The 72,089-nt window shown below is 45.0% G+C and overlaps 1 protein-coding gene and 1 pseudogene across 1 annotated transcript; one reads left to right on the top strand and one right to left on the bottom strand.

The window, feature by feature from the left end:
* The first annotated feature begins 27,078 nt into the window (after positions 1–27,078).
* Positions 27,079–35,771, top strand: LOC136638705 (lysozyme C, milk isozyme-like; annotated as a pseudogene).
* Positions 35,772–42,015: 6,244 nt separating this feature from the next.
* Positions 42,016–45,244, bottom strand: LOC136639337 (lysozyme C, milk isozyme-like). The gene is made up of 4 exons (XM_066613435.1): positions 45,109–45,244; positions 43,688–43,849; positions 43,248–43,326; positions 42,016–42,280 (listed from the first exon to the last, which is right to left on the bottom strand). The coding sequence occupies exons 1-4, from the start codon at positions 45,242–45,244 to the stop codon at positions 42,214–42,216; spliced, it is 444 nt and encodes a 147-aa protein (XP_066469532.1). The 3' UTR covers positions 42,016–42,213.
* Positions 45,245–72,089: the final 26,845 nt, after the last annotated feature.

The following is a 72,089-nucleotide window of genomic DNA, read 5'->3' on the forward strand; positions in this document are numbered from 1 at the left end:
TATCCACTCTTCTGATGATGATTTCATCCCTCATCATCATCTTTTCCGCTTTCTCCTTCTGTTTATCTTCTGTTTTCTTCACATCTTTCAATTGCTTCTTGCTCACATCTATCTGTTGAGAGAGAGAGAGAGAGAGAGAGAGAGAGAGAGAGAGAGAGAGAGAGAGTGTCTTTAAACTGGCTTGAATCTGCAAGGACCAACTCAACTGCTGTATTCTCATTGTGAGCAATTTTCCAAATTTTTGAGGATCATTTGAGTCCAAATATCTGGAACAGGCTCCATCTTGCAATATCTCTCTAATTCACAAGATGTCCACAGCGTATTATTCTCCTTACTTCCACCACATGTTTTTTCAGTCAGGCATTCTTTGAATTTTTCTTACAGATTACAGTGTGGTTAATGGAGAAAAACAAAATGAAAGAAACAGTCTCAAGAAGACAAAACTCAAGTCTAATAAAAATTATGTCCACAAGTAATTCTAGATTTTAGTCCACACACCAAATTATATTTATAGTTATAATCCACCACCGATTTATTCCACTACAAAGATAAAGAACATTTTCAACATCCTTAAAAAGTTTCTCATTAACACCTTCAGTGTATCCAGGGCTTTTAGCCAAATCAGTCAATCAAAGCCGGGGACAATATTAACACATACTTATCTTAAATTTCCAACTTAAACTTTATGCTTCATACTTTTTCTTCCATATGGTATCTTAGCATGGAGCCAGCAGCTTAATTGCAGACACTGTACCAATACTGTCCCTGATGATTAGGTTTCTGAGAAGAACCCCCCGCCCCCCGTTGGGCTTTCAAAATCTCTGGTACCTGCATGGTGGAAAGATTTTATCTCTCCTGAATAAAGTTCTTCAGATTCTCTTCAGTCCTGCAGTTTTTAGGGGAAAACAGACTAAGGAGCCCCTGGAGACATGTCTTTTCATCCACTGTTGGCTCCTCCTCCCTCTGGTGAGCCAAACAATCCTGACGGACTCAGGTTCACATATTGAAAGTGCTCCTTGACCCCGAATTGCACTTACAAGCCATTTTGTGGGCTGGAGTGAAAGAATAGTTTTTTTGCCTTGGGGAGGTTCATACCTCCACACATTGTTAAACCATAAAATCTCATATATTTCTTTGTGGGTATTTCTTGTGTGGATCTTTGTGGGCCTTCTCCTTGTGTGGAAAAGAAAATAAGCTCCAAGGCTTATTTTGGGGTGTGATGGGATAAAGGCATTGCTCCTACTTCATGCTCCTTTGATTCTATATTGGCTGAAGAACTGAGAACAAGAAAGGGAACTAGGAACCAACGTATCATTGTCCATGACTGGATGGACTGTTTCCTTGAACTGTAATTTGATGGAATTATGTGTGACAAACATGAAAGATTATGAAAGACTATTAAGACATGAAATGCACAAAAGATTAAAGCACAAAAGATTAATGTTCTCTACATACATTTGTTAGAAATGCATTCTTGATTTCATTGGGTCTGAATTAACAGAACTTTCCTTTGTTGGCGAGAGAGTCTACAAGTCAGCGATGTGCGGTGTGGGGGCCAAAGGTGAGGCAGCAATGCCCTGCTGGGGTTCTTCAAAAAGTGCTGCTGCTGAAGTTGTGAGAGTGCGTACACAACCCACATGCTCTGAGAGGCTGGACAGCATGGGTTGTGTTTGTGTTATCACAGCTGCAGCGGTAGCTTTGGTGGCACTTTTCAAAGAACTCTGGTGTGGTCGCATCTGCTTCACCTTCTGCACCTACACAGCATGTCGCTACTATAAGTGGAAGGGAAGGGAAAGGGGAGATAAAAGGAGACTTAGAGATGGCAGAGAAATTAAATGAGTTCTTTGCATCTGTCTTCATGGCAGAAGACCTCGGGCAGATACCGCTGCCCGAACGGCCCCTCCTAACCGAGGAGTTAAGTCAGATAGAGGTTAAAAGAGAAGATGTTTCAGACCTCATTGATAAATTAAAGATCAATAAGTCACCGGGCCCTGATGGCATCCACCCAAGGGTTATTAAGGAATTGAAGAATGAAGTTGCAGATCTCTTGATTAAGGTATGCAACTTGTCCCTCAAAACGGCCACGGTGCCAGAAGATTGGAGGATAGCAAATGTCACGCCTATTTTTAAAAAGGGAAAGAGGGGGGACCCGGGAAACTATAGGCCGGTCAGCCTAACATCCATACCAGGTAAGATGTGGAATGCCTCATCAAAGACAGGATCTCAAAACACATAGACGAACAGGCCTTGCTGAGGGAGAGTCAGCATGGCTTCTGTAAGGGTAAGTCTTGCCTCACCAACCTTATAGAATTCTTTGAAAAGGTCAACAGGCATGTGGATGCGGGAGAACCCATGGACATTATATATCTGGACTTTCAGAAGGCGTTTGACACGGTCCCTCACCAAAGGCTACTGAAAAAACTCCACAGTCAGGGAATTAGAGGACAGGTCCTCTCGTGGATTGAGAACTGGTTGGAGGCCAGGAAGCAGAGAGTGGGTGTCAATGGGCAATTTTCACAATGGAGAGAGGTGAAAAGCGGTGTGCCCCAAGGATCTGTCCTGGGACCGGTGCTTTTCAACCTCTTCATAAATGACCTGGAGACAGGGTTGAGCAGTGAAGTGGCTAAGTTTGCAGACGACACCAAACTTTTCCAAGCGGTAAAGACCAGAAGTGATTGTGAGGAGCTCCAGAAGGATCTCTCCAGACTGGCAGAATGGGCAGCAAAATGGCAGATGCACTTCAATGTCAGTAAGTGTAAAGTCATGCACATTGGGGCAAAAAATCAAAACTTCACATATAGGCTGATGGGTTCTGAGCTGTCTGTGACAGATCAGGAGAGAGATCTTGGGGTGGTGGTGGACAGGTCAATGAAAGTGTCGACCCAATGTGCTGCGGCAGTGAAGAAGGCCAATTCTATGCTTGGGATCATTAGGAAGGGTATTGAGAACAAAACGGCTAGTATTATAATGCCGTTGTACAAATCGATGGTAAGGCCACACCTGGAGTACTGTGTCCATTTCTGGTCACCGCATCTCAAAAAAGACATAGTGGAAATGGAAAAGGTGCAAAAGAGAGCGACTAAGATGATTACGGGGCTGGGGCACCTTCCTTATGAGGTAAGGCTACGGCGTTTGGGCCTCTTCAGCCTAGAAAAGAGACGCCTGAGGGGGGACATGATTGAGACATACAAAATTATGCAGGGGATGGACAGAGTGGATAGGGAGATGCTCTTTACACTCTCACATAATACCAGAACCAGGGGACATCCACTAAAATTGAGTGTTGGGCGGGTTAGGACAGACAAAAGAAAATATTTCTTTACTCAGCGTGTGGTCGGTCTGTGGAACTCCTTGCCACAGGATGTGGTGCTGGCGTCTAGCCTAGACGCCTTTAAAAGGGGATTGGACGAGTTTCTGGAGGAAAAATCCATTATGGGGTACAAGCCATGATGTGTATGCGCAACCTCCTGATTTTAGAAATGGGTTATGTCAGAATGCCAGATGTAGGGGAGGGCACCCGGATGAGGTCTCTTGTTATCTGGTGTGCTCCCTGGGGCATTTGGTGGGCCACTGTGAGATACAGGAAGCTGAACTAGATGGGCCTATGGCCTGATCCAGTGGGGCTGTTCTTATGTTCTTATGGAAGATATAGTTTGGAAATGCTGTTGACAATACTGAATATTGCTGCTATAGGGCTATAGCCTATACCATTTGACATCCGAAGCGGAGTGAAGCAGGGCTGTGTTCTTGCGCCAACCTTGTTTGGGATTTTCTTCGCTGTCCTGCTGAAGCATGCCTTTGGAACTGCAACAGAAGGCATCTATCTCTGGACCAGATCAGACGGAAAGCTCTTCAACCTCTCCAGACTGAGACCAAAGTCCAAAGTTCAGCTGAAATGTCTGCGTGACTTCCTCTTTGCCGACGATGCAGCTGTCACTACCCACTCTGCCAAAGATCTCCAGCAGCTCATGGATCGTTTTAGCAAGGCCTGCCAAGATTTTGGACTGATGATCAGCCTGAAGAAAACACAGGTCATGGTTCAGGATGTGGACTCACCTCCCTGCATTACAATCTCTGCACATGAACTGGAGGTTGTCCATGACTTTGTGTACCTTGGCTCAACGATCTCCGACACTCTTTCTCTCGATACCGAGCTAAACAAACGCATCGGTAAAGCAGCTACCACGTTTTCCAGACTCACAAAGAGAGTCTGGTCCAATAAGAAGCTGACGGAACATACCAAGATCCAGGTCTACAGAGCTTGTGTTTTGAATACACTTCTGTACTGCAGTGAATCATGGACTCTTCACTCACAACAGGAGAGGAAACTGAACGCTTTCCACGTGCGCTGCCACTGACGCATCCTCGTTATCACCTGGCAGGACAAAGTTCCAAACACCACAGTCCTGGAACGAGCTGGAATCCCTAGCATGTATACACTGCTGAAACAGAGACGCCTGCGTTGGCTTGGTCATGTTGTGAGAATGGATGATGGCCGGATCCCAAAGGATCACCTCTATGGAGAACTCGTGCAAGGAAAGTGCCCTACAGGTAGACCACAGCTGCGATACAAGGACAACTGCAAGAGGGATCTGAAGGCCTTAGGAGTGGACCTCAACAGGTGGGAAACCCTGGCCTTGGAGGCAGGCTGTGCAGCATGGCCTTTCCCAGTTTGAAGAGACACTTGGCCAACAGTCTGAGGCAAAGAGGCAAAGAAGGAAGGCCCATAGCCAGGGAGACAGACCAGGGACACACTACACTTGCTCCCAGTGCGGAAGGGATTGTCACTCCCGAATCAGCCTTTTCAGCCACACTAGACGCTGTTCCAGAACCACCATCCAGAGCGCGATACCATAGTCTTCCGAGAATGAAGGTTGCCAATGCAGAAGGGCTATAACACTGCTTACACTCCAAGGCATTCCGTATTTGGGAATTAACGACCGAATGGTTGACAACTCTTCTTGACACCCTCAAATATTTCATTCAGTGTTGGATATGGCCACCAGTGTAACACATGCCTTAGGCTACAATCCTATTCACACTCACCTGGGAATAAGCCCCGTTGACTATAATGGGACTTGCTTCTGAGTAGATATGCATAGGACCGGGCCAGCAATTTTCAATCTTTTTCATTTCATGGCACACTGAGAAGGTGTTAAAATTGTCAAGGCACACCATCAGTTTTTTGACTGTTGACGAGGCACACTGCACTACTGGCCAGGGGGCTCACATCCTCCAATGGCCCTACGAATATATGGCCCTCCTCCAAACTTCCACAGCACACCTGCAGACCATTCATGGCACACCAGTGTGCCGCAGCACAGAGGTTAAAAATCACTGGATTGGGTTCTTAGTTATAGGAAAACTGGATTGTAGTGCAGCACATAAGAGCCCCGCTGGATCAGGCCCAGAGCCCATCTAGTCCAGCTTCCTATATCTCACAGTGGTCCACCATATGCCTCAGGGAGCACACAAGACCACAAGAGACCTGCATCCTGGTGCCCTCCCTTGCATCTGGCATTCTGATGTAAAGATTATATTCTACTCAGAAGTTCTATTGTGTTGTGTTGAATGCAAATTACTGGCAGGAAAATGTGTATAGGATTACAGCCTAAATTTGTCTTTAAAGAGCCACAAGCCTGTGTAATACTTGACAGCATTTGACAGTAACCATAAAATGGTAGTTTGACAACCTTGACTGATGGATATTTATGGAATTCCTTTAAACATGTTGTTGCTGGCTGGCTGGCTTGCTTCCAAAATATCACTGCAGCCAATTTATACCACAAAACCATAAAAAACCGTCATGCTAAATAATAAAATTAATGAGTTAAAAACATTAGAAAATATTTAATAGCAGCATGAATGATCAGGAAAAATAAAAAAGAAGCCTAAACAGCAAAAGTAATCAGAATCAGAACCTGATCAATAAGTAATGAAAAACAAACCAACCCAAACCTCACATGAAGGTTTACAGCCTCAGAATATCTGTCTACCCATAGTTTAATAGGTTTGTGGCGTTCCGAATATCCACGAGGTAAAGAATATTCCATTTCTTCCCAGCCTAAACGTGACTTGTAGGTGTGACTGTATTTGAATTATTTCAGATTGAGTCAACTAAACGGCACCTGTTGCAATTAGCTTTGCTATTAGCTCAAAACTTACTTCCGCCCAGCTGCCTTTATCTGTTCTCCCTCTACAACAAAATGCTTCTAAGACACCTCCACAGAACATAGTCTAATTTCCAGACAAGGATCAAAGTTAAAATCTCCTTTTATTATGAGGACAAACACTACTCCCTCCCACAGCAAACGACATGAGATACGATGCAGGTGGATTTATAAAGAATTATTATAGCATCCACTGGTTATTTTTAAAAATACGAAGGAAGCTGAGACACCTGTGCTCGAGAAAGAAAAAGTCATGGCCTCAAACCATTACTCAGGGTATGTGTGGGGCTTCCTTGGAAAAGTGCTCAAAAGCTTCTATGGCTACAACATGTAGAAATGAGGATTGTCACAGGAGGCCACAATTGGCTGCCTCATTCCACTTGTATAGCATCCTTGGACTGGTTCCCTGTTTGCTTCTGGGCTCAATTCAGCTGGTGTTAACCTTTAAAAGCCTGCATGGACTGGGATCTCAATACCTTATTAATCACCTTCTGCCACATGAATCTTAGGTAATCACCAGAGGCATTGCTCCACATCCCCCCAACCTCAAAGTTTAGCTGGCTGAGAATGAGGAACAGGGCCTTTGTGGTCTTTGCACCCAGGCCAGAAGGTGGTTATTAGGATATTGAGGTCCCAGTCTCTGCAGGCCATTAAACACCAGCACTCTGAATTGGGCCCAGAAGCAAATACGGAACCAGTCCAATGATGCAATACAGATGGAATGAGGCTGCCAATGGTGGCCTCCTGTGAGAATCCTCACTTGTACCTTTTGTGCACAATCTCATGGAAGTCCAGTTGCCCCCTCCCCCTTTTGCTTTCTGGGGAAATGTTAATACAGTACTTCCAACTTTTAGCAGGTGTTTAAGGGAAAAGGTAGTTTTACTCTACTGGGTTTTAAATCTTTATTGGTTTCTTCTATTTTATTTTTCTCTTTTGGCTGTTCCAATGTGATTGCTGTAATTTATTGCTCATTTAAAAAAAAAATTAGGAAAGAAAGTTATACAGGAAAAGTATCAACACTAAAGACCCCACTGCCAGGCTAATAAGCCTCGCAATCCCATCCCACTAGCGATTTATGTGGGCCACCCCACAAAATATGTTGAATTTTGTCTCTCAGTCAAATAAACAGCCATTTGGGAATCATGACTCAGCTGGTCACCCAGACGTGTGTACATGCACACTGAAAAGTTATAGCTAAGTAGTAGAGCACTTGCTCTGTGTGCAGAGGGTCTCCCGCTGATGAATCCCTGACATCTCCACATAGGACTGGGAGACAACCCATCTGAAACCCTAAGTGGCTGCTGTCATTACTGAGCTCAGGTCTTGCTGAGTAGAGATCTTGCTCAAGACTTGCTCTGCATGCAGAGGGTCTCCCGTTGATGAATCCCTGACATCCTTCTTTCCTTCCTTGGTCTAAGGAAGCGTCCTATGTTAAGGTGGATGCACGCATATGTGAGACTCAAAAGCGGTGTTTCCAGAGATTTGGGGAACTCTCAATCAGTTACGCACACGTTTAGCTGCTCTGGTGGCATGAGAATTCCACCTGCAGAGGGAATGGCTGGTCTAGAGCTGTGAACCCACAGAAAGATCTTTTGTTCTTGAAATGGAATCCTTTTCTAAGATGCTGAAATCAGTCCGTGACAGATAGTTTGGATCAATTTTTGTGTTCGTGGTCAGAGCTAATAAAAATATTTTGAAGAAGAACACCATTTGCAGAGTGGGATGGATGGCCTGGAGCCTAGTGCTATGAGCTATAAAAACTCTGGGGTGGGACGTACCACTCTCCAGAGGTCTGCAGCAATGAAGGCCACTGCCATTGCTTTCCTGTGCCTAGTCTTTGTAGGAAGGGAGGCCAAAGTGCTCCAGAAATGCGAACTGTATTTCGTGCTGAAACAAATGGGAATGCATAATTATCTTGGCTATGGTGTACAACACCGTGAGTTATCTCTGCACAACATCTGCTTACACGTTTTGCATTACTCTAGGATGAATTGGATTGTCATCTGCTGTGTTTTTAATTCAGTTTTGTTTTCCAGATGGAGTATGTTTCCAAGTTGTTGCTGTTTTGGATGACTTCTGCCTTTTTAACTTATGATCCTTCTTTGTTATGGCAAATTCTGAAAATGGGAACTACAATCCCGAGCAACTAGCATGATTCTAAATAGGCACTGGAAAATTTGTTTTAGGAAAGTTTTAGAAAAGATACACCACCTGCTACTACTTCATGTTACTGATTTATGAAATACTGAATTTCTCATTTTGAATGTTTTTTGTTTTTTTTAATTCAGATTGTAGCTAAAATTTGGGTAATGTAAGAATGTATTTTTCTATTTCAAAATTTCTTAAGAGATTTTGGGAAACAGGAGGCATTGCATGTTTGTACTCATTGTCATTACATGCGTTCCTTCCAGTTGTCTGCGTAGCCCTGTTCTCAAGTGAAGGCAACACAGAATTCTATGAGAATGAAAATGGCGTTCCATACTATGGAATATTCCGACTGAGTGGCCTTGAATGGTGCTTTAATGGGAGGCATATCTCAGACAACAAGTGTGATATTGACTGTGACAGTGAGTAGCTTTGGATTTATGAGACTCAAGAAAGGTGGTTTATTATCATAAATTAGTGGTGCCAGAACTTCAGTTGACCTGGAAGCTAGTTCCTATGCCTAGTGTGCCCCTTTCACTAAATCCAGGTTAATAGGCTGGTGGTGCATGCTCAGTGATCAAGGAAAAGCATTCTGTAACTGGGCCAAGACTCTCTTTCCTTTGGTATCACTTTTATGTATACTCCAGGGCTTCCAAAGTGGTTCTAGAGCTGAATCTTAGGGAACTCTGGCTCAGATCAAACTGTGTGATGTCACGGCCAGAAGTGACATTATCAAGCAGGAAGTGCTCTCCTGAGAATGCAGCAAGCACTGAAATTGCCCATGTCAAACACTGAAATTGCACCATTTTCCCTAGATAGGTGGGCTATAAATAATTAAATAAATATCTTATAAATATTTTTAAATAATAAAGTAATTAATTAATAAATAATAAAGTAATTAAAAATAAATAATTATAAATATTAAAGTAAAACAAATAAAGAAGTGGAGATGGCATGGGAAAGCCAGCCCCTTTCCATCAAGTGAGTTCTCTCTGTAGCAGGCCTGCAATAACCTAAGCCCCCCACCCAAAAAAATTAGTAAGATTTTCCCAGTGCCCAATTCAAGTTCTTATATTTAAACCAGTTCAGTGTGATTTGGGACCAAATCAGTTTTAAATCCAACATGTTTTTTCTTTTGGTTAGATTGAGATTCAAAGCTTCCCTCTAAACACCATTAAAACCCCAGTGATGATTGAGGAAATGAGACTCCACTGGGGGAAGGGGGAGGACTCTGGAAAAAACAGCAATCCTTTCCAATGAAGCAGTGGTTCCCAAAACACCAGAACCTACTTCTTAAAATGGCAAATTATTAGGACCCACCAGGCTCTGAAAGACTAACAAAGAAAAAAGTTTCACTTTACCAGCTGAAGCCTCTGTTTTTATCCTTTTTATGGTTGGGGGACTGCCTTGTAGAGCATTTATTGAGTTCCACGTTCATCAACTCAGGACCAAATGGCCTTGCATTCCACTTCACCTGACCTTCAACACAAGCAAAGGCACATTTACCTCCTTGTGTGTAAACGTGAACGTGTAGCTTTGTTTCGCTTTCCATAGGACTAATACACTTGTCAGCTTGGAGGGAGGGACTTCCTTCTTGGATGTATTTCGAGGGCTGTGTTCAACAGATGGTCTTCAGCTATTGCAAGACTATCATTCAACCATATTAAGTTCCATTGTTAATATATTAATTTATGTAAATTTATTCAAATTTTAAATGTAAATTAATTCTTCTTTCCCGGCCCCTGACACAGTGTCAGAGAGATGTTGTGGCCCTCCTGCCAAAAAGTTTGGACACCCCTGGACTATAGTGCTATGAATCCTAAGGAAAAAATATTCCTTTCTCTTGGGTTAAATTTTGAGTTGTTTATCAATATGGCATTAGTAATGTTTGCACGGCAGATGTAGTATCTATTACTATAAGGCAGTGGTTCTCACACATTTAGCACCAGGACCCACTTTTTAGAATAAAAATCTGTCAGGACCTATTGAAATGATGTTATGGCTGGAAGTGACAACACCAAGAAGGAAGAGTGTCAACAATCTTAGAGCCCAATCCTGTGCTAGGCGGCATGGCTCCGTGCCGCTGAGCACTGTTGCAAACATGCCGTAAGGCGTGTATGCGAGCCTCACTGCCGGGCCCCCACCCGTGCTAGCTCAGCGCTGGCTGGTGCTGGGCTAGCGCGGAGCGGTTGCCCAGCTTCCGTGGCTCGGCGCGGGGGTGGGGGCGGGGAGGAGGCATTCCGGGGAGGGGGGAGGCCGGCGGGGGGGAGGCATACCAGGGGGGGATTGGAGGCGTGCCGGGGGAGGGAGGGAGGTGGGTCCACGGAGCTCTGCTCTGTAGGATCCAAGGTGCTTGTGGAGGGCTCCGCACCCTACACGAGTGCCTTTTCCTTACCGCCGATGGTTGGTGGTAAAGTGAGTAGCCCCATTGCGGGGCAGCTTACCTTACCTGGGAGAAGGGAACGAAAGTCCCCTTCTCCTGAGGCACCTCCCGCGGTAACCCAGGAGGCGCAGGATCCAGTGGCAGCCCTTCTCAGTGTTGCCAAGCCTGGGCACCCTGGGCAGCTCAGGATTGGGCTGCCCGGATGCAATCCTACCCACACTTACCCAGGAGTAAGTCCCATTGACTATCATTGTTAAAAGAATATACATAGTAGCTTGTTAAAATTACAGATCTGTAACATTTCCCCATATGCGGTCACATTCCATTGTAGCATCAAGTCTAATACATTAAAAATAAAATATGGAAATGAATGGGGACCCACCTGAAATTGTTTCGCGGCCCACCTAGTGGGTCCAGACCCACAGTTTGAGAAACACTGCTCTAAGGTTTGGATTTTAACAGCCCAATCCCACCAGGGACGTGCAGTCAGGAGAGGCAGAGTTTCCTGTGTCCTGTCCTGCTCCTATGAAAACAGCCTCAGAACCTCATGTGCCTCCAATGAAAATAGCCTCACATACAGGAAGAGACTAGTAGTAGCCACAGCTCAGCCTCCCCTGCGATTGTGCACCCACTCCACCTAGTTTCTGAATGGTTGTGTGATCACTGGGGAGGCTGAGCTCTCATCTGCCTCAGCTCTCTTTGGGATGACGTGTTTGGGAGATTCTTGGCAGAAGGGCAGGATATGATTGTAATGATTGCATAAGCTATAAAACTACTGTTATCTATTCATTTGTAATATGCTACCCAGGACTGTTTCTCTCTCAAAGAATGTAAAACAAGCAGGCAGGAGAGCATATTTGGTTATCACGAATAATGTCTTAGCTTTTGCTTCATGTTAATACAAAAACATACTCTATGTGTAAGATTTTACCTCTCTACCTCTTGTGTGTTTGAGGCTTTACAGGGTTCTATAGGTGGACCTGGATTTGTTCCTGGTTAACCTGTCTTTATTAACCTCCTTCACAGAATTCCTAGATGATGATATCAAGGATGATGTTCAGTGTGCTAAGGAAGTTATTGCAAGCAGTAGTTCATTTAAGTCTTGGTGAGTGGTATCAATGTTCCTACTTTGAAGAAACAGATAAAAATTGTAGTTAAAAAGAAATTGAAGGGGAAGTAGAATCCCTTATTTTTTAAAAAGCCCTTATTAGGGGATAAGATAGTAGTTCTCTTTGTTGATAGCCACAAGTGATGTCATAACAACTTAGATTTTTGATAATTAATTTTCAAACCTGTATAATAACGATAGTCTACCAGCACTTGTTTCAATGAATTTATATTTTCTAATGGGTCTTCCAAGAACAGAAGCATATCATCAGCATACAGATTTATTTTATGATGCTTGTTTTTACACATTAGTCCTTTAATATTTCCACGTTCTCTTATTTTTACTGCAAGCAGCGCAATTGTTAACGCAAACATTATTGAGGATAAAGGGTCAACTTGTCTTGTTCCTCTAAAAAGAATAAATTTATCTGATTCTATACTATTAATAAGTACTGTGGCCCCTGCCCCATATATAGTTTTTTTAACATCTTAATAAAATTTTCAACTATATCTATCAAAAGCTTTCTGGCATAAATCCATATTGATCTGTATGAATCTGTATGAAAAGCATCCTGGCATAAATCCATATTGATCTGTATGAATATAATTAGTAACAAAACTATTTAGTCTCTGTGCGAATATTGATGAAAAGATCTTTTGATCCTGATTTTGCAATGTAATTGATCTATATGATGAAGGGAGCTTTGGATACTTTTCTGGTTTTAATATGGCTATTATTCTAGCTGTCCTCCAAGACTCTAGTATATCTTCACCTTCCAGAATTGAATTAAATAGTTTTAGGAGGTGTTCTATAACATCATCTCCCCAAATTTTATAAAAATCTGCTATAAATCCTTCGCAGCCTGGTGATTTTCCTTTTTTTAGCCTTTTAATTGACAATTTTATTTCCATTATTGTTACTGGGGAATTGGCAGCCCAATCCTATCCACACTTTCCCAGGAGTAAGCCCCATTGACTCTAATGGGACATACTTCTGAGTAGACCTGCATAGGATTGAGCTGTAAGTTGCTCTTTATGTTTTTCTAAAATTTGGTTAACTGTTAGTGAGTTTACAAATTTCTTAGTATTTACATCTAACGTTATTTCTGTTTCATACAAATTCTTATAATATTCCACAAATGTTGTTACTATTTGTTGTTGTGAATTTACTATTGTTCCCTCTTTCATTTTCACAGACACAATTGCCCTTTTCATTGCTTTCTTTTTTACTGTATATGATAACAAATTAGTATTTTTATTCCCATATTTATAATAATTACTTTTTAAATGATTCATAGCTGTCTGAGAGCCCAATCCTGAGCTCGGCGCTCGGTGCTTTCTGCCGGAACGCACTGTCACAAATGTGCCGTAAGGCACATCTGCGAGGCTTACTGCCGGGCCAGCGGTATTAAAATACAATTTTAAACAGTATTGTTTAAAATACAATTTGTATCACCACCCAATATAATTTCTTCCCATGCAAATTTTTTCACCTCTCTTAACATCTTTTGCATAAATTTTGCTTGACCAGCGTTTCGGGGAGGGGGGAGGTGTGGGGAGGGTTGAGAGAGGGCAGGTGGGAGGTGTGATGGGGAGGGAGTGGGGAGGCGGGAGCTGTCCATTCGTGCAGGGCTCAGTGCCCTACATGAACGCCTTTACTTTACCACTGACCTTTTGGTCGATGGTAAAGTGAGTAGCCGTATTGTGGGGCTGCTTCCCTTACCCGGGGGAAGGGGACACAAGTCTCCTTCTCCCGAGGTGCCGCCCGTGGCAGGCTGAGGCGCACAGGATGTGGTGGCAGCCATTCTCTGCGCCACTGCAGCCACGTGCCCTGGGCAGCTGAGGATTGGGCTGTGAGTCTGCCATCTGGTCCATCACTTCGAATTTTGAGTTTTTCCTAAAAATTATTGCCACTCCCTTAGCTTTATTTGTCCCATCTACAAGGTACTGATCACCTAATTCTGGATGTTTCATCATCTTTTTTATTCTTCTGATGAGTCTCCTGTAACAGCAATACCTCTGCTCCCAATTTTTTAATAGTTCTCATAATCCTATATCTTTTAGCTGGTGAGCCAAGTCCATTTGTGTCATAAGAAATTATGTTCAGATTATCTAGCATTACAGTTATAAATTTTACAAACTATATTTCCAAACATATTCTTCTTACAGATCTTTCTAAAATATTTAATATATAATGTAACATTCAACTTATGGTCATATTTAACTAAATAGGATTGCCTAATTTTCCTTTTATTAACTTCTCTCTCTCGCCCCCTCCCCCCTCCTTCCCATCTCCCTTTCCCTCCCCAAACCCTACTTTGGCATTGAGACATCAAGGTCTCCTCCAGCTCATTACTTGAGCTGTGCCATGTGGGTTCCAATGAAAGGTTAGGAGAAGTTCTCCTGAGCAGAACCCTCCCCACCCCAACCCTGTCTTCTAACAAACATGTTTTAAATTATCATTACCATTATTTCAACTTCTTTAACTTATTTCAATTTTTAATTTAATTTTTAATCTAATATTCCTCCTCACTTATTAGTCCATCCACTAGCCAATTATTAAAACTCACTTTAAAGTATTGGTCATTTAAGTTTCTAACCCATTCACCAATTCAGTTCTCTTACTTAATACTTAAATTCTTAACTCCACAATCTTATTCTTCATAAACCCTCTTAATAATCTCAACTTGGTTCCACTATAATTGGCTCCTATCTTCTCATGTCCTTCTACTTGGCATGCAGCCCAAAAACACAGGTGTTCAATTGCTCTGGGAAAGTTCAACAAAGTCTGTCTTTTCAGGGTTTTTATCTTTCAGCTCTGCGCCACTGTCGTCCATGTTTCTCTCGCAGGATCCTTTCTCTTCCTTTTTCTGGGCGCTCTATCTTCATTTCTTTGAAGAAATCCTTCAGCTGTACTCTGTCCGTCATAACTCTTGCATTATTATGTCCACATCAGACAATCAGTCTAAATTGAAAGCCCCAAATGTAATTTATATTTTGTTTCCGAAGCTCTTCTGTGTACACTTTCCACTCTCTCAGTTTCTGAATTGTCTCTGAAGCCAGATCCTGACATATCTCTACCTCCACCCCTTCATATATTAACTTGTTTTTAACTCCTTAAAGCACGGTAGAGGGCCACCTTTGTTGTATAGAAAACAAATCTTACAATTATTTCTCTACACCAATTCTGATTTCTCCTTCCACCAACTCTATGACCATGTTCCAACTGCTTTTCTGTTATCTGCGGGTCAGGACAGACATCTTTAAACCATCTTGTAATTATGTCCTTTAACTCTTATCTCCTTTCTCCCTCCTTAAAGTTTCTCAGTTGTAAATTCTGACGACGGCCACAGTTCTCAAGATCTTCAACCTTATCGCTCAGTCTTTTTAATTCATTTTCCGTATCAGTCTTCCCCTGCTGTTTTCGCACCATTTCAAATACTTCATTGGCTATCTGTTAAGAGTTTTCAATATTAGCCTCCACATTAGAAAGTGTTTCTCTTAATGGAGCAATAATAACTTCCATGTCCATTAGTAAATCCTTTCTTAATTGCTGCAACAGCAGTTTCATATCTCCATATTGGTCAACAGCTATTTTATCTTTCTTCATTACTTTCTGCTCCTTCCCTTTCATCTTACCAGCTTTATTGCTGGTAGAATCTTCCAGGGAGGACTCCGCAGATTCAGCTTGCTCCCGCTCTTCCGAAGAGTGTTCCAATCTTTTTGTTTGTGGTATCTGCTTTGATAGTTACACATTCCCAGAGTTATTCTTAATCTTTCTATGTAAGTTCACATTTAATTATTCCATAATAGGCAGGGTCGGAGTGGAGCTGGTCTTCTATGCTGCCATCTTCTTTGCAGCAAGCCATGCCCCCTCCCCAGCTACAACAGCATGTGAGACCTTCTGCTAAAAGCGATTTGCAGGGAAAACAAAAACCAAAGCAAGATGTCTTGGTACGTGGGTGCAGTGTTGCAAATTCAGCATAAAGCAAGAAAGGAGACATTTCTAATAATGAAAGGACAAGATGATGGCTGGGAGAAAGCCCTCTGAAAGACCAAATGCTGGACCAACAAGCTCAGATTGTCTACACCAGTGGCTCTCAAACTTTTAGCACTGGGACCCGCTTTATAGAATGAGAATCTGTTAGGACCTTACCAAAAGTGATGTCATGACCAGAAGTGACATCATCAAGCAGGAAAATTTTTAACTACTTTAGACTGCAATCCTACCCACACTTACCCAGGAGTAAGTCCCAATTACTATCATTGTTAAAAGCATATACATAGTAGCTTGTTAAACTACATAGGTGCAACATTTCCTCAAATGCAGTCACATACCATGGCAGCATCAAGTCTAATATATTAAAAATAAAATATTGAAATGAATGGAGACTCACCTGAAATTGGCTTGTGACTCACCTAGTGGATCCCGACCCACAGTTTGAAAAACATGGGTCTACACTGACTAGCAGCAGCTCTTCAGTGTTTGGGGGGTGATGTCTTCCCACTCCACCTGGAAATACCAAAGAATGAAGCTATGATCTGGTGCATACAAAGGCAATGCTCAACAACTGAACTATAGCTCCCACCCTCACATTGCACAAAATTATTATTATTAATTATTTTAATGTCATCATTATAACAATGATTATTAATGGCACCCTTAACCTTCCACAGACCCTTTGAGGACACCTGGAGCAGACCTAAACTAGAAAGCAGGTAGTCTTAGCCGATCTGCACCCAGTAAATGGGGATGGGTGGAAAAAGAGCCAAAGTGGAGACCTAAATGAAGTGGGGGCATCCATACAACAACTTCCTCAACCAGGAAACCACTTAAGGCCCAATCCTACCCAACTTTCCAGAACCGGTGCAGCTGCAATGCAGACCAGAGGAAAGGGAATAAATGTTCCCATATTTTGAGGAGGCCTCTGTGACTGCTTCCCCAAAACAGGAAGTAGTGCCTATCCCATAGGCATAGCAGCACTGGCACCTTAGATGGCAATGTGCTTGGCTTATAATACCTTTTCATTGTTACATAAGTATTATATATTAAAAGAGGGGATGCACTGGCAACCATAATAAAGTGGGTTCCCCCCCCCCAAACTCCTGCACAAGCTCAGATTGGTCCCTTGCTCCCTTATTTCTTTTCATTTATATACTATACATATGTGTATGTATGTAAGTATAAAAGGAAAACAAAACAATTTAAGGAGCAGTAACTCCACAGAGCACCACAAGTCATCCCATCAAAGATGGCTGCTGATGGCACTTCTGAGATTGCTCCTGGGCTCAGCTAAACTGATCTGTGAGGGAGAGCAGCCTTGACTGCGGCAGCTGAACTGCCTCCAACACCCAGTGTGGTGCCAAAGTTTTTTCTGCCTTGCCTCATGCAAAGAGGAATGGAGCAAAAAACATCCACTCCTTCATCTTAGGTGACTGAAGGGTGAAATTTAGAACAGACACATTCACTAACAAAAGGATCTACTACACACTGTGCTATGATACCGAGTGAAAGGAAGAAGGCATCCCTCTGAGTGTCACATGCCAGGGACAAAGTAAAACCCTACATCTGGGTCTGTCAAGATTCTATTTTGGGTAGTATTTTCTCAATCCGTAGAAGGAGATGTGCAAATCAGTACAAGATTGCACATGAACAATGTTAATGAATGAGGTGATCACTCAAAGATTGATTTTAAACTTTGAAATATATTGTGTGATGTACTGGATGACGATTCAGGTTGCAATCCTACACACATTTTCCTAGGAGTAAGCCCCACTGAACAAAATGGAACTTACATTTGATTAGAAATGCATAGGATTGCATGTCTTCTAGAGCCATTTTTTGCAATAATCAAAGAACTTTTTTTTTCTCCTTTCTTGCCCCTTTAGGACACGCTATCAACAATTATGCAGCAAGAATTGGGTTGACATAATTAATTTTGTATGCACCCATGGTTTACACAGCGAAATTTGGTTGTCAAAACTTAAAAAAAAACATAAACGTAAGAAGACTGTGAAGAGTTGGTACAAGATCCATTCAAAGGCCTAATTAAAAATATTCTCAAACATATTTAAGAGTCCTCGTCCTCTCTGAACTGATAGTCAATATATCTTGTTTCATTTTGTACACTTCTCTCTCTGGGGTTTTCTTTCTATGCTTGGGATCATTAGGAAGGGTATTGAGAACAAAACGGTTAGTATTATAATGCCGTTGTACAAATCGATGGTAAGGCCACACCTGGAGTATTGTGTCCAGTTCTGGTCGCCGCATCTCAAAAAAGACATAGTGGAAATGGAAAAGGTGCAAAAGAGAGCGACTAAGATGATTACGGGGCTGGGGCACCTTCCTTATGAGGAAAGGCTACGGCGTTTGGGCCTCTTCAGCCTAGAAAAGAGACGCTTGAGGGGGGACATGATTGAGACATACAAAATTATGCAGGGGATGGACAGAGTGGATAGGGAGATGCTCTTTACACTCTCACATAATACCAGAACCAGGGGACATCCACTAAAATTGAGTGTTGGGCGGGTTAGGACAGACAAAAGAAAATATTTCTTTACTCAGCGCATGGTCGGTCTGTGGAACTCCTTGCCACAGGATGTGGTGCTGGCGTCTAGCCTAGACGCCTTTAAAAGGGGATTGGACGAGTTTCTGGAGGAAAAATCCATTATGGGGTACAAGCCATGATGTGTATGCGCAACCTCCTGATTTTAGGAATGGGTTAAGTCAGAATGCCAGATGTAGGGGAGAGCACCAGGATGAGGTCTCTTGTTATCTGGTGTGCTCCCTGGGGCATTTGGTGGGCCGCTGTGAGATACAGGAAGCTGGACTAGATGGGCCTATGGCCTGATCCAGTGGGGCTGTTCTTATGTTCTTATGTTCTTATGTTCTCTTTGGTTATAGGTGACACCATCCGTCTTGCTTACCAGGCAGCCCAATCCTACTGGGCTCTTACAGTGGTGGATCACGCGATCTGTTGCCATTAATCCTGGTGCAGCACAGCAAGCACCATGCCACTGTTGTGCACTGTGGAGCTGCTGGTGCAAATGACCAGAGGTTCCATGTGCACATCAGCAGCTTCTGGATGCCCTGCCAGAGTAGATAAGGTGGCTGGGGCAATCCTGGGGAGGAGTAGGGGGAGAAGTGGGCCACGGTAGTTCAATGTCAGTCAGAGGAGGTTCTTGGTGGCAGAAGTATATGCTGAGATCCTATCTCCCCTTCCCGGCCCAGACCTGCCCTTATGCCAGCAAAAGAACTGGCATAGGGCCAAGAAGACCCACTGGAGGCCACGTAGCATATGGAGAGGTAAGCATAAAAGTTTTTCCTTATTTCTCCAGGTCTGTCTGCCCCTCCCCCCATAACATGCAGCATGCACTCTGTTGGCAGCACTGCATGCTTGGGACTGGCAAGGGATAGAACTCGGCTGTAACTCTTACGTTGTCTTCAAGCTTGGTCTTGAAGACCTAAGGACAGACAATCAGGCATACTTTTTTTGGGGGGGGGGGGTACGTGAAGTAAACCATGGCAGTGCAGGGTGGATGCTGAAGGACTCACCTGACTTTACAATGATCTCACTACTCCAAAAAGTCACATAAGAACTGGCACAATTAGTACAGACAAAACATGAATCCTGTTGTGCTGCCTTGATGGAGGCCAATAATTGTACCATAGGCTACATTCAAGCACATCGGGAACTAGTTGCATAGGCAGTGACAGAGTGGGGGTGAGGGGGGCAGCATCCCTAACAGGTTTCTAACCTCCTGCCCACACATTGTTGGACATTTGGGTTGCTTGACAGAAAGGCACCTTTGACATACTCTGAGTGTTTTATTTTCAACAATCAGTATATATAAAAAGTAATTCCTAATGGATTCATTTCTGTTCAGGATGGGAGTGTTAATGTGAAATATACTACAATTTATCTTTCAAATACAATGTATCTTTCAGAAATGTAACATTTCAGAGGGCACAAAGCTTGGCCCTCTGAAATGTACCTTGTCTTTTTGTGTCCCAATGGCTGGAATCCTAACCACACTTTCCTGGCAGTAAGCGCCATTGAACAAAATAGGACTTACTTGTGAGTAGACCTGGTTGGAATTGTGTCCTCTGTTATTTATTTATTTTTTTCTGGTGCTACCTCTGGCCTGTTAACAATAGCATCTGTAAGTAGTTTTGACAGTCCAAAACCAGAGGTATCATGCCTGTATGAATATGTTGGAGTGGATGGACTGTGCTTGTATGAAAGTACAATGCGGCTGTCCTTAAATAGGGACGTCTGTATACTGAATGTCATTAAATCAGGGATTACCTGTATAGTTGGTGTAATGGGATGGGTTGGGACAGGCCAATAATCATGGAACCATATTGCTGGGAAGGAAAAAAGGCCATCAAATTCAATATCCTTCTTCAGTTAGGATTCTTTACTCATTGGTCCTCCACAACCTATATTAAAAATAAATTACAATGTATTTGACTAAAGCAGTGACTCCTCAAAACTGTGTCCCCAAAACTGCTTGCTCAGCTTTTTTAAAGCTGACGTATGATTTTAAAAAATCAAGCCACTTCCACTGGATGCATCCACCACCCCTTGCCCCTTGAATCAGGGAAGCACCACACAGCACTGATCTCCCCTTCGTCTGTTCCCACAGCTACTGCTATAGGGTGAGCCCTGTGGGATTTGGTGTGCAACAGTTTGATTGCTAGTAACAGCTTCTGGGAGAAAAGGTCCAAGTGAACTGGTTCTCTAACTGAAAGAGAAAGTGCTGTGTGAGGATCTTGGTACCAATTAGCGTAGGCATGGGTCATGTGGAATGAGACCGAAAACACATCAGGGTGATGCAAAGAGACATTGCACATCAATGCGTTGTAATCAATGCATTTTGATTAAAAAGCAAAGCAAACTGATCATATTGTCTAAAACTAGGTATCAACTGTACAGATGTCAAAAACCTCACTACATTAGAACCCAATTTTGTGTGCGCGGGGTGTGTGTGTGTGTGTGTGTGTGGGGGAGAGGCGCACACACACACACACACACACACACACACACACACACACACTCTAACCCAGTGATTTTCCACCTTTTTTGTTTTACTGACAAGGTACTAAAATTGTCAAGTTTTTGACAATTGATAAGGCACACCATGCTGTTGGTGGGAACCTCACATCCCTAAATGGCCCTATTAATAAACGACCCTCCCCCAAACCGCCGTGGCACACCTGCAGACGATAAACAGCACACCAGTGTGCCATGGCACAGTGGCTGAAAATGGCTGCTGTAACCCTTTATTTTGCTTTGCATTTCTCCCACCAATTTTGGACAGGTTTTACTCATAGCACTTCCTGAAACCAAAGTAATGTCCTCTTTCACCCTCACTCAGGAACATACATGGTGTGACTTGGCAAGGTAAAGTGAGGCAATGCAGTTGGCATTACAGGAGTGGGCAAGTTGATCCAAGAGAGCCTGGGCAGCAACTAAGCTCTTTTGTTTCCCAGCCTTGACTACTCCTCTCAGGCCCTGCCCCTTGGCCTCACAGTGAGGATCCTTAAAGGGACAGCCTCTGAGCTTGGAGCTGAGCATTTCACCACAGCTGATGTGTTCCATGTACTGGGAGGCAGATAGTGGAGGAGGAGGAGTTTCAGGGGAGTCCAGTTTAGGGGGAACCATCTCTGGGGTTAAAGTTCTGACCCTCTTCAATAATTGATCCCACATCACTCTCAGAAACTGAATCCTGCAACTCAGCAGCAAGTTCCAGTCCCTTTCACATTGAGTCTGAACCCTGGCTGTCACCTCAAGGTTGAGATCATGACAAATAATGTGGTGTCAAAAGCTATGTCAAAAGCTGATAAAATTCCATGGCTTTCAGCACCACCTATATGCTGAGCTCCAGCTCAAAAGCCGCCGCAGAATCAAAGAGTCCTGTGTTGGACTGCATGGTCCAAAAAGGAGCCAAGCTCCACCAGTCCTGCCCCCTCCCACCCCACTCCCTTCTCCCGTCACACCTCTCCTCTGCCCTCCTCCTGCCTCTACCCACCCTGGATCGCCTCCTCCCCGCCTGTCCTTACACACCCACTCACCTCTCTATTGCCAGGCAGTCCAGGTGACCACCAGGCGGTGGAACGTGGACCCAGCACCAGAGTTGGCCCAGAGTGGGCTCACCCGGGGCTAGCTCTGGTACTCAGCTGGTGCTAACCCTCACAAATGTGCCTTCTGGCATGTTTGTGACAATGTGCAGTGGTGGTAAACTGGTGTGCCAAGCCCAGGATTGAGCTCTAAGCCCCTCCCTTCACCAGCTCCCTATTCACTTACACTTCCAGGACAACAAGCTCCTTTCCTTCCTTTCAAAGTACTCCATGGCCTTGCCCCCCTCCTTGTCTCCCTCATATCCTGCTACACTCTTTCCCATGCCCCTTCCTCTTCCAGCTCCACCATCCTCAATGGGTGGAAGGTGTCCTGCTGCCTCAGCTACCTCCATCCTTTCTCCCTTTACTGCCCTTTATAACTGGATTTTCCATGTGGAATTGCTGTGGGATGCTTACTCACTATTTTCAAACCATTTCTTCCAAAGCTTTTCATGAAGGGTTTGGCAACACAACTTAGGCCCAGCAGCATACCCAGCTACCTTCTCAGGTTGCTCCTTCCTCACATGGTCTCTGGAGTAGATGTTTGGAGCCAACGAAAATTAACTCCAGAATAGACTGTGAGGGGAGTCAAGTCAATGTATCTTCTGTGTTCCCACATAAATAAAAAAAAAAGCAAATGGAAGGACTCCGTGCACATTCCAAAGATCATCACTGTGAAAGGAAGAGACTTTGACTAGATCTCTCTTTCATGTTCTTATTTACTAAGGGCCTAACTAGACCTTATGTGGGAAGCATGGCTGTTGCTGACAATGTTGCTTGTGTTGCCCATATGTCTCCTTGGTAATATCGAAGAATGTGTAATGAGGCACCAACATATTCAGCATTTCCCCCCAGGAGTATGTGGACCGGAGTAATGCCAAACACAATTATGTCTTTGCAGACATTTCTTATTCGGGATTTGACTGGAGAGGTTTATGTGTATTTTTACTCAAGTATGCCACCTTGTGACTAAAGAGGCCTCCAAGTCTGCTCACAAGAATCACTAGATTCAGTCAGATGACAAAACAAAATTAAGATAAGCAGCTGAAGAGAAAAACATAAAAGGCATCAGCATCACAATCAAAGATTTCAAATATGGGAACAGTGATTCCATATTAAAGCCCCACCAGAACAGAACAGCCTTTGCAGCCCTCCAAATACTGGCAGAGAAGGGGTCAGGCAGGTCTTTTGAGGGAAAGGGTTTCAAACACTGAGAAGCCCTGGTCCACCATCTTCATCAGAGGTGGTGTCTTCACTCCTTCTTCATGAGCTAAAGGAACACTACACTACCACCTGCAAACTGCACCAAGAAATAAGACAGGGCCCTATGCTTTTTCCAATTCAGATTGCATTATTCTATTTTTTTTAGTTTTTAAGCTTTTAAAAGTGTGATATATCTGCAAGCAAGTCAGTAGAGCACAAGGTTTCTGGATGCAGCTTAGTGCTAGATTTGACCTGTGAGAGAGTGTGAGAGCCCAATCCTGAGTGCTGGCTTTGATGTACTGGCTTTCCACTGGTGCACACTGTGCTAGGAGAGCACCCATGCTAGCCGGGCACGCAGCTGGCCTCCGCTGCTCGGCAGTCAAATGGACCGAGCAGTGGAGAGGAAAGTAGAGGTGGGGAGGTGTTCTGGCAAAGGGGGAGGTGAGTGGAGGGCATGGAGAGGGCAGGGGGAGGCATGCTGGGGGGACGGAGGGAGGTGGGACTGGTGGGGTGATGCTCCATTGGATCCAGGGCCTTCGTGTCAGGCTTCAAGCTTATCTCATCGCTGACCTTTTGGTCAGCAGTGAATCGAATAGTCCCATTGCGGGGCTACTTCCTTTACCTGGGGGAAGGGGATGAAAGTCCCCTTCTCCAGAGGTGCCGCCCATGGCTGCCGTGGGAGCGCAGGATGCGGCAGCAGCTGTTTTCTCTGCCGCTGCAGCCACGCGCCACAGGAGCTCAGAATTGGGCTGTGAGTGGCCTACATATGTAAGAACCACTTTTAAAATAAAAGGACCACAAAATTTAAAAACATGATCTCTCTCTCTCTCTCTCTCCTCTCTCTCTCTCTCTCTCTCTCTCACACACACACACACACACACACACACACACGCTTGAAATCATTTCTCTTAGTCTCCCTCCCTGACCCAAGTAATGCCACAAATGCCATGCCTAAAAGCCTGACTGGAATTGCTGTGTTCAGATAAGGCACCACCAGGATGGGTGAAGCAGCTACCCACACTTTCCTCAAATCATCCTGAGTTCAGGTGCTATGCTGGGGTGCAAGGCAGGCTGCTCAATGAAGCTGGTGATTGGGGGCACAAAGTACGTGTCTGTGCACATGTGCACAGAGGAAGCCTGTCCAGTTGTGCTCACAGGTCTCTCTGTCAACTCTGCAACTCCAAAGTCTGACTGTAATGCTGGGCTAGAGAGACATCATAATTTAAAAAAAAAAGATATTTAAGGTGCATCTTAGAAAAATAAGAATTGACGGTTCCTCCTCAGTTACAGGCAAAACACATGAATCGTGTTTTCCAGTGATCTTGAACTGCAACAGCTTTGAACAGGGGAAACGCCACCCTTAGAGCTGAAGCAGATGCATCAATTCACTGTGTACTGACCCTGTGTTGATTGCAATGTTTATGTATTCTGCCCTTCTGATGTTTGCATTTCCATTGCTTGTTTTACACATTTGCCACTTTCCCACTAAATGACATCATCATTGGCATCCTTCAGTCTTGGAAGACTATGTATCGCACTCTGAAAAGTGGTTCTGGAACAGCATCTAGTGTGGCTGAAAAGGCCAATTTGGGAGTCACATTCCCTTCCACAATGGGAGCAAATGTAGTCAGTCCCTGATGTGTCTCCCTGGCTACGGGCCTTCCTTCTTTGCCTCTTTGCCTCAGTCTGTTGGCCAAGTGTCTCTTCAAACTGGGAGAGGCCATGCTGCACAGACTGCCTCCAAGCGGGATGCTCAGAGGCCAGGGTTTCCCACCTGTTGAGGTCCACTCCTAAGGCCTTCAGATCCCTCTTGCAGATGTCCTTGTATCGCAGCTGTGGTCTACCTGTAGGGCGCTTTCCCCAAACAAGTTCTCCATAGAGGAGATCCTTTGGGATCTGGCCATCACCCATTCTCACGACATGACCAAGCCAACGCAGGTGTCTCTGTTTCAGCAGTGTATACATGCTAGGGATTCCAGCACGTTCCAGGACTGTGTTGTTTGGAACTTTGTCCTGCCAGGTGATGCTGAGAATGCGTCGGAATCAGCGCATGTGGAAAGGTAAGTCAGGTTTTCATTGATTCAATTTCCCCTTTGTTTCTCCCATTGTTCTAACTTGGCCTTTCTCCCTGCAAGTCAGAAGGCAAAGGAGAGACATTATCTTTCTGCTGGAGTCATCCCCCCATCCCTCTTCATTCTGGCTGCTTCACTCTGTTTCCTTTCCCCTGTGTCTATATTTGGATTCATACATAATCCCCTTACTTCATTAACTCAGAATTCAAGACAGACATATATAAAATAAGTCTAAATTCATAAATCCCCTCATTTCGCTCCCCTTGGGGAATGCCACTAATCAACTCGCAGGGGATTCAGAGTAAAAGAAGAGAAATGTAAGAAGAACCTTCAAGGATCCGACCCAAGGCTCACTTATGGCACAATCCTTTCCTCATCCCTTGCCGGTGTAACTAGTGTTGCACCAGTGGAGGCTGCTGTACAGCTGTTGTAGGGCAACCTCCAGCACAAGCACAGTGGGCCCACCAGCCAGGAGGCTGCAGCAGCCTCCTGCCAAACCAGTCAGGTCAGCTGGTGCAGTGGGTTGGAAGGCGGCAGGAAGGAAGTTGAATAGTGTCGGGGGAGTGCAGAACAGTGGAGCAGGTATGTGGAAAGTGCAGTGATGGGGGTGGGGAGGAGGCCAGATCAGGCCTGGGAGGGGGCAGGATTGGTGGCAGCACATACTGAATCACAAGCCTCTTCCTGGGCCTGGTGCAGGTCTAAGTTTCCCCATAGCAATTGCTGGGGCTTACTCTGGGCAAGGGGACGAATATCCCCTTTACACCAAGGAGTCTTGCAGCAGCCAAAAATTGCCTATGGCAGTGGTTCTCACAAGTTTAGCACTGGGACCCACTTTTTAGAATAAGAATTTGTCAGAACCCACCAGAAGTGATGTCATCAAGCAGGAAAATTTTGAACAATCCTAGGCTGCAATTAAAAGAATATACATACTGTAGTAGCCTTTTAAAAGTACAGATCTGTAACATGTCCCCAAATGCAGTCACGTACAACAGTAGCATCAAGTCTAATATATTAAAAGTAAAATATTGAAATGAATGGGGACTCACCTGAAATGGACTGGTGACCCACCTAGTGGGTCCTGACCCACAGTTTGAGAAACACTGGCCTATGGGATATTGCGGAAGCCATGCTGGTGCCGCTGCATCAGCACATGGGGATTTAGGTAGTATTGGGTTGCTTGTATAGCATTCCCTGACTCTAGAACAGAATGTACTCCCAGCCTGTCCCACAATTCCTGGTTTGTTTAACTCAAAGAAGAGTCAACCTGGGACAGTAGGGGCTTGGTTCTCTGCCTTCCACATGAGTTTTTTTTTTGGGGGGGGGGAGTTGAGCAGTGGTGGGTCAGGGAAGCATCATCAAGGCTTTGGATTGGGCAGTCGGTCATTTTGGGCCATTCCTGTAACTTGGTTGGTTGGCAACCTTCAGTCTCAAAAGACTATGGTATAAGCCTATAGCACCCGCTATTCCCAGGCGGTCTCCCATCCACATACTAACCAGGCCTGACCCTGCTTAGCTTCTGAGATCAGATAAGATTGGGCACATGCAGGACAATAGTTACTGTGACTTACAGCCCAATCCTATGCCTGTGTAATCAGAAGTAAGTCCCACTGAATTCAGTGGTGCTTATTCCTGGGTAATTCTGTATAGGACTGCAGCCTTAATATAGTAATTTTTTTGTTCTTGTTGTAAACAGCCATGGAGGCCTATCTAGCTAAATGCAAACATTAATAACATAAACAAACCTTTCTGGTCAAGTCTCAAATAAGAAATGCATGCAAAGTCATCATTGTGTTCATCTCCCTCTTCTCCAGTCCTGCACCTCAGTTCATTGGTGGTAGCTCTTAGGGGGTAGGAGGTGGCAGGGAAAAGCTGAACATGGTGCTGCTCTATCCCACATCTCTTTCATTCAGTATTGCCAAGGAGACAAACAAGCTGCCAGTATGGGAATTGACCATGCTTCCCATGTAAGGTCTAGCTACGTCCTTTTAAAATAAGGCAATGAAAGAGAAAACCAGATGAAGCCTATTCCCTCCACAGCGATGCTCTTTCTAATGTGCCTGATTTCTTTTTTCTTTTTTTCTTTAACAAAGAATCTTGAAACATACCATAAAACTTCCTTCACTATTTTTACTGGCAATGATGTTGGTTGACTTCCTCCCAACTTCTCCATGGCTCTGTCCTGATGCTGGGAGGACCCTGAGACGGCAGGTCCTGGAACAAATTAAAGGAGGGTTTGGGCTGCTTCAGATGAGAGTATCTGAGTATCTGCCCACCATGTGATTAGAAGCGAGGGAGCACAGGTCTGTGCCTCACTGCCAAGTATGCCATTCTTGTCTTCAGACTTATTTGGAGACAAACCAAACTGCACTAATCACACAATATTTCTTTTAAATATAGATTTTTGCCAGGTGTTTGCCAGGTGATTGCTGAGTCCACAATTGTGATGTTATCACCATCTGGCCATCATTTCTTTCTCCATGGCAGCACTTTCTGTAAACCATCTGGACACTCCCAGAATTTGGACTATAAAAGGCACTTGGGTTCTGAGTGATTCTTTGCATCATCCTCCACAGAGTTGTCAGGAGAAGGTCTTGGCCCTTGCCTTCTTCTGCCTGCTCGTTGCAGTGAATGAAGCCAAAGTCTTTGACAAATGTGAACTGGCAAGACTTTTGAAGCAGCATGGCATGGCTGGATATTATGGCGCCAGCCTGGGCGACTGTGAGTTTCTCTTCCTTTTTCTCCACCCCTGCAATGTCATGTGCTTCTAGGTCTGGGCTGAAATGGGGTACAGAAAAGACTCCTTTTCCACAAAAGATTATTTCTTTTCAGGGATCTTGGAGAAAGGGAAATTCCTCCCTGGGAAAGTAGATGTAGAGTAGACATGAAGAAGAATTTCTTAGCTGTAAGAGCTCTCCAGCACAGGAGCAGTGTTCCTTGTGCAGTTGTGAGATCTCTCTCCCTGGAGAGGGTCAAGCAGCGGTTGTCCACCCACCTGGCAGGAATGAGGTAGTAATTGCCTGCACTGAGCAGAGGGTTGGACCAAATGAGCTCCAAAGTCCCGTCCAACGCTAACATTCTATGGATTTGAGAGAGGAGTAAACAGGGATTAAGATGCTCATTTCCTTGCAGTCCTGTTCAGACTGAGATTCATCCAGTCCCTGGCCAAGACCAGGGGAGCATCATGTAATCACATGTCCCTCTTTGGTGTGATTTGCCACTTCCACTTGAAGGGAGGTGAGCTGCACAACAGAGTGTCTCTTGCCACAAGAAGGGCCTGTATGAGTGCTCTGGATTTTGCTCAGGATTTGTTCCCTTATGTTCAGCAACCTTTGGCCACTGTCAGCAAGACCATCCCTAGGAAATTTGGTTTTCCACCTTTCTTTATAAGAGCTGGGTCAGGGATCAGGCTCCATGCATTGACCAACTCCCTGAAAAGGCCATTCTAAGAGAGCAGGTCAGCCACAATATGTGGGGCCCAGAAAGATCCCTCCGCTGCTTCTGTCCAGAATGGAGAAGGGATGCTGCAATGGTAGCAAAAGGAGCCCATCCTCCCCCCCCACACACGAGCAAACATCTTGCACTCCAAAAGGTCACCTTTGCTACAAAACACAAACCTTATGTATGTTTAGTTCAACCTTACGTGCTGCCCTTCAAGTCTGCTTTTTTCTTAAGGCCAAGAGAAGATGCGCAGGGCGAAAAAGGAGCACACTTAATCGATGTAACCTTTATATTTTGGCTAAAATAAACTTGTGAACAATATTTTTATATAATATGCTTTAGAAAATGTATAATCTTTTCCTTCATAATCCCCAATCCCGATATCCCCTTTCAGCTGCTTCTTCTTGTTCCAGGGATCTGTCTGGCTTCCATGAAAGCAGATACAACACCAGGGCCGTGGAGCCAAGGAACAGCGATGGCAGCCATGACAATTTCAGATAAACAGCCGTTGGTGGTGCGCCAATGGAGACGGCAGAACAGAGAATGGCTGCAACACATCCTGCAGCAGTAAGTCTTGCTACTAGAGGGCTAACTAGTGAAAACCTTGTGAAATATTTCAAACAGGGTATATGATGCTTTTCAAGGCCAGGGTGCTTTGAATGATGTGCATGAAGCAGGAGTGCTACTACTACAGCAGCAATGCAGTAGTTACTACAGCACATCTTTTTTATCTGTAAAAAGTCTGACCTTGATTCCAGAGTATCTAACCTTGGACCTTGATGGATGTTTTGGGGAAAGGAGTTCTACAATTGTCAGGAACTTTACTGGGAGAAAGCAGGCTGACCCAGGGGAGTAGCTCATAGCACCAGGCCCTAGTGCTTAGCTCATGTGCACTCCTCCTGCTCCTCACATTCCCTTTTTACTGGGTCAGCAGCTGAATGGAGAAAAATCTGGTAGTTTCTGTCTTCTGCTGCTATCCCAGGCTACAGATATCAGGCAGAGTAGAGCTGTCTGGGAAAACAGAAACCTCTCTGGAGAGCACTGAATCCCAGGGTTCAGTTCTCATTCTCCATAACAAATAAAATTCTTGTTCTTATTAACAATTGAAACCACAGTGGTGTTTTCAAGATGTCAGATGCCACAACCCACTGAATTACCACTGAAAATGGACTGGGCAGCAAAAGACAACTAGTTTTTTTAAAAATCCAGAAGAAAAGGAATGAAAGCAAATGAAGAAAGGGGCAGGGATGGGAACTTGTGTCAGGTGACTTGAGTCTGAGTTGTGAAAATCCGTATTTTTCACTGACTCATTTACACTCAAGTCACGCATGTGAAAGACTCGGCAAAACACTTGAGTCAAGGTCCCCTTGACTCAGCACTCGTCCCCACACATGCAGGCTTGAGTCTGTTGAGTCTGGGTGTACTTGCTTACTGTTTTTGCGGCATGAAAGACCTGGTGGGGCCATCATTCAGACCGGGTGAGCAGTAGGGACGTTCTAGCCATGAGGCAGGGAAGGGTTAATGTTTGCTTTTGCATCTGAACAGGAGGAGGGAAGTGGGAGTGGACTCTCTTGCCTGTCTCTGATAGGAAGGAACTGATGATCATTGGATAAAGGTTGGGCACTGTGGTTTTTTTTATTTGAATGAGGAAGGGCAGGAGGATGAGCCCAACAGGGTTCTTGCCTTGGAATTGGCTGGAGGAAAAAGGAGGTGGGAAAGTTGTGTGTGTGTATGGGGGGGAGGTTCATAGTGATCACACTTTCGAAACGCATGGCTGCTGTAGCTGAACTCCGTTACTTGGGGGCAGGATAGGAAGCCCCATTGAATGACCAACTGCAGTGGGACTACTTCTGAGTACAGCTGCAAAGATTTGGGTCGTCCTGGTAAGACTTGCACCTGCTGCGTGTGACCCTCCTCCCTCTTGCTGCTTCTTTCCTGGCTCTCACGCAGTCTGTCCCACCCCCTCCTGCTTTGTTTCTAGATGGGATGGGGTAGCGGGGGAGTGTTTAAAGAGAACTCCAACACACACACATACCCAGCAGGAGCAGCCCCCCTTTTTTCTGTGCCTGACAGAATCGTGATTCTGGACTCGTGATTCAAGACTTTTCAAGTTGTGAAAAGGCGACTTGGAAAGTGCTCCTGTTTGGACTCATTTTTGAGTCGAGTTGTGGGGGGGGAGACTCGTGACTCGACTTGAGTCAAGCAGTACTGAATTTGCCCATCCCTGGAAGGGGGGGAAGAGATACAAAGCAAGTTCATATCACTAGGTAGCTACTTAGGTACCTAGGTAGGTAGTCTTGAGTCCCTGCACATACCAGAATGTGAGTGGCTGCCTTCCACAAATCCACATTAGATTCCATGACAGACCTGATTGAACACACACAGAATATCCTTGCATTTAGCTTGACTAACTTAAGTTTGATGGTGTCATACCATTACTTGCTTGGATGAGTGCAGCCCATCTGGCCTCTACATCCCATCCCTTCCTAGATAGATAAGTTAGGGCCCAATCCTATCCAAATTTCCAGCACCGGTGCAGCTGCAATAGAGCCCTGAGGTAAGGGACCAAATGTTCCCATATCTTGAGGAGGCCTCAGTGACTGCCTTCCCACCGAAGGATGTAGCACATGCCTGTCGCACACTCCCAGGGTTTTGGGGTGCTCAGAGTTCTTGGTTCTCTAACCCTAGAGCCCTCAAGGACCCCTGCTTGTTAGTACTGCCACCACACTGTATGTACCAGAGTCTCAGTCCAGGGACACTGAGACCCTCTAGGCTTAATCCAATCCCTTGCAGGCACTGAGCACTTTCTTTATTTAAACCTCAGTCCTCAAGTTACTAGTCCTCAATGAGTATTTGGTAGCTTACTGAACGGCTAGGCAGGATTCTGAACCTTTGTCCCCAACAGACAATGAAACAACTTAGTAAAAGGATTTTTACTTTATTAAGTACATAGGGTTACATAAAGTTACAAAAGGCAGCAAATGCTAGAGGCATAAAACTTCTAGGAAATATATCAGCATTAAAATAACAAAGCTAACTGGCTATCTCTATTATTCCCTAACCCTCACCTGGGTCAGCTTTCTTTTGTAGCTCTTTCAGTTCCAGGTTACCTATGAGGCCACATGGCCCTGGTGGACCAGGCTCTCCCTGCAGGCTGTTGCACCCACAACCTTCCCCAACAAAAGACCACGACACACCCCTTGGGCTTTATTCTTATACTTCTCATGCTAACAGGATGGAGGTGACTCTGTACTCATTTAAACTGTCCAATCAGACTCTTGGGGACAGAATCTTCCTGAAGTGGGGCTGGATGCTATCCCTCTCAGCTCTCCCCTCCCCACTGGAGGTCCACCTGCATTCCATCCTTGATGGGCAGCTTTCTGTCTGCAGAGGTGCTACATTCTTACCTTCCAATGAGTTGTTAATTTCATTGGCTGTTGTTACTCACATTCTTGCAGCTAGAAACTGCAAGCCACTTCTCTGTTACTGGTTTAGTTTGGTTCAGGCACTGTATGCTACTAGGCCTAAACTGTACATATTCATGACAATGCCCCATTGGCACCACTGCACTGGTCCTGGAAAACTGGTTAGGATTGGGCCCTTAGACTGCCCAATCGAAAAGTATGTGCCTCCCAGTTGAGGAAAAGGTCTCAGGTAGCCCAATCCTGAGCTTCCGGATGCACGGGACTGCTGCGACACAAAAAAAGGGCTGCTGCAGTATCCTGTGCGCACCAGGCAGCCACCAGCAGCTCCTTGCGAGAAGGGAACATTTGTCCCCTTCCTCAGAGTACGGAAGTAGCTACTTGAATCTGTGGTGGTTCTTTAGCCGGCGCAGAATTAAGAAGCCTCATGTCAGGTTGCGCAGCCTGACACAGGGCTCTGGATCCGGCGGAACAGAGCTCTGCCAGTCTGACCCCACTCCCTCCCCCTCCACACCTTTCCTGCCCTCCGCCTGCCCCGCAATGCCATCTCCCCACCTACCCTCATGCCCCAACTTAACTGTCTGCTGCCAGGCACGTTGCAATGAGTGCCTGGTGGCAGATTGCTGGCCTCTGACCTGAGCTGTCCCTGTACAGGCTAGTATTGGGCCAGCAGTAATGCCCACAAATATGCCTTATGGCACCTTTGCGACAGTGCGCGCCGGCGGTGAGTCAGCACGCACTGCTCTGGATCAGACCCTGAACCCACAAATGCACATAGCTGGCTGATGATGGTGTTTCAACCAAAGGACCAGAGTGCTGTAAAAGGATGTCCCAGCAGCTTGATCTGCCCGGGAGCTTCTGGAGAGTTAGAAGCATCCAGATATAAGAGGAGCATTCATCACAACAACTGTGGGGCAGTCACTGAGAATATCTTTTTTTGCACTTTGGCTAATATGTGGTATTTGTGTAATGAGGTGTTTGCATAATGGGTTAGAAAGAGCAAACATATTTTTGGGAATTCCCAATAATCATTGTTGTTTCCTGACAAATCATCTGACAGATTTCACTAATGATGACATCACCGATGATATTGCATGTGCGAAGAGGGTTATCCGGGATCCCAACAGGTTGAATGCCTGGTGAGTCCTTTTCTGTTTAGCATCTAACAGCCCAGTCCTATCCCCCGCCACTTCATAGCATGCAGCTGCACCAATGCAGCGTGCACTGCACATTATAATGTGTGTGTGGGGCAGTGACCAGATATTCAGTGAGAAGTACTTTTTTACTTACCTCCCTGTTGCTGCCCAGTCACCTATGGATCTCCTTGTACCCTTGTCAGCTATTTTGCTGGATGGGATGGGCTGGAAAATCAGGAATAGGAACCTAGTGTGCTCTTTTGTCACCAATATCCACCTGCTCCAGCTTGCTCCCTGACCCTTCCCTCCCACCCCAAACTGCTCACTCAGACCAGGACCATCAGTGGTGGGTGTGTGGGGCTGCCAGCCATTTGCATTGGCATCTCTGATGTGCTCAGCAGTGGCACCCCATTTGCAGCACCACTTCAGCTTTTACAGTGACACAGCAAGAGTTCTGTCATTGTAAAGGCCCCATGGGAATGGGTCATAAGTTTAGTATTATTATGGATATGTAGAGTCAGAAGATGAACTTCCTCTGAGCCTTTGTATAGGTAATATCTGAAGATGCTTCTTCAATGGGCACTGATGGGTAAGGATGCTTTCCTGAATGTGCATGAATGGCTTTTGATGGCTGGTAAGAACATAACAAAAAGCCTGGTTGGATCAGGCCAAAAGCCCATCTAGTCCAGCCTCCTGTATCTCACAGTGACCCACCAAATATTTAAGGAGCACACAAGACAACAGGAGACCTGCATCCTGGTGCTCTCCCTTGCATCTGGCATTCTGAGGTAGCCTACCTCTAAAATCAGGAAGTTGGGAATACCCATCACAGCCTGTAACCTATGATGGACTTTTCCTCCAGAAATTTGTCCAATCCCCTTTTAAGGCATCCAGGCCAGATGCTGTTACCACATCCTGTGGCAAGGAGTTCCACAGACAAATTAATATTCAGCATGTTCCACAGACATGCTGAATAAAGAAATATTTTCTTTGTCTGTCCTAACTCTCCCAACACTCAATTTTAGTGGATGCCCCCTGGCTCTGGTGTTGTGTGAGGGAAAAGAACATCCCCCTATCCACTCTATCCATCCCCCGCATAATTTTGTATGTCTCAATCATGTCCCCCCTCACATGCCTCTTTTCTAAAGAACCCCAAACACTGTAGCCCTTCCTCATAAGGGAGGTGCCCAAGCCAGTAATCATTTTGGTCGCTCTCTTCTGCACCTTTTCCATTTCTACTGTATCAGGTTGGCATCCTTCAGTGTCAGAAGACTATGTTGTCATGCTCTGAATGGTGGTTCTGGAACAGAGTGTCCTCACCAGTGCGCGAAGCCTGGGTAAAGTAGGTATGGAGGATAGGCTGTTACCCATGCAGCAAATCCCCCCTCTCCACGTCGCTGAAATGGTCCAATGGAAAGGCAGAAGCCAATATGGTTGGTTCCAGCAGCGTCGCAGGAGTTGCCAGAACGTGACTGTGTTCAGCCATGAACTGCTTCAGGGACTCCGGCTCCGGATTTTGCCTCAAGGTTGACTCCTGAAGCCGTTTCCATAACTGGCTGTAGCCACAAGGCAGTGGAGGTTTGGGATCAGAGTTTTCCTTCTCTCAGATGAGCTGCCTTCCCAGGCTGACGAGTCCCATCTACCCGGTATATTATTATTATTATTATTATTATTATTATTATTATTATTATTATTATTATTATTATTAACAGTATTTATATACCGCTTTTCAACCAAAGTTCACAAAGCGGTTTACAGAGAAAAATCAAATAACTAAATGGCTCCCTGTCCCAAAAGGGCTCACAATCTAAAAAGATGCAAAAGAATACCAGCAGACAGCCACCAGAACAGACACTGCTGGGGTGAGATGGGCCAGTTACTCTCCCCCTGCTAAAAAAAAGGAGCACCCACTTGAAAAAGTGCCTCTTACCCAGTTAGCAGGGGTTATTAGCAGGGTATACTTTTTGAGATGCGGCAATCAGAAGTGGACGCAATAGTCTAGGTGTGGCCTTACCATCGATTTGTACAACGGCATTATAACATTAGGATTTATTCTCAATACCTTTACTAATGATCCCAAGCATGGAATTAGCCTTCTTCACCACTGTTGCACATTGGGTTGACACTTTCATCGAGCTGTCCATCAGCTATTCAGTGTTGTCAAAGTCCCAGTATCTGAAGAGGTAATGAGTAAAGTGTTGGGCAGTGAAAATGCAGTGAAAGAGGAAGTCAGCGGTGCTGCTGATTAGCCTTGAGCCTCATTAGAGTTGGTCCTGTGCCTCCCACACAAGTCCTATTCTGTCCTCCCTTCCTTTGAAAATACCAGAGAATGGTAAGGTGAGGAGGCAGCAGATGGACTGATGAACCTCCAGGATAGGTATGACTGACCCAGAGGGAAGGTAAGCAAGCTGAGAAACATTTCCAGTAGGGTCTCAGAGGAGGCCCACATTCTGTCGACAGAATAGTCATGTGAGCCATGTATATTGTTTCCTTTCTGGCATTTAGGGTGGCTTGGAGGAACAATTGCAAAGGAAGAGACCTTTCATCCTGGACGAGCGGCTGTGGGGTCTGAATGCGATGATGCCTAACATCAGGAATAGTTCATCTGCTAGTGAATGTAATTTCTTTCACTGCTCAATCAGAATTCAACTATTTCTTTCTCTTCAAGTGTTTGAACCCTTGGACCAACATTTGATGGAAGGGGGGCCTTCTTGGTATATGAATGTGGGAATGTGTTGGAAAATGTCTGGTTGGAAAGGGGGGACAGACCTTCCCTGGGAGTGTAATATTCTCTGCTTTAATATCTGGAATAAATTGAGTTCAATCAAACCTGTAGCGTTGTCAGTGGATGAGTGAAAGCACTGCAAGAGAGAGGGGAGAATGTTGCAGTCCAACTTTGCCCTTCCTTATTGATGGAGAAGGCCCACGCTGCCCCCTGTGATGCCAGTACAGGGTCTTCCAGTGCCCAGTGAAGCTGGGTTGGCAAGGAGAAGGAGGCAAGGCAAAGTGGAATGCAGCACGGCACAGTGACCCAGACAGGGACCTTAACTTCAATATCATCCTTGACGCAATCTCCTACTCCTCCCACTTGATTCTGCTGGTCTGTATACAAGAAACAGGATGGATGGAGCACTCCCAGCATGCTTTATCCATACTGTTTATTTCAGCAGAATTGGGTGGAGCAAGAGGCAGTAGGTGACAGTGGACCTATACGTAACAGGAAGGAGGCAGGTGGTGGGGGTGGTCCTGAATCCGCCTTATCCATTGCTTTCTTATGAATCCCAGGATTCAAAACAGTCATTGTGAGGCTTCTTCATGCAGTTCCTGCTCTGTGGTTGCTCACAGCAGCATCGCTACAGGAAGAGGTGGGCTATCACTGCCCAACTCTTTCCAATTCACTCTCAGCGAGCAAGATGAGGGTCAGAGGCCAACTGATAGCGCAACCCTATCTTGCGCTGGAACAGGCAAGCCAGGAGGCTTGTGCGGTATACAGCGTGAGATAGGGCACCAGCCACTGCAGCCCCTATGGGTCTCCTTGGACTTGCGCCACCTCAGGAGGAGAGCCAGAGTCCTCAAGTCACCTCAAGTCCGAGGAGAGTGGAGCGGCTTGAAGCCGCTCTGTGCTGCTCGGGAATGGGCATAACAGCTGGATCCCAGCCCTGCCTCCCGCTCTTGCCCTGGAACACCTGCCCTGGAACACCTCCCTCCCACCTCCTCCCCGCCCACCCCAGAGCCTTGCATTGGCCAAGCTTGGTTGATGCAAGGCTCGCCCCGCAAGCCACCACAGAGGCTGGATGCAGCCTGCGTGTGGGTCACCTCCGTGCACTGGCATGGTTTGCTCCCAAGGAGGCACAAATGTGCTTTATGGAGCTTACACTTCTGCATCCACGTGTACATTAGATAAGCATTTGTTTGCTGTCCTCTGGCCTCCTTCATTGTTTAATGTACTTCGCCCTTTTGCCCAAGGTTCAAACTGACCAGATCATGTATGTTCTGTATATCCTATGGAAGCTCAAATTGTCCAGAACATCCTGTATATTTTATGTTGTCTGGCACAGACTCGAGTTGGTCCAGGGGTCCTGAGCAGGAGACCAGAAGCCTTCAGGCTTGGGACCCCTGGCCATTCACACAAAACATCATCAACATTATCAAAGGCAGAAACATCCAAATACTCAACACTAAACATTTCGTCAAAATTTTGCTGTACCCCCTTGTTTTCCATGAATTGCCGCTTACATTTAGCGCAGAGTTGGTTTCTGTTATCTGCATTTATTTGTTTATATTTTATCTGTATGAATCTTCTTTCAAATGTTAATATTTAGTGCTAAAGGATGCCCCTTAACTCTCTTGGAGTGGGCCCCCTCAAAATTGTAGGCCCATGTCAACTGGCCCCACTGCCCCTTCCGTGTTCTGGCTTGCATGCGGCCTCTGCAGGGCTCAGAAAAGCCACCAGAGGTGAGGGGAGCACAGCTCCTCCAACTGAGAATGCCTCCCCCACCTCAAAAAGCCACCTCAAAAAGCCTGGTGCTGCTACTTAACAACGGCGGTTCCTATGCAGCATGTTCATCGCACTGAGGCCCAGTGCCAAGTGACGCTGGCCCAGTGCTGGCGCACCCTCTTTGCTGGGTGCTGCAAACATGCTTTACAGCATGTTCGCAACAACCAGCACCAGCAGTACACTTGTACCTTTAGCGATCAAGCTCATAGGAATTGGCTGTAAGTAACATACTTCTAGGGGGCTAATTCTTCAAATTTTTTAAACAGGTAGACGATACTTTTGAAGACCAGAGTACAGTACTCGGAGGATGTGAATGCATTGCATGAACAACTAGGACTACTACATAGTAATGCGGTAGTTACTGCAAAAATGCATTCATAAATAATTTCCCCCTGTCTGGAGAAACATCATCATTGTCAACAACAGCAACAATAAATAATAATGGTGTGTTTGCATAATAGGTTTGAAAGAGCAAATTCCTTATGGAGAACCCCAAACTATCTTTGTTTTCTGACAAAACTATTAACAAGTTTCACAGATGATGACATCAGTGATGGTACTATGATACCGAGTGTGCAAAGAGAATGTCCAGGACCCCATCAGGATGAATGCCTGGTTGGTGCACCTCTTTTTCTGATCCTTCTGTTTGTAAAATTCAACCACAGCTAAATGCCCAGTTCTATCACCCACCATGGCATCAATGCATCATCACTAGTGGAACATCCATTGGTGGTGGTGACAGCAGGTAAGTACAATTTTTTCTTTTCTTTTTTACTTACCTCTGCATAGGCTTCATGAAAGCCTATGGGTATCCTTGGACCCACAAGCCTGAAGTGAGAAAGGGGGGGCAGGCCAAGAAATGGGCTTAGAATCTGGTGGATGTTTGCCTTCTAGGGAGTGCTGAAGGCTGGAACTCTCCTTTGCTCCACACGCTTCCTCTTCTGTCCTGTTTTTAAAATACCAAAGAGTGGTAAGATGCGGAGGAAGTAGATGGGCTGATGCACCCCCAGGATAGGTAAGATTGGCCCACAGGAAAGTTGAGGAAGTAGAGAAAACATTTCCTAGAAACTTCCCATAGCTCCTGTAGCTTCTGAAAGGAGGCCCATCTCTCCTGCAGCTATTGACAGAATAGTCATGTGACCCTCTGGAATTTAGGATGGTTTGAAGGAACCACTGCAAAGGAAGAGACCTTTCATCCTTCTCCTCTGCTTTGCTCTCGCAAATGGCTCGGAAGGCGAGGGGCAGGGGCCACTTTACACAGATGTCCTGGTGCCTGAACTTAGTGTTCTGAATAGGGATGATCTTTGCTCTGGGTTAACGCCAGCACAGTATGGAGGTTTAAGAAATATCCTTTTTCCTGTGACCCTCTATCAAGCACACACATTCACACTTCAGAGCCAAGCCTCAGGAGACAATGGACAGCTTCAACAGGGGCAGGAGCTTGTGTCTGCACTTTGTCTAAACCCAGGAAAACATGGCTTAACATCGCAACATCTACTGACAAAACATAATTTGGGGAACAGAAGAACAGTACAGCTCTGGTCTCAGGATGTCTTCCCCCTCACGTGAACCTTGCCTTCACCGGCCCTATCTCAGTTTCAGGAAGGTCGTGATATACAGTAGACCCCTGTACCTGCAGGGGATATGTTCCAATACTTACTATGGATGTCCCAAACAGCAAACTCTATCCAGTGGTTCTCAAACTTTCAGCACCGGGACCCACTTTTTAGAATGAGACTCTGTCGGGACCCACCGAAAGTGATGTCATGACCAGAACTGACATCATCAAGCAGGAAAATTTTTAACAATCCTAGGCTGCAATCGTACCCGCACTTACTATCATTGTTAAAAGCATATGTATATAGTAGCCTGTTAAAAGTATGGATGTGTGACATTTCCCCAGATGCAGTCACATACCATGGTAGCATCAAGTCTAATATATTAAAAATAAAATATTGAAATGAATGGGAACCCACCTGAAATTGACTCACAACTCACCTAGTGGGTCCTGACACACAGTTTGAGAAACACTGCATATACAGTACAGTACGTGGAGTTTCTGAGCTTTAGGACCCAGAAGCAGCCTGCCTGAGTGACAGGCTGCTTGCCTGCTTCCATATTGATAGATGCTGAAGTGTTGAGGATCTGGAGGGAGACGTTGGGTGAGGCGGAGGGGGAAGCACGGGGCTGGGGAGGAAGAAGGGAAGGAGGAAGGACTTTCTGGATTTAAAAAAAAATTGATCAGCAGAGAACTGAAACTGAATGCAGGACTTGGGGATGGGGAGGGGGTCCTACTCTAATCCCTTGTGCAAATCCTTGACCACTTTTTCCAGCCCCAGCCTCTCCACTGTCTCTTCTCCCTGGTTAATCTAAAACAGTGATTTTCAACCCTTTTCATCTCATGGCACACTGCGAAGATCGCCAAGGCACACCATCAGTACGTTGACCATTGACAAGGCACACTGGTAGGGGGCTCAAAATCCCCAATAGCCCTACTAATAAATTACCCTCCCCAAACACCTGTGGCACACCTGCGGACCATCCGTGGCACACCAGCGTGCCATGGCACAGTGGTTGAAAATAGTTGATCTGAAAGGTAAGTGGAATGCTGAAGGAGTGCTGAGTAAAGTAAACAAAGAGAGTGATCAGCCAGAGTGTCCCTTTTCATTTTTCCCCAAGGGTGGGCAACTTATCACCCTTTTACTCTCATTGTTTGGACAGGAGAGACATTTCCAATAAGCTTTTTTCCTTCGTATACGTCAGATGAATGTGTGCTTCCGAGCATGGTTGGCAATGGTCTCTATTGCCTTTGCTCCCGCCCTCTTTTTCATTCCCACATCTTGTCCTGGCTTCAGTTTTAGGGGGCAACCCCCTCTGCGTAACGCGTTCACTGTCTCAGGCTTGCCTGAAGTACTTTGAAACTGCAGTTTCCTGCGGAAAGAAACCCCTCTCCCTATTTTGCTCTTTAAACTCAGCATTCAATTCACGGAGGAACCTCCTCCCTTTGCTCACTCTTTTCTTTCTATCAAGTGCCCCTCTTGCTGCGTCAGCCTCCCAAAGTGAGATCCCGACTGCAGCAGCGGGCAATCTGCTCTCCGCCCCAGGCAGGGCCCAATTTCATCCAATTGGCTAAACCGACTTCAAGTCAGCCCTGAGGACAATCAACGCTGCCGACCGAGCAAAGAAGCCCTGTTTCAAGGGGTGCTTCTCTTATAACTAGAAAAGCAGAGCAATTGTCCCTTTCCACCCCTGCATAGCATCTTTTCCAGGGGTGGTTTCTGGTGAGTCTTTTTGGGATTCTGAGTCATTTTGGAAGTGGGAACCATTTTATTTAGCAATGTAAATTTCATTGTGGAAAAGTAGCATATAAATATTCTAATAATAATAATAATAATAATAATAATAATAATAATAATAATAATAATAATAATAATAATGTGCTTTTGCAAATGCAGAATTGTTTCCCATGTAACTCCAACTTTTTCTTCCTCATTTTCAGTTTGTATATAGCTTATTTCCTGGAATTTTCTCCTTCCACAAGACATGACCTCCTGCTCCCACCCCTGTCTAAGCAACAGAATCATGGCTTCTGAGTAACTAAGTTTTAGTTTAGCATAGTTTAATGTTTTTTTTGGGGGGGGGGAGTTCCCCTTCTTGGCTTGCTAGTCGATTCTCTTCCTAACTCTCCCAGTTTTGATACAGGGATTCAAATTCTTAGCTCCACAGTCCGATTCTATTCATAAGGATGTGTTAAAAACAGCGGCAGCCCAGATTGTGTCCAATATTGCAATCATAAAAACGATTTGTTCCTTTTGGATTATAAATAGTTAATTTTATTATTTTCCCCTCTCTTTTCTATCCTCACCGTTCCAGTGCCTTCATACATTTTATATCTTTTATTCTGAACTCCTCCATCTTTGGATAACTTCTTTTAACATGTGTCAACACGTGCTGGGCGTCAGTCAATGTAGTGTCAACCAATTCAATTTCCCAGGAAACAAGTATGTTCTAGGGCATGTATGCATCATATGTGTCTTGGGGGCAACCATGGCTTTTAGAGAGCAGCTTGAGGATGACTATTATCAGCTCAGCTGTTCTGGCCACTGGAACACAGTATTCTCATGGTGGGGACAGCACAGCCCTTCTTCTCTGATATCACAAGTAAGAACTCACAAGAAGTTGGAAAGGGCAAAGTTGAACTGCAACACACTCCCCTCTTGCAACATTTCTCTCCCACGCATCCAATAACCAAACAATAAGATTTGACATTCTGATAGTTTATTCAAGATTTTGAAGCAGAGAAGAACAGCCTCCCAGGCAAGATCAGTGCCCCCTAACTACACATTTCCAATAACTGCCTCCATCAAATGCAAAAAGGGCCATCCGCTCACCATATGGCATGCCAAGGAAACAAACGCTTGAAGAGAAAGAAATAGCAGAATTCTGATTATGCAGTGAGAGGATTCACGTTCACCCGCAGACAATCTATTCATGATTTTAGGCAGGATCATCATATTCAGAGTTGGCAGCCGCGTGTCCATTGTGAGACGTCTCTTCCTTTGCAATTGTTACTCCAGCCCACCCTAAATGTCAGAAACAAAGTGCATGAGTGTTCTGTTGACAGAGGTCTCCTTTGAGGAGCTACGAGAAGTTTCCAGGAAATGTTTCTCTACTTGCCCACCTTCCCCTTGAGCCAGCCGTACGTATCCTGGAGGTGCATCAGCCCATCTGCTTCCTTCTCATCTTACCATTCTCTGGCATTTTAAAAGGGAAGGAGGACAGAACATGTGTGGCAGAAAGGAGAGTGGGAGCTGTACCACTGGAGTACCACTACTGTCACTGCATTTCAGTTCTTCCCTTTACTCCTCATCTCATCAATACTGGGACTGTGACAACACTGAATAGCCACCAACCATCAAAAGCAATCCATGTATATTCAGTGCCCAACGAGGTAGCATCTTCCACTATTAGATACGCAAAGGCCTAGAGAACTGAGTGCCCAATCCTGAGCTTGGCGTGCTGGCGGTACATTTATGAGAACTAATGCTGGGCTAGTGCCGGGCAGCGGCCCAAGCTCTGCCACTCTGCAGTCGCAAGGACCGCCAAGCAGCGAGGAGGTAAGTGGGGGCTTGGGGGGAGGTGAGGAGGAGGAGTTCTGGGGAGGCCGGCAGAGGGTGAGGAGGCGGCGTTCCAGGGGGAGGGAGCAGGGAGGGAGGGAGGCGGGACGGGTGGAGCTTCACTCACCATGCAGCACGGAGGCTTTTGATTCACTGCTGACCAAAAGGTTGGCGGTAAATCGAGTAGTCTCATTGTGGGGCTACTCTCTTTACCAGGGGGAAGGGGACGAAAGTCTCCTTCTCCCAAGGTGCCACCCATGGCTGTCCGAAGCATGAAGGATGCGGCGGCAGCCATTTTTGGCTATATTAATTTTATTAATTTTATTGCTATAAAATTTATATTTATAAATTTATAGTTTAAAATTTATAACTATATTAATTTTATTGCTGTTGCATCAATGAACAGAAAGATGATAAACTGAGCTGGACTTACCAGGCATCCATCCCGTTGGGGTCACTGACAACCTTCTTTGCACAGTTAATGTCATCGGTGATGTCATTAGTTAGGAAATCTGTCCAAAGGAAGCAATGGTGGTTATTGGGGATCCCAGTAGAGGAATTTGCTCTTTCTGATCCACTATGCAAACATTCCGTTGCACAGATACCATGTCAGCAGAAGTACATAGAGAGGCATTCTCAGAGCTCCTTTTGCTGAGGCATCTGTCAGGGTCCAAGGCTGGATATTCTTGGAAGAACTGATGGGCTGGTCTTTACCCTCTAGGGGGTATGAATTACTTTTAATGCATTTTTGGTAGTAACTACTTCATTACAATGTGGGAACAGCCCTAGTCCTTCATGCAATCCATTCAAATCATCCAAAGCATCAAATTTTGTAGATTTTTACTAATTAGTCACTAGAAGTATGTTACTTACTGTTGCAGGAGGTTCTGCAGCCATTAGCTGATGGGCCTTGTCCATTGGTGCACCAATAGCGGCTGTTTATCTGAAAAATCCCATAGTCCCGGCTGCCATCACTGTTCGGTGGTCCCACAGCCGCCGTGTTGAATCTGCTTTCATAAAAAGCCATACAGACCCCTGGAACAAAAAGAAGCAGAAAAGAGCTTACAATTGAAAGCATGGCATGCTGGGGCACAACAGTTTCATTTTCTGTGAACAATCATTTGCAACCTTTTGAAATAGAATGGAACAAAAAAAACAACCCCGTTCTTTAAAAGTTTCTCTAGCAAAACGATATACCTTAAAAAAGAAAATGAAAGCTAAAGTGAATATTTCATTTTCTTTTCCTAGAGCTCTTTTTTTAAAGTTATAGTTTTATTTTAAAAGATCAAAGATCAAACATACAAACTCAGTAAATTAGAAATACCAATTAGACATAGGTGAAAATTAAAAAAACAAACAAACAGATATTGAAAGCTGTGTGGCAGGTGCAGAGTTCTCAATTTACATTTCGTTGTTTACAAAATCATATAACAATATGGGTATCAAATCCTAAACAGTCTGATAATTATTTTAATGTGCATTTTCAACAACAACAAAAAAGAAAAAAAAAGTTATATAGCCATTGTCTACTCATTGAATGCATAGTTCATTGGACCCATTTTCCCCTTCACACTCAGGAAGTCCATGAATGGTTTCCAATTGTCCACAAAGGTTTGTACTGATTTCTCTTTAAGAAGAATTGTAAGTTTGTCCATTTCTTCAAGGTCTAGTGTCTTTAAGCAGCATTCTTCCACTGATGGTATTTTTGGACACTTCTAGTGTTGAGCATACAATATTCTTGCAGCAATTGTCATATATAAAAGCATTTTTTCACAGTTTTTCTGAATCGAATCATCCAATATTCCCAACAAAAATGCTTCTGGTTTCATTTGTAAATTTACCTTAAGTATCAATTGCATTTGCTGGTATATCAAAGCCCATAAATGTGCCTTACGTATGCAACAGTGTGTGCTGGCAGGAAGCGTGCACCGAGCTCGAGATTGGGCTCTAAATTGGTTCAGCCAAGACTTGTTGTTGGTCCACACTTAAGGTACAATCCTAACCCACTTTTCAGCACTGATATAAGCGCATTGCAGCTCCAAGGTAAGGGAACAAACATTTCCTTACTTTAAGGAGGCCTCCATGACTGCCACCCAACTGCAGGATGCAGCACACACATCCCATTGGCACAGCTATGCCAGTGCTGAAAAGTTGGTTAGGATTTGGGCCTTAATCTAGGTAGCATCACATTTAGAAAAAAAAATTCTATTTCCTCATTCAGAGGTTCCCTGTCACATCCATATAACTTTGAGTAAAATTCAGCCCTAACACAAGGAAAAGCAAGACAAACTCACAGTTGTCCAGGGAAACTCTTTGATATCCAGACATGCCATTCTGTTTCAATGCCTTTGCCAGTTGACACTTATTCATGATTATGGCTTCATTTGCTGCAATGAGCAGGCAGAGGAGAGCAAGGGCCAAGACCTTCATCCTGACAACCTTGTGGCTGGTGACACAAAGATGCAGCAAGAACTGCAGTGCTTTTTATAATCCAAGTTCTGGCTTCTGTCCAGATGATTTTTAGAATGTGCCACAATTGTGGAAGAAAGCGGTGGCGAAACAAGGCAAGTAATTCTCTGCTGAAACATCATCTCGCAAGAGCAATGAAAGGGCTGCATTAAAGTGAATGCCCATGTTCTTATATGAACATGGCATTTCACTCTTACATAAGAGTCTTTGACAATTCCCCATCAACTCAACATACCACCTTGATCCTCAGTGTGACTAACAGACCAATCCTAAACTTCCCAGCACTGCGGATTACAGCGGCACTGAAACGGCCCTGCACAGGACACCTCCCCTACACCCTTCCGCTACTCTCCCACGCTTACTAGCGCTTCTCTCTGCTGGCTGGGGTTCCTGCAGCGGCAGTGACGGGGCGGCACAGGCCTCTCCACCAGTGCCACTTACTGCACAAATGTGCTTTATGGCACATTTGCAACACTAGGATCTGGCAGTACACGTGTACTGCCAGTGTAGAGGCCTGTAGGATTGGGCCCTCAGATCTGATTGATAGTTCCTAGATCTCTGGTTTGCAGGAAGCAGTGAAGATGACTACTGGCTACAGCCACCACCTGAGCATCCAGGGGCAATGACAAAATCATGAGAGCATCCAGACTGCAAGTTGGAAGTGGCAATGCAGCCCTATCCAGAATTTATTTTTATGAACAAGCCCAGCAGAAATGGGGAAAAAGCACAGATGTAACATCAGGCAGCCCAATCCGGAGCTCCCATGGCATGCAGCTTTGGTGGCACCAAAAATGATGGGCTATTGTGGGTGGCACCTTGGAAGAAGGGGACTTTCATCCCCTTCTCCCGGGTAAGAGAAGCAGCCCCGCATTGGGGTTACTCAGGTTACCTATTCAAGTTACCTACTACCGCAATGGGGCTACTCAAGGGTAAAGGCATTTGTGTAGGGCGCCGAACCCCAAACGAGTGGACAAGATCCGGGGGACCTCTGCTCCACTGGACCTGCCTCCCTCTCTCCCCTGGCACGCCTCCCGCCCACCCTCTCCCTGCCTCCCGCCTCCCCGTCACGCTTCCTCCCTGCCCTCTCTCCACCTGCCTCCCTCCTCCCCAGAACGCCTCCTCCCCAACCCCTCCCTGCCCCTGTTTACCATGCTGCTGCTCCGTGGTCCACGCGACTGCCAAGCTGCGGAGGTCAGACAGTTGCCCGGCTCTAGACCAGCGCCAGCCAGTGCGGTAAGCCAGCGTGCACCGTTCAGGATTGGGCTCTGAGACGTTAAACAATCACGGGAGAACAGTCTTTGAACAAAGGTGGACCAGGATTACCCAAGTGAGTCTTTTGAAAAATGTGATGGTTTACTGGCAGGTGAGAATTATTTGGGGAGTTGAAAGTGATAAAAAGCAGGGCTGATCCAACCATGAGGTTGGCAGTTGAGACCATGTCAAATGGCGAATGGGGGGGTGCAGTAAACCGATGACAGGGTGTCCCGCACACGATCACTGTCCCCTCCAGCCTGCCACACTTCAAGCTTCAGCTTTTGCCTCTTGTTCCACCCAATCCTGTTAAAACAAACATTTTGAGTGAGGCTTGCTGGGAACACTTCCAACAGGCTTGACCCATCCTGCTTGTTGCAAACAGGACCAGCAGGAGCAAGCGCTCCTCCTTGCCCACCACAGCCACTGTAAGCCAGTGGCCGAGGACTTTTAACAGGACGGACCATCTCCTCCTCCACATCTAGGGAGTTGCCGTCCTGCGCCTTGCCCTCCTCCACAGTAACGCGCTTATCCTCCAGAACGTGCACCTGCAGGGGAGGGAGAGAGGCCCCTTTACTCCTTCTAATTGACCTGCGGGGCACATCTAGGGAGTTGGCGTCCTGCGCCTCGTCTCGCATTGTAGTGACCGTGAAGGCCCGCAACTCCGCCATTTGCTCCTCATCATCCGCTGATGAGGGAGGGGAGGGGGAGGCCAAGCTGGAACCGCCTTTTTGGCAGCCTTTCCGCCCAACTTCTGGGCTTTCTTCCCCATGTCCACCCCCCAGTGAAGGAATATCCCAGTGGGGGCCCACCACCCTGTGTTCTAATTTTTTACTATATACAATATGAAAGGGAACGATCCGAAAAGAGGACGATCGCAGCAGCGCCGCTGCAGCAGCACGGTTTCTTGCCCCTCCGTGCTGTGACTGGAGGAAGTCCCTCAACTCTGTAAGGCAAAAAACCCTTGGGCAGTTGAAGCCCTCAAAATGGCCGCCGGCTAAATTTTTTTTCCTTTTTTTTTTGAATTACAAAATGGCGGAGCGCCACAAGGCAGGGACCTAAAATGGCGCTCAGCCACGAGGCGCCCCCCAATGGCCACTGAAATGAGGCCCGAACAATCGCCCCCCAAGGCAGCTAGGCAAAGGGCCGCAGGGTGGCCGCCCACCACGGGCGTCTGTGGCCCCCCACGGACCCCTGGGAGGCACCCGCAGTCGCCACTTGCGGGGTGTCCAAGAGCCCTGTGCCCCGCAGCGCGGCAGGCAGAGCGCGCAGCAGGCAGCCTTTTGATGTTGCCGCTCAGTCAGAGCGCGCAACGGCCCCCCCTAACCAATGCTCGCCTGCAGAGCACACAGCGGGTCATCCCCTATGCCCCTACTGCTGCCACTCAGACAGAGTGTGCAGTGGGCAACCCCCCTTGATGCCACTCTGCAGAGTGTGCAGCGGGTCACCCCTGATGCCGTTTGCAGAGCGCGCAACGGGTTGCCCTCATTCCGATCGCGGGGCAGCCTCTCTCCCACTCCCGGAAAAGCGACCTGCTCGGTCGCTTCCAGGAACGGAACTGAGCAGGGTCTAGCGCCTGCACGCTAGATCAGGCTCAGTCGTCCCGCCCCCTAACGCCAACCAGCCAATCAGCTGGCAGCAAAGCCCTGCTGCCAGCTGATAGGGGGCTAGGCATGGCAATCATTGCTAGCGTGCCCATACAGGCATGCTAGCTGCCTATATGTGACTTATTTTGTGATGTATAATACAAGACAAACTAACTCTTATTGTACAAAAGGATTCCCTTTTCTTATTCATTTTAACTAGATTCAGCTCTTTCTGTTAACTTTTAGAGGCTCTAATGATGTTTTGCCGATCAGGGGACCCTCTCAGGAATGTTTTACCAGTTAGGGCTTTTTCATATTATTTTGTTCCTGTCCAGCTGTCTCCATTTCTCAAACAAGATAAGAAGTTGCATTACTAAGACTTTCTCATTAAAACTGCTTCTATCCTGTATATAACTTTTAGTTATATCTCTTGGTGTCAAGAGACATAACTCTTTCTCAATTAATTGGTGCAGGTGCATCCTGGCTACTTATAAATCTGTCTTTCCTTTTGAGTTATAATAGTACTCTGGTTGTGTCTAATCTCCTTTTGTACTTCCCTAGTTCCAATTAAAATTAACAAGCTGAACTTTGAGTCCAAGATAAGAGTCTTTCTGAGGAGTATACCACATTCCATGTGTATGAGCTGTCTGATTCTCTTAATTAACTTTGCCAGACATTTGTTTCTCAAGGTTACTTCTGAATCACTTTTGTGGCTTTTAGTTTAATGGCTTCCACTTATTCTGTGTATTTCTATACTATTATTTAACTTTCAATAACATCAAGCTTTACTTTAATAGCTAATTTTACTTCTATATGCCTTATATATATGTTAATTACATTTTAAGCCATAATTATTAAAATATTGAAGCATTATTTGCCATGCATGCTATCTTAGTGATTTATTTGACACCTCCATGATGCTCTGGTGTGTTGTCTTTGTGAAATTAGCATTAAACAGCTCTCCTCAGAGCATATTTTGGAAAGCCTGTCTGAATTAAGTTTTAAAAGTTTTTTCCTCTCTGTCTAAGGAAGCCTGAATTTTTAAAATACAAAAACCTCTCCCTATGTGTTTTCCTCTGTTCAATTTAGTCTTCATTTATCATTTTGCCAATTAAACTCGACAGCTGGAATTCCAGCCTCTTAGTCCTTTGAAGCTCAAAATCTTATCTCCTTGTCCTTGATAGCTTGAGACTGACTAGCAAAGGCTGCTAGTCTAGCAGTTCCAGAATGGCCTCAGAACAAAATGGATTTTTTCCAAATTGGTTGGTGAAATATGCCAAGTTTGAATTTCCTCAAACTCCAGGGACTCAGGTCTCAAGATTCTGGTTCATTTCAAATAGTGAGCTGAGTGGTATAGGCCAGAGTTAGATGAACCCAAGTTCCTTCCCTGGACAAAAATATACATTTTTGTATATTTTGTATATGAGACTGACTAGCAAAGGCTGCTAGTCTAGCAGTTCCAGAAGGGCCTCAGAACAAAAGGGATTTTTTTTCAAATTGGTTGGTGAAATATACCAAGCACATAGGCTTCTGAACATTTGATCTGATCTTAGCATTCATTTTCAAACATATAAACCAATAATTTGTTTTAAACTAATTCACTCATAACATAGCATAACATTTGGTTCATTAACATAAGTAAACATTTGTTTGTGTTTGGCTTATGGCTTTCTTTAGCCTGCATCAGTGGCAGCAGTGACAATACTGAAGGTAAGGGAGTGTCTGGACCACTGTGCCATGCTGCATTCCACCTGATAACAATATGCTGAGCTCACAATATAGAAATATCCCAAGATGCCCAGTTCACCCATAAGGCTCTTCTCTGACCAAAAGCCAGCATCTAAAAATCCCTCTTAGAGAACAGGCTAACTGTGGTATGTTCACAAGGGTAAACAGAAAGTCATAAATAAGAGCCATAAACAAATAAAAGGGATGCATAGAGGACCAGATCCTTTGTAATGGATATATCTGTAAACAAATTGCCGATGCGTATCGAATTGCCCTCCTGAACATCCTGAGGATCAAGATGTTGATCTGATAACCAAGCCAAATGTTTGTGGGACTGTTGGTCTGTTATTTTTCCCATGCTTGCCATGGATGTGTTTTGCTCTTTTTGTGTGCTCTTTTGTCCCCCCTCCCCTACCTAGTCTATCCTATAAAACCAGCATCATTGTAATTGTTCACGGTCTCTCCACGTGTGTGTGTTTGTGGAAGGCCCCGTTTGCAAACGAGTAAAACGTAAGAAGTCCTTTGAATTCTCCTGTCGCCTGTTTGTTTGCCTCTCCAAAAATCCAAAGAACCGTGTGTGTGTTCATTCGGGAACAGTTTTTGGTGCCTCGACTCGGATTGGAAGGCAAGGCTCTGCAGGGATCGAGACAAAGTCACTGCAGGGGACAGCGCACCGCCAGAAGGTAAAGTGAGTCGGCTCCCGCACCCCTTGTGTGCGTCCTGGCGCTGGGTTGTCTCTGAATCTGACCGTCTCCTTCTCTGCAAGAAAGAGCCCAGGAGAACGGAACTTCGCCCGCGGTAAGGTACAGCGCGCTTAGGTGAGAATTCTCTGTGGGAACCCGGGGGGGGGGGGACCCTGAAGTTTGAAGGGAAGTTCTGGTGTGGAGCTTCAGTGGGGAGGGTGATTGTGTTTGTATTACTGTACATACATATTGCTGATTGTGTTTGAATTACTGTACATATTGTTTGTATATTATTGTACATTTTGCTGTGTTGTGTGTGTGCGCCCATCTCCGTGGCTTCAGAGCAAGGCCATGTGGTTCTCTGCCTGACTGAGTGTTGTGTGACTGAGATACGAATGAGAATATGAGTGTGTGTGTGTGTCAAGGCAGCAAACCCCCAGGTTTTGAAGGATTGGCCATACGTGAGTCACTGTTTTGGGCAGCCGGTCCAGCTGAGACCTGGCTCCCAGCTCCCAGCCGGACCCAGCTGAGACACAGGAGGCCAGCCTGTGTGACAATTAAGATGAGGCACTCAGAGCCTGGGCCTGAAGGAAGAAACCCTTTGAAATGCACATTGGATAACTTTGAGTCTCTGGGAAGGGGAAACCCCACCCTTCTGAATGGGCGCATTACTGGCCAACTCAGAATTTCAAAGACCAGCAGTTGGTATTGTTGGCAACCTTCAGTCTCTGACTATGGTATCACTATGGTATGACTATGGAAGTCATCACTATGGTATGACTATGACTATGGTATGACTATGGAAGACTATGCTCTGGATGGTGGTTCTGGCATATGTTGTTAACCAGATCTCACTAGTTTCAGGAAGGCATTAGACACTGGATCTTTCCTGAGTTTCAACAAGGCCCCCTCCCTTCTCTCCTCCAAAGTACTTAGTGTTCTGTTTGCCTGCCCCTTCCCCTCAGTGTTCATGACATCCCTCTCTTCTATCTGCTTGGCAATTTCATATGATGTGTTCTGTCTTCCCTTGTCTGAGAGACAAGATACAATTCGCTGTCTTGTTCATGGGTGCTCAGGATCAGGCTCATTTGAACTTAGTATTTTTTAAGGCACTTACTATTAAGTGCATTGAAAAAGCAAACTTCTAAGCAAACTACACTGTGTGTTTGCTTAGAAACACAGCCTGCAAAACAATATATGTGCCCATTACATAGATCAGCAAAACTGAGTCAGTGAGATCCTAGGGGCCAGAATACAAGCTAAAAATGCTCAGATTGATTTAGAAAGACCCCAAAGTATAGTTTCCAGCTACAATAATAACCATGATTTGCTTCCTGCCTATTCAGGTAACTAAAAAAGACTAATTGCAGCTGCAACCAACCTAGACAATTGTCAAAAGTGTGTTTCTCTTTAAATACAACCTTTAATCATTCTTAATAACTTTTGGATTTCACAGGTGTGCAATGTAGGAAGTCTGTGTGTTCCCCCTCCCCAAAAGAAGGGAAAGCTGGAGAACCCCTCCTAGCCTTTGTGCCTCAAGGCATGCACAGAGTGCAAAATAGTAGCCCAGAAAAAAAAAAGGAAAGCCTCTAATGCCTAACTTTGCGATGCTATCTTTTGTTTTAACCCTTTTTGTTTCAGCAACAAGTAAAGAAAAAGAAGACAGCATTTGCCCTCCAGAGGACAAATTTACTTAATCTCATTTCCTTTACAGGATCTAAGCCCTGACGCCTATATCTGTATATATTTTAGTTTGGTTTAATACTAATCAAGTATTTCTTTTTCTAATGGAAAAATTGTCATGACAAATTCTTTTAATTCTACTTATGTTCTCTGCTTATATACATATAAATACTAAAATGTTCTATATGTTTGTTGGATGTGTGTGTGTGGTATGAAAGAAGCGCTTTGTCTGTCTTTGTTCTTGTTTGTTTTTGACTTATAGTGAAGTCTATCTGAAGCCCACATGACTTCCTTTCTGTAATAGGCCTGATATTCGTTGCAACAATTTTTATTATTTTTGTATATTGAGCTCATTACCATTTTTGGTACCATGGTTCCTTTTTTTCTGTTTTTAAACATGTAAGAGTACTCTTATCAAATGTACTTTATTTTCACACAAACCCCCCCTTATCCAAGAGGAAGGGAACATGAAGAATAACCCTAATTGGACAAAACGTTTTGTTCCATCAATGATGAATATGTTCAAGGGTTAGAGTCCCTCAGCAAATAATCTCTTAATGTTAAGATTTCACTCCATTGTAAAAACTATTGTGGTACAATTAATATTTTGCATTCTCTTAATTCTACGTATATGTTAAGAAAAAAAAAATAGGGAGAAAGAGAGAAAAGCGAAGAGGAATGAGCTGTGCAAGTGTTTGCAGAACCAACTTGAGTCCTCCTTGAAGGAAAAACCCAGGTTCTCTCCAGCTCCCAGGGAATCAAAACAGTTGTGAATAAGAAAAGAAACAAAAGCAAAAGTTGGGAAAAAAAAAAAATCAGATTTGGCTGACTGTAGCGTGTAAAGCTCATGATGTGTTCCAGTTTTCCTCTGTCTTAATGGTAAGAAATTGCACTCAATCAGAGGTAGCCCTGGACAACTGGTTTACTTTCTCTGTGGAGAATGTGTTAAAACACCTAACCTTTTGTGCTCAACAAGAATGTAAGCAAAGTCAACACAGTGTCTTTCTGCTACTGTATTTGTACTGTGTTTGTATTTTTGTACTGTTATTACCTCTTCTCTAGTTCCTACAGCAAACCAACCAACAAGCAGGCCATGTACAGAGTTCTGTAACAACACCAGCCCTTTAAGGTTGAACAGTCCAAGAAAAAGAGAGAGAGAAAATGGAATCAAGAGCCACATGGCCTGACCAACGGAACTTTGAGCTAAGAGAAACTGACTGAAGTAAAAGTACCAGACATAGCCAATAGTGGGAGGGGCCAAATCACGCAATTGTATTTCGAGGAGGTTAGATAAAAATACAGGAAGCCCCCTTCCACAAAAATATGTATTGTTGTTTATTGTCTGTTGTAAATCAATGTCTGTGTGCAGGTTTAAAGCTAGCAAATTGCCTCTATTCCAATACTGCACTCCCTGAACTGCTATTCTCACAATGTTTTAAGTTTCCTATGTTTAGTAAATTGTTGCATCTTATCTTTGTTTGAGACCAAAGCAACTAAAAGAGTCTGAAGTAGGTGCAGTATCTGAATGTTTGATATCAACAGGAGTGTCTAGATAAAGGAGGGTGAGAAAACAAAGAAAGGACCTAAACATCTAAGATCAAGTTAACTAAAAAGTTGTGGTAACAAGTATCAGAAATAACTTTAATTTATTCCAAGTGCTAATAGCCATGCTGGTTGTGTTTAACTGTTTGAATGTAGGGACACAACTAAATAAGCCTCTGTCACTAACCTGTATTATGTTCCAACAAAATGTCCAGCATTGTGTCTGTGACCACATGATAAACAGCCCCCTGGATCAGGCCATAGGCCCATCTGGTCCAGCTTCTTGTATCTCACAGCGGCTCCGCCGGATGCCCCAGGGAGCACACCTAGTGGCAAGAGACTTGCAACCTGGTGCCCTCCCTTGCATCTGACATAGCCCATTTCTAAAATCGGGGGGGTGCACATGCACATGATGGCTTGTGGCCCGTGATGGATTTTCCTCCAGAGACTTGTCCGGTCCCCTTTTGAAGGCGTCCGGGCCGGATGCCGTCGCCACATCCTGTGGTGGGGAGTTCCACAGACCTACCACACATGGAGTGAACAAGTATTTTCTTTTGTCTATCCTGTCTCTCCCCACGCTCAATTTTGAGTGGATGTCCCCTGGTTCTGGTGTTATGTGAGAATGCACGGAGAGCATCTCTCTGTCCACTTTGTCCTCCCCATGCATGATTTTGTATGTCTCAATCATGTTCCCCCTCAGGTGTCTCTTTGCTGGGCTAAGGGAGCTCAGGCGCTGTGGCCATTCCTCATAGGGGAGGTGCCCCAGCCCAGCAATCACCTTAGTGATCTTTTGTACCTTTTCCATTTCCAATATCTCCTTTTGAGATGTCTCAAATGTGTTCCAACGCAGAGAAAGTGTACCCTGAAATGCACTGCTTAAGAAACCACATTGACCCCTTGAGTATGTGTTTTGCTTTGCTAACTTTTCTTTTCTGCTTTATACTCAGAAATCATGAGGGCTTTACCATTATCATCTGCAGTGAGCTCCCAAAGCAGGGTCCGTGCAGCTAACTCCAACCAACACATCCACTGGACAAGCTCACGCAAGTCCAGCGCTACATGGACCTAACTTCCAACCAATGTTGGTTCAGACCTGAAGACGGTTCCTGCCTGTGCTCCTCTGGACTGAGACAAATGGTGGAGGCAACTTGGCTGTGAAAGAGACCAGACCTCTTTTCCTCAGCCTGTGTGCACCCACTGAAAGAAGTGAGGGCAAGATCGAAGATACACCGGTCCCTCGCCATACACCCCCAGATGGAGATTCAACACGGGAGGTACCAACTTGTCAGGTCCCTGACTACACACAACATCGCCTAGAAGACAGCTGCTGGAAGATGAAGAACACCTTGCTCACCTGATGCTGAAAGATATGTTGGAGATGGACCTGCTGAAGGGACTCACGGCAGATAAATAATGAGCTGTTATGAGCATGTATGATTTCTTTGGATGAAGTTGTTTTAATGTAGCATTTTTATTTTCTATTCATTCTATTATTTTCCATTCTATCTTCAGTTTGTGTTTGCTTTCCTGAATGTAATTCCAGTAACTTCTGTATTTTGTACCAAAACTTTGGATTATGCCTGTATTTCGCATTAATTTAGGTAAACCTCACTTAAAAGTTGCTAGACAGGCTCTGGCACCAAAGAGCTAATATGCATTTTAGCTGACACTGCTGGCCCAGTTTACCTGCATCCTGGGTGATTAAGGGAATTCCCTCCATTCATACCCTGACTTTCACATTTATCTCCAAACATTCTGCCTACATGTAAGCAACCTTTCAATATCCTTAAAAACTAAGAGAGTTTGGCTAGCAAATAGTTACTCTCCTGAGCACCCAAACATAGAGTCACTCTCCAGGGTGTACAGGCTGCTCACAGACCAGACACCCAGACAAGTAGCTATGTTTGCACTTTAAATTCACTCTTTGCCCTTTTGTATTCAGAATGCTCTGTAGAAAGTGAACTAAAACTACACCACCCTGGTATACCTAAAAGTGGTCTGGATTTATGATTCCTATCAAAGTAAAATGTGTGTTGATGTATTTTTTGTTTTGTTCAGCCCAAGTTTACCAAGCTAATTTGACTTTCTGTTTACCTTGTTGTTTATCAGGAGGGAAACTGATAACAATATGCTGAGCTCACAATATAGAAATATCCCAAGATGCCCAGTTCACCCATAAGGCTCTTCTCTGACCAAAAGCCAGCATCTAAAAATCCCTCTTAGAGAACAGGCTAACTGTGGTATGTTCACAAGGGTAAACAGAAAGTCATAAATAAGAGCCATAAACAAATAAAAGGGATGCATAGAGGACCAGATCCTTTGTAATGGATATATCTGTAAACAAATTGCCGATGCGTATCGAATTGCCCTCCTGAACATCCTGAGGATCAAGATGTTGATCTGATAACCAAGCCAAATGTTTGTGGGACTGTTGGTCTGTTATTTTTCCCATGCTTGCCATGGATGTGTTTTGCTCTTTTTGTGTGCTCTTTTGTCCCCCCTCCCCTACCTAGTCTATCCTATAAAACCAGCATCATTGTAATTGTTCATGGTCTCTCCACGTGTGTGTGTTTGTGGAAGGCCCCGTTTGCAAACGAGTAAAACGTAAGAAGTCCTTTGAATTCTCCTGTCGCCTGTTTGTTTGCCTCTCCAAAAATCCAAAGAACCGTGTGTGTGTTCATTCGGGAACACACCTCATCTTGCCACTCTCTCCTTATCTGCCCAGCAAGTGAAAAGTAAACATCCAAGGATCAGAGAACTTAAAGAACACAACCACCTGAGGGCAAATACACTGAAACTTAAAACATGGAAGTGCAGCACTGTGATTCTCAAGCATTTTGTTCTCTGGAGCCCATTACTCTCCTAAATGGCGTCGTGGGGAGCCCTAACAGCACATGCATGAAGTCTTGGAGATCCTGAGTTCCAGCACATGTGCGGAATGGTGCAGAGCTGAGCTAATGGCAGCTGCTTATGGAGCCTCTGAAGAGATCTCAGGGAGCCCCAGGGCTCCTAGAAGTGCTGGTGTAGCAACACTTTGAGAAATGCTGGTGCAGCAGGTAAGGGCACTTATCGGTAAGTACACCAAAATCTTAAATATACACACCCATCCCCACAAATTGTTTAATTTATTGTTTTGTATGTTTGCAATGAATGGATGCATGGGCCCAACATGGAAGGTGGAATTTAAAGAACAAAATTAAATAATACACGCCCAACTTAACACTTGTTTGATTTACCACTTTGTCAACAATGAATTGATTCCAGTGCCTGGATACCAAAGGTGGAACTTTCTGCATGTCAACACTGCAAACACTTTGCAGTTCCAAGCCATTTTCTGGAAGCATGGAGAAAGGGAACATGATTTGTTTTGCCCGTAACTGATGAGGAAGAACCTTCAATGTTTATTTTTCTAACAGCAGAATCCTACCTAACTCCCCCCTCCTTTGCTGGTCAAAGCAGCCACACTTTGGGAGTGGCTTGCCTGGGGGTAAGCCTTCACTACCTGATTGGGTCTACTCAGATGTGTACCCGCGAAATTGGCAGATCGAGGAAGGTGGATTCAGGTCAGGGAGAAGGATCGGATTTCGGCAGCACATCTGCCACCAATACCGCCCCCTACTCAGCCTTGATCTATCCCCTCACCAGTCTCTGCCCTATTTTGCCCCCCCCCACCAGGGTGACTCAAGAGCTCTTTGGTGGGCCACTGACACATCGCTGAGGCCACTCACCACTTGGAGCCATGCCGCAGCCACACTGAACAGCATGTCACAGCCAGAAAGCATGCTGTGCCATTGGAATGCGCGTTCTGGCAGCAGAGTGGCCCAACACAGCTGGACCCAAAAGTGCACTTTCAGCATCTTTTTGTTCCAGACCTGACGTCTCTCCCACACAGCACTTCTGGTCAGGCTTTTGTACTGCAGAAATGGGAGGACATAAGAGACCTGAGAGGACAGTGGGAGAAGCTCACAGCCCCATCCTTTGGGCCCTCAGTGACCAGGTTCGTTGACCAGCCTGTCTCAAGTGCCAGCACAGCAGCTGAAACCGAGGAGGATTTGAGGGATGTGTCCTGGTGGTGCCCCAGCCTGGTGTAGTACTTGCAGCCAGGTACTAGCATGGCATTTCTGGCCTCATGGGGTTAATGTTGGGCATCACAGGGAAGGCCAAGATCAAAGTTCTCAAGCAGAGGTTTAATGGTCTAAGCATGTGTGTGTGGATTTTAGTCAATTGGTTAAAATCATAGTTTTAAATTTTGTAGCCTTGTTCTTTTAAAAGTGGCCTTCCCAGGCCAAATTTTGTATTGTTGCATTCAGAACCTTGTGCTCTACTGACTTCCATGCAGATATACGAGTATCACACTTTTAGATGTTTAAAAACAAACCAGCAAAAAATAGAATAGTAGTAAGACCCAATTTGGGAAAAGCATAAGCCCCTCTTTTTGCCTTTCCCTTTCTTGGTGCATTTGCAGATGGTGTTGTAGTGTTCCTTTAGCTTAAGAGGAAGGAATGAAGATACTGTTGCGGAACCACTTGCTCCCCTGTGGTTTGATCTGGAGAAACCACAAACTGACACAAGCAGCAGCTAGTTTAGAGATGTTCTCTTTCTTTTATATTAAGAGCAGCTGCCTGGTGCATAGGCCAACACATCTGACACAAGCAGGCTGTTTTGGGTAGCACACCATTACAAAGATGCACATAGATTTTTTTGTTTGTTTTAAAAATCTTTATTTATTTCCATAGTTACAGAGATCATCCCACTACCTTACTTGGAGCATACCTATTACATAAAGTTAAGCGTGTGTAGTGTACAGGTTTTCCCCAAAACTTTGACATGCTCATAAAGCATGTTTTAGCTTCCTATTTTCCCCAAATCCTATTATTTCCGCAAAATGACATCCTTAAACCTACTTGTCATGGTCCTGGCACTCTCTGGCTGATCTTACACACTCTTACACACTCCTACTGCCTTAGCATTCCAGTAAGTAGGAAACACATGCTTCCAATTCAGTTCTCAAGTACCCTCCCCTCTCAAGAGCCTTATCACTTCAAGAGAGAGAAGGTTACTATTGTTAATTTGTTCTTGTGTATCCCACAATCTCAAGGATTTCAATACACCCAATACGACACAGTTCAAAATCAAAAGCCAAACGTTGAGTACCAGTGCTTGCACATATCCACCTGATAAGCCAAAACGCACTAGGAGATATGTGTGTGAATCTTTAGGGCAAGTGCCCTCTTGTATGCCCCCCCTCTTCTAAACAGCCAGTCCTTCAGCCAAGGGGACGTTGAAATCCCGTGGGCTAACTCCCAAGCTCCTGCAAGCTCTGAACTTCCTCAAACTCCAGGGACTCAGGTCTCAAGATTCTGGTTCATTCCAAATAGTGAGCTGAGTGGTTTAGGCCAGAGTTAGATGAATCCAGGTTCCTTCCCTGGACAAAAATATACTTCTTTTTTTTTCAAACCTGGATGTTACCATGTTGAGCTCTGATAAACATCTTTTGGTGGAATCAATTTCTTTGGAAATCAAGGTTGCTATTTCTATGCTTAGGGATGGTAAGTCAGCAGGCCCAGATGGATTCCATGTGGAATGGTATAAGACCTTCTCGGACACTTTAGCTCCTAAGGCCGCAATCCTAACCAACTTTCCAGCACTGAGGTAAAGGGCAATGCAACTACAAGGTAAGGGAACAAACGTTTCTAACGTTGGGCTAACTCCCAAGCTCCTGCAAGCTCTGAATTTCCTCAAACTCCAGGGACTCAGGTCTCAAGATTCTGGTTCATTCCAAATAGTGAGCTGAGTGGTATAGGCCAGAGTTAGATGAACCCAAGTTCCTTCCCTGGACAAAAATATACATTTTTGTATATTTTGTATATGAGACTGACTAGCAAAGGCTGCTAGTCTAGCAGTTCCAGAAGGGCCTCAGAACAAAAGGGATTTTTTTCCAAATTGGTTGGTGAAATATGCCAAGCACATAGGCTTCTGAACATTTGATCTGATCTTAGCATTCATTTTCAAACATATAAACCAATAATTTGTTTTAAACTAATTCACTCATAACATAGCATAACATTTGGTTCATTAACATAAGTAAACATTTGTTTGTGTTTGGCTTATGGCTTTCTTTAGCCTGCATCAGTGGCAGCAGTGACAATACTGAAGGTAAGGGAGTGTCTGGACCACTGTGCCATGCTGCATTCCACCTCATCTTGCCACTCTCTCCTTATCCGCCCAGCAAGTGAAAAGTAAACATCCAAGGATCAGAGAACTTAAAGAACACAACCACCTGAGGGCAAATACACTGAAACTTAAAACATGGAAGTGCAGCACTGTGATTCTCAAGCATTTTGTTCTCTGGAGCCCATTACTCTCCTAAATGGCGTCGTGGGGAGCCCTAACAGCACATGCATGAAGTCTTGGAGATCCTGAGTTCCAGCACATGTGCGGAATGGTGCAGAGCTGAGCTAATGGCAGCTGCTTATGGAGCCTCTGAAGAGATCTCAGGGAGCCCCAGGGCTCCTAGAAGTGCTGGTGTAGCAACACTTTGAGAAATGCTGGTGCAGCAGGTAAGGGCACTTATCGGTAAGTACACCAAAATCTTAAATATACACACCCATCCCCACAAATTGTTTAATTTATTGTTTTGTATGTTTGCAATGAATGGATGCATGGGCCCAACATGGAAGGTGGAATTTAAAGAACAAAATTAAATAATACACGCCCAACTTAACACTTGTTTGATTTACCACTTTGTCAACAATGAATTGATTCCAGTGCCTGGATACCAAAGGTGGAACTTTCTGCATGTCAACACTGCAAACACTTTGCAGTTCCAAGCCATTTTCTGGAAGCATGGAGAAAGGGAACATGATTTGTTTTGCCCGTAACTGATGAGGAAGAACCTTCAATGTTTATTTTTCTAACAGCAGAATCCTACCTAACTCCCCCCTCCTTTGCTGGTCAAAGCAGCCACACTTTGGGAGTGGCTTGCCTGGGGGTAAGCCTTCACTACCTGATTGGGTCTACTCAGATGTGTACCCGCGAAATTGGCAGATCGAGGAAGGTGGATTCAGGTCAGGGAGAAGGATTGGATTTCGGCAGCACATCTGCCACCAATACCGCCCCCTACTCAGCCTTGATCTATCCCCTCACCAGTCTCTGCCCTATTTTGCCCCCCCCCCCACCAGGGTGACTCAAGAGCTCTTTGGTGGGCCACTGACACATCGCTGAGGCCACTCACCACTTGGAGCCATGCCGCAGCCACACTGAACAGCATGTCACAGCCAGAAAGCATGCTGTGCCATTGGAATGCGCGTTCTGGCAGCAGAGTGGCCCAACACAGCTGGACCCAAAAGTGCACTTTCAGCATCTTTTTGTTCCAGACCTGACGTCTCTCCCACACAGCACTTCTGGTCAGGCTTTTGTACTGCAGAAATGGGAGGACATAAGAGACCTGAGAGGACAGTGGGAGAAGCTCACAGCCCCATCCTTTGGGCCCTCAGTGACCAGGTTCGTTGACCAGCCTGTCTCAAGTGCCAGCACAGCAGCTGAAACCGAGGAGGATTTGAGGGATGTGTCCTGGTGGTGCCTCAGCCTGGTGTAGTACTTGCAGCCAGGTACTAGCATGGCATTTCTGGCCTCATGGGGTTAATGTTGGGCATCACAGGGAAGGCCAAGATCAAAGTTCTCAAGCAGAGGTTTAATGGTCTAAGCATGTGTGTGTGGATTTTAGTCAATTGGTTAAAATCATAGTTTTAAATTTTGTAGCCTTGTTCTTTTAAAAGTGGCCTTCCCAGGCCAAATTTTGTATTGTTGCATTCAGAACCTTGTGCTCTACTGACTTCCATGCAGATATACGAGTATCACACTTTTAGATGTTTAAAAACAAACCAGCAAAAAATAGAATAGTAGTAAGACCCAATTTGGGAAAAGCATAAGCCCCTCTTTTTGCCTTTCCCTTTCTTGGTGCATTTGCAGATGGTGTTGTAGTGTTCCTTTAGCTTAAGAGGAAGGAATGAAGATACTGTTGCGGAACCATTTGCTCCCCTGTGGTTTGATCTGGAGAAACCACAAACTGACACAAGCAGCAGCTAGTTTAGAGATGTTCTCTTTCTTTTATATTAAGAGCAGCTGCCTGGTGCATAGGCCAACACATCTGACACAAGCAGGCTGTTTTGGGTAGCACACCATTACAAAGATGCACATAGATTTTTTTGTTTGTTTTAAAAATCTTTATTTATTTCCATAGTTACAGAGATCATCCCACTACCTTACTTGGAGCATACCTATTACATAAAGTTAAGCGTGTGTAGTGTACAGGTTTTCCCCAAAACTTTGACATGCTCATAAAGCATGTTTTAGCTTCCTATTTTCCCCAAATCCTATTATTTCCGCAAAATGACATCCTTAAACCTACTTGTCATGGTCCTGGCACTCTCTGGCTGATTTTACACACTCTTACACACTCCTACTGCCTTAGCATTCCAATAAGTCGGAAACACATGCTTCCAATTCAGTTCTCAAGTACCCTCCCCTCTCAAGAGCCTTATCACTTCAAGAGAGAGAAGGTTACTATTGTTAATTTGTTCTTGTGTATCCCACAATCTCAAGGATTTCAATACACCCAATACGACACAGTTCAAAATCAAAAGCCAAACGTTGAGTACCAGTGCTTGCACATATCCACCTGATAAGCCAAAACGCACTAGGAGATATGTGTGTGAATCTTTAGGGCAAGTGCCCTCTTGTATGCCCCCCCTCTTCTAAACAGCCAGTCCTTCAGCCAAGGGGACGTTGAAATCCCGTGGGCTAACTCCCAAGCTCCTGCAAGCTCTGAACTTCCTCAAACTCCAGGGACTCAGGTCTCAAGATTCTGGTTCATTCCAAATAGTGAGCTGAGTGGATTAGGCCAGAGTTAGATGAATCCAGGTTCCTTCCCTGGACAAAAATATACTTCTTTTTTTTTCAAACCTGGATGTTACCATGTTGAGCTCTGATAAACATCTTTTGGTGGAATCAATTTCTTTGGAAATCAAGGTTGCTATTTCTATGCTTAGGGATGGTAAGTCAGCAGGCCCAGATGGATTCCATGTGGAATGGTATAAGACCTTCTCGGACACTTTAGCTCCTAAGGCCGCAATCCTAACCAACTTTCCAGCACTGAGGTAAAGGGCAATGCAACTACAAGGTAAGGGAACAAACGTTTCTAACGTTGGGCTAACTCCCAAGCTCCTGCAAGCTCTGAATTTCCTCAAACTCCAGGGACTCAGGTCTCAAGATTCTGGTTCATTCCAAATAGTGAGCTGAGTGGTATAGGCCAGAGTTAGATGAACCCAAGTTCCTTCCCTGGACAAAAATATACATTTTTGTATATTTTGTATATGAGACTGACTAGCAAAGGCTGCTAGTCTAGCAGTTCCAGAAGGGCCTCAGAACAAAAGGGATTTTTTTCCAAATTGGTTGGTGAAATATGCCAAGCACATAGGCTTCTGAACATTTGATCTGATCTTAGCATTCATTTTCAAACATATAAACCAATAATTTGTTTTAAACTAATTCACTCATAACATAGCATAACATTTGGTTCATTAACATAAGTAAACATTTGTTTGTGTTTGGCTTATGGCTTTCTTTAGCCTGCATCAGTGGCAGCAGTGACAATACTGAAGGTAAGGGAGTGTCTGGACCACTGTGCCATGCTGCATTCCACCTCATCTTGCCACTCTCTCCTTATCCGCCCAGCAAGTGAAAAGTAAACATCCAAGGATCAGAGAACTTAAAGAACACAACCACCTGAGGGCAAATACACTGAAACTTAAAACATGGAAGTGCAGCACTGTGATTCTCAAGCATTTTGTTCTCTGGAGCCCATTACTCTCCTAAATGGCGTCGTGGGGAGCCCTAACAGCACATGCATGAAGTCTTGGAGATCCTGAGTTCCAGCACATGTGCGGAATGGTGCAGAGCTGAGCTAATGGCAGCTGCTTATGGAGCCTCTGAAGAGATCTCAGGGAGCCCCAGGGCTCCTAGAAGTGCTGGTGTAGCAACACTTTGAGAAATGCTGGTGCAGCAGGTAAGGGCACTTATCGGTAAGTACACCAAAATCTTAAATATACACACCCATCCCCACAAATTGTTTAATTTATTGTTTTGTATGTTTGCAATGAATGGATGCATGGGCCCAACATGGAAGGTGGAATTTAAAGAACAAAATTAAATAATACACGCCCAACTTAACACTTGTTTGATTTACCACTTTGTCAACAATGAATTGATTCCAGTGCCTGGATACCAAAGGTGGAACTTTCTGCATGTCAACACTGCAAACACTTTGCAGTTCCAAGCCATTTTCTGGAAGCATGGAGAAAGGGAACATGATTTGTTTTGCCCGTAACTGATGAGGAAGAACCTTCAATGTTTATTTTTCTAACAGCAGAATCCTACCTAACTCCCCCCTCCTTTGCTGGTCAAAGCAGCCACACTTTGGGAGTGGCTTGCCTGGGGGTAAGCCTTCACTACCTGATTGGGTCTACTCAGATGTGTACCCGCGAAATTGGCAGATCGAGGAAGGTGGATTCAGGTCAGGGAGAAGGATTGGATTTCGGCAGCACATCTGCCACCAATACCGCCCCCTACTCAGCCTTGATCTATCCCCTCACCAGTCTCTGCCCTATTTTGCCCCCCCCCACCAGGGTGACTCAAGAGCTCTTTGGTGGGCCACTGACACATCGCTGAGGCCACTCACCACTTGGAGCCATGCCGCAGCCACACTGAACAGCATGTCACAGCCAGAAAGCATGCTGTGCCATTGGAATGCGCGTTCTGGCAGCAGAGTGGCCCAACACAGCTGGACCCAAAAGTGCACTTTCAGCATCTTTTTGTTCCAGACCTGACGTCTCTCCCACACAGCACTTCTGGTCAGGCTTTTGTACTGCAGAAATGGGAGGACATAAGAGACCTGAGAGGACAGTGGGAGAAGCTCACAGCCCCATCCTTTGGGCCCTCAGTGACCAGGTTCGTTGACCAGCCTGTCTCAAGTGCCAGCACAGCAGCTGAAACCGAGGAGGATTTGAGGGATGTGTCCTGGTGGTGCCTCAGCCTGGTGTAGTACTTGCAGCCAGGTACTAGCATGGCATTTCTGGCCTCATGGGGTTAATGTTGGGCATCACAGGGAAGGCCAAGATCAAAGTTCTCAAGCAGAGGTTTAATGGTCTAAGCATGTGTGTGTGGATTTTAGTCAATTGGTTAAAATCATAGTTTTAAATTTTGTAGCCTTGTTCTTTTAAAAGTGGCCTTCCCAGGTCAAATTTTGTATTGTTGCATTCAGAACCTTGTGCTCTACTGACTTCCATGCAGATATACGAGTATCACACTTTTAGATGTTTAAAAACAAACCAGCAAAAAATAGAATAGTAGTAAGACCCAATTTGGGAAAAGCATAAGCCCCTCTTTTTGCCTTTCCCTTTCTTGGTGCATTTGCAGATGGTGTTGTAGTGTTCCTTTAGCTTAAGAGGAAGGAATGAAGATACTGTTGCGGAACCATTTGCTCCCCTGTGGTTTGATCTGGAGAAACCACAAACTGACACAAGCAGCAGCTAGTTTAGAGATGTTCTCTTTCTTTTATATTAAGAGCAGCTGCCTGGTGCATAGGCCAACACATCTGACACAAGCAGGCTGTTTTGGGTAGCACACCATTACAAAGATGCACATAGATTTTTTTGTTTGTTTTAAAAATCTTTATTTATTTCCATAGTTACAGAGATCATCCCACTACCTTACTTGGAGCATACCTATTACATAAAGTTAAGCGTGTGTAGTGTACAGGTTTTCCCCAAAACTTTGACATGCTCATAAAGCATGTTTTAGCTTCCTATTTTCCCCAAATCCTATTATTTCCGCAAAATGACATCCTTAAACCTACTTGTCATGGTCCTGGCACTCTCTGGCTGATTTTACACACTCTTACACACTCCTACTGCCTTAGCATTCCAATAAGTCGGAAACACATGCTTCCAATTCAGTTCTCAAGTACCCTCCCCTCTCAAGAGCCTTATCACTTCAAGAGAGAGAAGGTTACTATTGTTAATTTGTTCTTGTGTATCCCACAATCTCAAGGATTTCAATACACCCAATACGACACAGTTCAAAATCAAAAGCCAAACGTTGAGTACCAGTGCTTGCACATATCCACCTGATAAGCCAAAACGCACTAGGAGATATGTGTGTGAATCTTTAGGGCAAGTGCCCTCTTGTATGCCCCCCCTCTTCTAAACAGCCAGTCCTTCAGCCAAGGGGACGTTGAAATCCCGTGGGCTAACTCCCAAGCTCCTGCAAGCTCTGAACTTCCTCAAACTCCAGGGACTCAGGTCTCAAGATTCTGGTTCATTCCAAATAGTGAGCTGAGTGGTTTAGGCCAGAGTTAGATGAATCCAGGTTCCTTCCCTGGACAAAAATATACTTCTTTTTTTTTCAAACCTGGATGTTACCATGTTGAGCTCTGATAAACATCTTTTGGTGGAATCAATTTCTTTGGAAATCAAGGTTGCTATTTCTATGCTTAGGGATGGTAAGTCAGCAGGCCCAGATGGATTCCATGTGGAATGGTATAAGACCTTCTCGGACACTTTAGCTCCTAAGGCCGCAATCCTAACCAACTTTCCAGCACTGAGGTAAAGGGCAATGCAACTACAAGGTAAGGGAACAAACGTTTCTAACGTTGGGCTAACTCCCAAGCTCCTGCAAGCTCTGAATTTCCTCAAACTCCAGGGACTCAGGTCTCAAGATTCTGGTTCATTCCAAATAGTGAGCTGAGTGGTATAGGCCAGAGTTAGATGAACCCAAGTTCCTTCCCTGGACAAAAATATACATTTTTGTATATTTTGTATATGAGACTGACTAGCAAAGGCTGCTAGTCTAGCAGTTCCAGAAGGGCCTCAGAACAAAAGGGATTTTTTTCCAAATTGGTTGGTGAAATATGCCAAGCACATAGGCTTCTGAACATTTGATCTGATCTTAGCATTCATTTTCAAACATATAAACCAATAATTTGTTTTAAACTAATTCACTCATAACATAGCATAACATTTGGTTCATTAACATAAGTAAACATTTGTTTGTGTTTGGCTTATGGCTTTCTTTAGCCTGCATCAGTGGCAGCAGTGACAATACTGAAGGTAAGGGAGTGTCTGGACCACTGTGCCATGCTGCATTCCACCTCATCTTGCCACTCTCTCCTTATCCGCCCAGCAAGTGAAAAGTAAACATCCAAGGATCAGAGAACTTAAAGAACACAACCACCTGAGGGCAAATACACTGAAACTTAAAACATGGAAGTGCAGCACTGTGATTCTCAAGCATTTTGTTCTCTGGAGCCCATTACTCTCCTAAATGGCGTCGTGGGGAGCCCTAACAGCACATGCATGAAGTCTTGGAGATCCTGAGTTCCAGCACATGTGCGGAATGGTGCAGAGCTGAGCTAATGGCAGCTGCTTATGGAGCCTCTGAAGAGATCTCAGGGAGCCCCAGGGCTCCTAGAAGTGCTGGTGTAGCAACACTTTGAGAAATGCTGGTGCAGCAGGTAAGGGCACTTATCGGTAAGTACACCAAAATCTTAAATATACACACCCATCCCCACAAATTGTTTAATTTATTGTTTTGTATGTTTGCAATGAATGGATGCATGGGCCCAACATGGAAGGTGGAATTTAAAGAACAAAATTAAATAATACACGCCCAACTTAACACTTGTTTGATTTACCACTTTGTCAACAATGAATTGATTCCAGTGCCTGGATACCAAAGGTGGAACTTTCTGCATGTCAACACTGCAAACACTTTGCAGTTCCAAGCCATTTTCTGGAAGCATGGAGAAAGGGAACATGATTTGTTTTGCCCGTAACTGATGAGGAAGAACCTTCAATGTTTATTTTTCTAACAGCAGAATCCTACCTAACTCCCCCCTCCTTTGCTGGTCAAAGCAGCCACACTTTGGGAGTGGCTTGCCTGGGGGTAAGCCTTCACTACCTGATTGGGTCTACTCAGATGTGTACCCGCGAAATTGGCAGATCGAGGAAGGTGGATTCAGGTCAGGGAGAAGGATCGGATTTCGGCAGCACATCTGCCACCAATACCGCCCCCTACTCAGCCTTGATCTATCCCCTCACCAGTCTCTGCCCTATTTTGCCCCCCCCCCACCAGGGTGACTCAAGAGCTCTTTGGTGGGCCACTGACACATCGCTGAGGCCACTCACCACTTGGAGCCATGCCGCAGCCACACTGAACAGCATGTCACAGCCAGAAAGCATGCTGTGCCATTGGAATGCGCGTTCTGGCAGCAGAGTGGCCCAACACAGCTGGACCCAAAAGTGCACTTTCAGCATCTTTTTGTTCCAGACCTGACGTCTCTCCCACACAGCACTTCTGGTCAGGCTTTTGTACTGCAGAAATGGGAGGACATAAGAGACCTGAGAGGACAGTGGGAGAAGCTCACAGCCCCATCCTTTGGGCCCTCAGTGACCAGGTTCGTTGACCAGCCTGTCTCAAGTGCCAGCACAGCAGCTGAAACCGAGGAGGATTTGAGGGATGTGTCCTGGTGGTGCCTCAGCCTGGTGTAGTACTTGCAGCCAGGTACTAGCATGGCATTTCTGGCCTCATGGGGTTAATGTTGGGCATCACAGGGAAGGCCAAGATCAAAGTTCTCAAGCAGAGGTTTAATGGTCTAAGCATGTGTGTGTGGATTTTAGTCAATTGGTTAAAATCATAGTTTTAAATTTTGTAGCCTTGTTCTTTTAAAAGTGGCCTTCCCAGGCCAAATTTTGTATTGTTGCATTCAGAACCTTGTGCTCTACTGACTTCCATGCAGATATACGAGTATCACACTTTTAGATGTTTAAAAACAAACCAGCAAAAAATAGAATAGTAGTAAGACCCAATTTGGGAAAAGCATAAGCCCCTCTTTTTGCCTTTCCCTTTCTTGGTGCATTTGCAGATGGTGTTGTAGTGTTCCTTTAGCTTAAGAGGAAGGAATGAAGATACTGTTGCGGAACCATTTGCTCCCCTGTGGTTTGATCTGGAGAAACCACAAACTGACACAAGCAGCAGCTAGTTTAGAGATGTTCTCTTTCTTTTATATTAAGAGCAGCTGCCTGGTGCATAGGCCAACACATCTGACACAAGCAGGCTGTTTTGGGTAGCACACCATTACAAAGATGCACATAGATTTTTTTGTTTGTTTTAAAAATCTTTATTTATTTCCATAGTTACAGAGATCATCCCACTACCTTACTTGGAGCATACCTATTACATAAAGTTAAGCGTGTGTAGTGTACAGGTTTTCCCCAAAACTTTGACATGCTCATAAAGCATGTTTTAGCTTCCTATTTTCCCCAAATCCTATTATTTCCGCAAAATGACATCCTTAAACCTACTTGTCATGGTCCTGGCACTCTCTGGCTGATTTTACACACTCTTACACACTCCTACTGCCTTAGCATTCCAATAAGTCGGAAACACATGCTTCCAATTCAGTTCTCAAGTACCCTCCCCTCTCAAGAGCCTTATCACTTCAAGAGAGAGAAGGTTACTATTGTTAATTTGTTCTTGTGTATCCCACAATCTCAAGGATTTCAATACACCCAATACGACACAGTTCAAAATCAAAAGCCAAACGTTGAGTACCAGTGCTTGCACATATCCACCTGATAAGCCAAAACGCACTAGGAGATATGTGTGTGAATCTTTAGGGCAAGTGCCCTCTTGTATGCCCCCCCTCTTCTAAACAGCCAGTCCTTCAGCCAAGGGGACGTTGAAATCCCGTGGGCTAACTCCCAAGCTCCTGCAAGCTCTGAACTTCCTCAAACTCCAGGGACTCAGGTCTCAAGATTCTGGTTCATTCCAAATAGTGAGCTGAGTGGTTTAGGCCAGAGTTAGATGAATCCAGGTTCCTTCCCTGGACAAAAATATACTTCTTTTTTTTTCAAACCTGGATGTTACCATGTTGAGCTCTGATAAACATCTTTTGGTGGAATCAATTTCTTTGGAAATCAAGGTTGCTATTTCTATGCTTAGGGATGGTAAGTCAGCAGGCCCAGATGGATTCCATGTGGAATGGTATAAGACCTTCTCGGACACTTTAGCTCCTAAGGCCGCAATCCTAACCAACTTTCCAGCACTGAGGTAAAGGGCAATGCAACTACAAGGTAAGGGAACAAACGTTTCTAACGTTGGGCTAACTCCCAAGCTCCTGCAAGCTCTGAATTTCCTCAAACTCCAGGGACTCAGGTCTCAAGATTCTGGTTCATTCCAAATAGTGAGCTGAGTGGTATAGGCCAGAGTTAGATGAACCCAAGTTCCTTCCCTGGACAAAAATATACATTTTTGTATATTTTGTATATGAGACTGACTAGCAAAGGCTGCTAGTCTAGCAGTTCCAGAAGGGCCTCAGAACAAAAGGGATTTTTTTCCAAATTGGTTGGTGAAATATGCCAAGCACATAGGCTTCTGAACATTTGATCTGATCTTAGCATTCATTTTCAAACATATAAACCAATAATTTGTTTTAAACTAATTCACTCATAACATAGCATAACATTTGGTTCATTAACATAAGTAAACATTTGTTTGTGTTTGGCTTATGGCTTTCTTTAGCCTGCATCAGTGGCAGCAGTGACAATACTGAAGGTAAGGGAGTGTCTGGACCACTGTGCCATGCTGCATTCCACCTCATCTTGCCACTCTCTCCTTATCCGCCCAGCAAGTGAAAAGTAAACATCCAAGGATCAGAGAACTTAAAGAACACAACCACCTGAGGGCAAATACACTGAAACTTAAAACATGGAAGTGCAGCACTGTGATTCTCAAGCATTTTGTTCTCTGGAGCCCATTACTCTCCTAAATGGCGTCGTGGGGAGCCCTAACAGCACATGCATGAAGTCTTGGAGATCCTGAGTTCCAGCACGTGTGCGGAATGGTGCAGAGCTGAGCTAATGGCAGCTGCTTATGGAGCCTCTGAAGAGATCTCAGGGAGCCCCAGAGCTCCTAGAAGTGCTGGTGTAGCAACACTTTGAGAAATGCTGGTGCAGCAGGTAAGGGCACTTATCGGTAAGTACACCAAAATCTTAAATATACACACCCATCCCCACAAATTGTTTAATTTATTGTTTTGTATGTTTGCAATGAATGGATGCATGGGCCCAACATGGAAGGTGGAATTTAAAGAACAAAATTAAATAATACACGCCCAACTTAACACTTGTTTGATTTACCACTTTGTCAACAATGAATTGATTCCAGTGCCTGGATACCAAAGGTGGAACTTTCTGCATGTCAACACTGCAAACACTTTGCAGTTCCAAGCCATTTTCTGGAAGCATGGAGAAGGGGAACATGATTTGTTTTGCCCGTAACTGATGAGGAAGAACCTTCAATGTTTATTTTTCTAACAGCAGAATCCTACCTAACTCCCCCCTCCTTTGCTGGTCAAAGCAGCCACACTTTGGGAGTGGCTTGCCTGGGGGTAAGCCTTCACTACCTGATTGGGTCTACTCAGATGTGTACCCGCGAAATTGGCAGATCGAGGAAGGTGGATTCAGGTCAGGGAGAAGGATCGGATTTCGGCAGCACATCTGCCACCAATACCGCCCCCTACTCAGCCTTGATCTATCCCCTCACCAGTCTCTGCCCTATTTTGCCCCCCCCCCCACCAGGGTGACTCAAGAGCTCTTTGGTGGGCCACTGACACATCGCTGAGGCCGCTCACCACTTGGAGCCATGCCGCAGCCACACTGAACAGCATGTCACAGCCAGAAAGCATGCTGTGCCATCGGAATGCGCGTTCTGGCAGCAGAGTGGCCCAACACAGCTGGACCCAAAAGTGCACTTTCAGCATCTTTTTGTTCCAGACCTGACGTCTCTCCCACACAGCACTTCTGGTCAGGCTTTTGTACTGCAGAAATGGGAGGACATAAGAGACCTGAGAGGACAGTGGGAGAAGCTCACAGCCCCATCCTTTGGGCCCTCAGTGACCAGGTTCGTTGACCAGCCTGTCTCAAGTGCCAGCACAGCAGCTGAAACCGAGGAGGATTTGAGGGATGTGTCCTGGTGGTGCCCCAGCCTGGTGTAGTACTTGCAGCCAGGTACTAGCATGGCATTTCTGGCCTCATGGGGTTAATGTTGGGCATCACAGGGAAGGCCAAGATCAAAGTTCTCAAGCAGAGGTTTAATGGTCTAAGCATGTGTGTGTGGATTTTAGTCAATTTGTTAAAATCATAGTTTTAAATTTTGTAGCCTTGTTCTTTTAAAAGTGGCCTTCCCAGGCCAAATTTTGTATTGTTGCATTCAGAA

Source organism: Tiliqua scincoides, chromosome 2 (genome assembly GCF_035046505.1).
Source record: "Tiliqua scincoides isolate rTilSci1 chromosome 2, rTilSci1.hap2, whole genome shotgun sequence".
NCBI classification, from domain to species: Eukaryota; Metazoa; Chordata; class Lepidosauria; order Squamata; family Scincidae; genus Tiliqua; species Tiliqua scincoides.

Coding starts and splice junctions, on each gene's coding strand:
- LOC136639337 (XM_066613435.1), bottom strand. CDS start 45,244: ATGAAGGTCTTGGCCCTTGCTCTCCTCTGCCTGCTCATTGCAGCAAAT. Junction 43,327..43,687: donor CTGCAGAACCTCCTGCAACA/GTAAGTAACATA, acceptor TCCTTTGGACAG/ATTTCCTAACTAATGACATC. Junction 42,281..43,247: donor CCCAACGGGATGGATGCCTG/GTAAGTCCAGCT, acceptor TCTGACATTTAG/GGTGGGCTGGAGTAACAATT.